The sequence below is a fragment of the Mobula birostris genome, chromosome 10 (genome assembly GCF_030028105.1).
Source record: "Mobula birostris isolate sMobBir1 chromosome 10, sMobBir1.hap1, whole genome shotgun sequence".
NCBI classification, from domain to species: Eukaryota; Metazoa; Chordata; class Chondrichthyes; order Myliobatiformes; family Myliobatidae; genus Mobula; species Mobula birostris.
In genome coordinates, this window is record NC_092379.1 from 75,103,200 (window position 1) to 75,175,288 (window position 72,089).

Genomic DNA, 72,089 nt, shown 5'->3' on the forward strand with positions numbered 1-72,089 from the left:
ACCAAAGTTGTCGCAGGCTTGTGAGAAGTAGTCCATTTCACGCTGCATCTCCGGCTCTGTGCTGGCGTTGAGTGCGCAGTCATCAGCAAACAACAAGTCTCTGATGACAGTCTCTCGCACCTTTGTAATTGCCTGCAGGCGCCTAAGGTTGAAGAACCTGCCGTCAGTCCTGTACCTGACGTGGATTCCTTCTTCATAGTTAATGAAGGCATCTGTCAGCATGGCAGAGAATACCACACTGAACAGAGTCAGGGCAAGAACGCAGCCTTGTTTGACGCCATTTGTCACTGGGAAGGCCTCCAACTCGTCGCCATCATCCAGAACTTTCACCATCATACCGTCGTGGAACTGCCGGACGATTGTGATGAACTTGCTAGGGCAGCCAAACTTCTCCATGATCTTCCACAAGCCTAATCTGAGGAAAGACATCCTTGCCATAGAGGGAGTACAGAGAAGGTTCTCCAGATTGATTCCTGGGATGGCAGGACTTTCATATGAAGAAAGACTGGATGAACTGGGCTTGTACTCGTTGGAATTTAGAAGATTGAGGGGGGATCTGATTGAAACGTATAAGATCCTAAAGGGATTGGACAGGCTAGATGCAGGAAGATTGTTCCCGATGTTGGGGAAGTCCAGAACGAGGGGTCACAGTTTGAGGATAGAGGGGAAGCCTTTTAGGACCGAGATTAAGAAAAACTTCTTCACACAGAGAGTGGTGAATCTGTGGAATTCTCTGCCACAGGAAACAGTTGAGGCCAGTTCATTGGCTATATTTAAGAGGGAGTTAGATATGGCCCTTGTGGCTATGGGGGTCAAGGGGTATGGAGGGAAGGCTGGGGCGGTGTTCTGAGTTGGATGATCAGCCATGATCATAATAAATGGCGGTGCAGGCTCAAAGGGCCGAATGGCCTACTCCTGCACCTATTTTCTATGTTTCTATGTTTCTCTGCTGACCGTATCGAAAGCCTTGGTTAGATTGACAAAGGTCAAGAAGAGGTCGCTGTGTTGCTCCTGGCATTTTTCCTGGAGTTGGCGCGCAGCAAAAATCATGACCGCGGTCCCACGTTCAGCACGGAAGCCGCATTGGCTTTCTGGGAGCAGACATTGCTCAAGATGTTGGAGAAGGCGGTTGAGCAGGACGCGGGCCAGAATCTTCCCCGCAATGGACAAGAGGGAGATGCCTCGGTGGTTGTCGCAAGACTGGCGGTTGCCTTTCCTCTTGTAGATGTGGACTATGCTGGCATCTTTCAGCTGTTGCGGGACCTGTCCCTTTTTCCACATGGACTGGAAGAGTACAGTCAGCTTTTGCATCATGACAGGGCCTCCTGCTTTGTATACCTCAGCGGGGATTGCATCGGATCCTGGCGCTTTGCCACAGAAGAGTTGCTTCACTGTAGTAATAGTGTTGCTCTGACAGCTCTGCTACTGTGGTTTGCATTAGGGGTGTATTTCCTTTGTCCTATCCGTCATTACACCACCCTCTATGCAACTTAATGACAACTTTTATTTGTGAACGCAGCGGGCCAGGCAGCATCTATAGGAAGAGGTACAGTCGACGTTTCGGGCCGAGAACTTTTGTCAGGTCTCGGCCCGAAACGTCGACTGTACCTCTTCCTATAGATGCTGCCTGGCCTGCTGCGTTCACCAGCAATTTTTACATGTGTTGCTTGAAATTCCAGCATCTGCAGATTTCCTCATGACAACTTTTATTTATCTCTTATCCAGTTCTGACGGAGGATCTTCAAACTGAAATATTAACTGCTTTCTCTTTCCACAGATGCTGCCTAGCCTATCAAATTTGTTTGTTCATTTATTTATTTATTGAGACACAGTGCGGTGTAAACCCTTCCAGCCCTTTGAGTCGCACCGCCATGCAATCCCCCAATTTAATCCAAGTTTAGTTATGGGATAATTTACAAAGACCAATTAACCTACCAACCAATACATCTTTGGACTGTGGGAGGAAACCAGAGCACCCGGAGGAAACCCACGCGGTCACAGGGAGAACGTACAAACTCCTTACAGGCAGCAGCAGGAACTGAACCCGTGTCGCCTGCGTTGTGCTAACCACTATGCTACCATACCGCCTGAATGTTTCCAGTCCTTTTAGTTTACCCTCCATCTTCAAATCAGTTAATTGATGGCCTAATTCATATCTCCCTAAATCTCTTCCCCTCTCCAAATTCTTCTCTTCTTATGACCTACCTCTGATTCAGCAGTAGTTATCTTTGTTAACCAGTCCTTATTCAAACTAGTAATTGCTCAATTACTTGTTTGATTATTCTGTAGTGATGCTTCTAAGGATACTTTATTACAATATATACATTACATGAATGCAAGGTAAATTGGGTAATTAAGTACTTCGCTGTTCACACAGTCTTTAATTAGTTTCTTTATCCAATTGTTTATCCCATTTCCATTGTGAACTCACACAGTTCCAATACACCTTCTTCCATGCAATCTCATGGAATGCATCTACATGGTTCTTAAACTGATTTCATCAAAACTTGAATGGGCACCGTGAAAGTGAATTCTTTCTACATGTTAAATAGTGAGTTCCAAACCTTAAAATACTGAGGTACGTTCTGCAGTAAAGAAACCGTCAATGCCATCAGCAGCTGTACCTCCAGGTAAAATAGACTGCAGTAGCTGGAGCTGCTCGGCCTAGTGTCATCCAGAAATCCACTCCCTGATTCACCGCGCTCTTCACTGTAGACTTCATGGAGAGACTTTGAGCCGAAACCACTACAGTAGTGTAAACTATGAGTGAACCTCCACTCCACAAGCATTTTCAAAAATTGCAAAAGATCTGTCAAGTAGTTTCAAGGAGGAACGGAGCTTTTCATTTCTGTCTTTTTTTCTCTGGAAAAGAAAAGCAACATTGTATGTACTACAAGTAAGGTAGGCTATTTCCCAGCCTTTAATTCATTTGCTGAAGAAATATCAGGTCTGTGAGGGTTGGCTTTCAGCTGACCCAAAAGAATTGAAAAATTCTGCCAATATTCTGTAGCTTTCCCTTGTTTGAGAAAGTACTTCATCATGGAAGATAAAATTTAATATAACCGTTCTACCGAAGTGTTTGGTGCGGTTTCAACTTTTGACTCTGATATCTGTTTTTACTTCTTGTGCATCAGAAGTTGCTGCAGAAGGCAAGAGTAAGGGATGAAGTTACAAACTCTACAACTTGTATAAAAATATGTGCAAACTGCCTCCTATTTCTCCTCTCAACATGCTCTCACCTTGAGTGGGAATGTGAGTTATGACAGGGATACAAGGAGGCTTCAGGGCAATTTTGGCAAGTTGATTGAGGAAGGCTACAGATATTATATAAGCTTCAAGATAAAATATAAATGCTTCAGGATATTTCATTTTAGTTTACTTTTAAGAATTTCTATAGACTATCAAGGTCTGTGAGAAACATATCCTATTTCATCAGTTGGTTGATTGTCACCATATAGTATGTGATGTGGATGATATGTCCTGGTCATGACCGGCTGAGTGTATTTAACTTCTAGATGCTGTGAATGTTGGCACAGAGAGGACACTAATATTGGTTTGCTTGCCCTGCCAAGACTACAGCCCCCTGCTCACTCTCTCTGCACTCATGACTGTGTGGCTAGGCACAGCTCAAATGCCATCTATAAATTTGCTGATGACACAAATATTGTTGGCAGAATTTCAGATGGTGATGAGAAGGCGTTCAGGAGCAAGATAGACCAGATAGTTGAGTGGTGTCATAGCAACAACCTGCACTTAGTGTCAGTAAGACCAAATGTCTGGTCAGCAAGGTTAAGATGAGGGAACCACACACTTGTCTTCATTTAGGGATCAGAAGTGAAAATAGTGAGCAATTTCAAATTCCTTGGTGTCAACATCGCTGAGGATATATTAGGGGCCCAACATATTCATTCAGTTACAAAGAAGGCATACCAGCAGCTATAGTTCATTTGGAGTTTGAGGTGATTTGGTATGTCACAAAGACACTCACAAATTTCTGCAGATGTACCATGGAGAGCATTCTAACTGGCCGCATCACCGTCTGGTATGGGGAGGGGCGAGTGGCATGCACTGCACAGGATCAAAATAAACTGCAGACAGTCGTAAACAGTCAGCTCCATTTGGGCACAAGTCTCCGCAGCATCCAGGACATCGTCAAGGAGTATTGCCTCAAAAAGGCGGCATCCAGCATGAAGGGCTCCATCACCCAGGACATGCACTCTCCTCATTGCTACCATCAATGAGGACGTACAGGAGCCTGAAGGCCACACACTCAATCTTTCAGGAACAGCTTCTCCTTTATGATCAGATTTCTGAATGGACACTGAACCCATGAGCACTACCTCATTGTTTTTTTCTCTTTGCAATACTTATTTAATTTAACTTTATATATGTATACACACTTCTGAGAGTAATTTCATTTCCATTATGTGCTGCATTGTACTGCTGCCGTTAAACAACAAAGTTCATGACGTATGCCAATGATATTAAACCTGATTCTGACTCTGGTCTGAGTTAGAATGGTTGGTACCTCTCCACTGCTTTGAGGGTTCTGCATCTCATCCTCCACCCCACATGTTGCAGCCTTCTTGACTTAAATTCAATTCTATGACTTAAGATAGCTTGATTTCTCAGTCTATATCAGTAAATAATATTTAGTGTAAGACTCACTTTGTCTAGTGGCATGATCTCGGGGGTGGTGTCCTCTACCCGGCCAAACTTTAGCACTCTTGTTTGGGTGGATGCTGCGTGTTGTGTCCCCTGTGTAACATCAGTACCCTGAAATAACATTCAGTCCACAATGTGTGGTTAAACGATTAAGATTTTATATTTAAGTATGGGGTTAGTAGAGAAACAAAAGAAAAGGAAAACAAATAAAAGGCACTAGTAATCTCATAAACATGTCCAGTGCACAAATGGAGCTCTTGGATTCCCTTTCGCTGATCCTCCTTCGCTCATCGTCGACTCCCGGGCTCCCGCCCCGAACCCAGGCCTAGCGGGTCTGGCAACCATCTCTTCAAGCCACCTCTTCTCTCTTCATTCTCCTTGAGCCTTCTCCCCCAAGCCCACGCAAACAAACAGCTTTCACACAGACAGGAAGAATAACATCTATCCCAATTGGTTAGCAAATGAATACAAGTTCCATTATCAGTAATTATAACCCAAACATGCTGTTATAGAGAACATGACCTCATCAGTTAACATTACAGAGAAGCCAATTCATTATACACTACAGAGAAGCCATTTCAATATTAACCTTAGCAAGTAACATGAAAGAAGAAACCCTTACACTCTTCCCCCACCAAATTTAGTCATGCCCTCATGACTTCTAAATAACTTGCCAACCCTTCCTGCAGACACAAAAACCCAATCCAGGTACAAACAGTGACATTGCTCCCCAAACACGTAGACCTTATGCCCTGTTCCCCAGGTGCTACAGAGGCCAACCTATCTGGGAGTTTCCTCATCCTCCAAGACCTCCGTACACCTTCACCTAAACCCTTCAGGCTCAGACACTACTGGGGATACCTCAGGCCTGCTTGCCAAATCCTCTCTCAATCTCTCACTCATACCCCCGCTGCAACTCGGAGCTTCCTGTCCTGTGTCCAGGCACCCCTGTCTCTCCTTCAGGGTCTTGCAGTAACCCAGGCTGCCCACAGCTAGCCCCACCCCTCACCTGTGGGAGAAAGGCCAGGAGTCTCTTCATCCAACAAGGGGAGGTTAGCAAAGACCTCCATCTCAACATCTGTTGAATCCGTATTCTTCCCCTTTTCTTTGATTTGTAGTTGCTGGTTGGTTCTCTCCACGCTGGGGCTCTTGGCCTGGACTGCTTCTGCAGCCTCTTCAGCCTCCTGTAATCGAGATGATAGCTTCTTCTTGGACTCCGCCAACTCTCGCCACAGTCTCAGCAGTTCTGACTCACGCTTCTTGGCCATCTTAATCTGGGATGTAGTTACTCCACCAGCTTCTTCCACCCGACCTGAAAAGCAGCAGTTAAGGAGTGTTCAGCCTCCAGTTTAGTGTTCACTGAACTTATCTCCAGCTTTTTCTTCCTAGTGACTTCTTCCAGATCAACTTTCAGTTTTTCCACTTCATTTAAACTGTCGATGGTTACGTTCAGGTTCCCTTCAAGCGTCCGCTTCCTTTTTCCGAGATCTGTCCGCAAATGCTTCACCTCCTCAGAAGTGTAGTCTCTGGGCTCTCGGTTTTCTGTTGGCCTTAGTCACACAGCTTTCTTTGTCTTCCCCAACTTGCAAGTCTTCCAACTGGTTCTGGATCACTTTCTCCAGTCTCTGCTGGGAATTCTGTCTCTCTGTCTTCACTTCAAACTTGATCCCGTAGAGACAGTCACTCACGAGCTGCAACCTTTGCCAGACCTGGCAGGTATCCAGAGAAACCTTTAACTCTTTAGTTCTCAGCCACTCCTGCAACAGCCTCGCTTCATATTCTTCCGAGGCAGATCCAAATGCTAGGAGATCATCCAAATACACCAAAACTCCAAAAAATTCCACATTCCCCACTGTCTTCCTCATGCCCCGCTGGAAAGTTGCAAGGGCTCCGGATATGCCCTGGAGTATCTTTTCGGACTGGAAGAATCCCAGGGGACTTATAGCGGCCGTCTTCTCCTTGTCAGCCTCACTCATTGGGATCTGCCAACATCCACTCCTCAGATCCAGCACATTAAACCACTTCGCACCACTCAGACAACCAGCGCGTCTTTGACCCTCGGGACCGTATACTGGTCAGGTATGGTGCACCTGTTCAGGGTCCTATAACCCACACACAGGCTGCCTGCATCCTCTGCGTCTACAGGGGCCAGCCGTTGCGACCTCTCTTTCACCGAGGTGTCTTCAGCGACCAACTCCCCTCTCTTATGATATTTCGGAGCATCCACTAAGAAGGACTCACCCTCAGATACTTCCCCCGGGCTGTACCACCATCGACTCTCGTCTCAATTCAGTACCAGCCTAATGCTGCTACGCACATCCTCACAAGCAGCTCGAAACAGTGGGAGCACAGACAAAGCCCCCAAGCAGCTCTCACCCGCCTCCTCCTGGCAGGCCCCCATGTGCCTCTTCACCAACAGGGTGTTAGTCCCCTCCAGAATCGAAATGCTGCCTGTCTCAACAGTGTCCGGACACGTTAGCACGAAGGATTCACGAACCTCAGACACCCCCACCTTGGCTTTCGAGAACTCCAGTTTCACTGACCCATAATTGTCTTCTGGATAATCCCCAGCACTGATATTCCGAATTTCCAGTGCCCTGAATGGTGTCAATAGTAAATATTTCAGAAACTGGTTGTAATATGAACTGTACAGCAACTTGACCTGCGCCCCAGTGTCGAGGATGGCTTTAGCATAGCTTCCATCTATCTGTATCGACACATGGGGGTGTGGTTCCTCTAAGTCTTCAGGAATAGGGCCTTTTCCTTTCAGAAGTTCCTTGGTACATTGCTGGGAACATGCTCTCCCCCAAAGACCCCAAGCCGTTCCCCCACTGGGCCCCCACTAAGTTTCCCGACACCTCTCTGATCAGCTGAACAACTGAAGAAGGGCCTGATTCCCTTAAATGATCCCCTGGCACTGCAAGCAATTTAGCTGCCTCCCTAGCCAGAGAAGATACACTGAAAGCTTTTCCTCAATCTCTTGACACAGGTATGGAAAGCCCCCCAGGTGCTGTATGTTACTTCCAGTCGAATCAAATACATTTTCCCACACTTTCAGATAACTGGCAGCTGTCACTACGGGGTAATTGAACCTAACAGTCCTAACACCATCAGCAGCCCGCCTACTCAAACTTTCAACCAGTCCCTGTCGCTCTCCCTCAACCGAGCACTGCCACTCATCTAACAACTGAGAGATCTGTTCCGTCCACATCTCTTACGCCTCCGCCCCTTCAGGGGTGAGCATTATTCCGGAGGAAAAACCGAACCTGCTCTTGCGGGAACATCTATTCACCAGAGAAACAAAGGTGGACACTACCCCAGAATTCTCACTCTCCACTGGAGGACGAGGACTAATTAGACATTTCAACTCCGACCACTCCCTTGCTCCTGACAATATGGACACCCCCTGGCCCTGCCTCACCCGGGGCACCAATAGACACTGACAATCCCACCTTCGTGACGTTAGCGCTAGCCCGTGCTAAAGCAAGGTCTGAGCCTGCCATTTTATCAACTTTTTGCGCTACAATTTCAAACTTGCCATCAGCTTTAACCATACTCAAAAATCGAATGAACAATCCATCCAAGATACGCATATGCACCCCACTTCAGCCCGTTACTAACCTCAATCCCACAGAGGCACACTTGTCTAACCATAATCCCACAGAGACACACCAGCACTGATTTAAACAGGGCGAACATGCAGCACTCGACAGAAATCCATATCCCAGATGAGCCCCCACATTGTAAGACTCGCTTTGCCTAGTGCCATGATCTCGGGGGTGGCACCCTCTACCCAGCCAAACTTTAACACTCTTGTTTGGGTGGATGCTGTGTGTTGTGTCCCCTGTGTAACATCAGTACCCTGAAATAACATTCAGTCCACAATGTGCAGTTAAACGATTAAGATTTTATATCTAAGTATGGGGTTAGTAGAGAAACAAAAGAAAAGGAAAACAAATAAAAGGCACCAATAATCTCATAAACATGTCCAGTGCACAAACGTTGGAGCTCACAGATTCCCTTTCGCTGATCTTCCTCTGCTCGTCATTGACCCCTGAGCTCCCGCCCCAAGCCCAGGCCCAGCGGATCCAGCAACCGTCTCCTCAAGCCACCTCTTCTCTCTTCATCCTCCTCGCACCTTCTCCCCTGAGGCCCGCGCAATCTAACACCTTGCACACAAACAGAAAGAATAACATCTATCCCAATTGGTTAGCAAATAAATACAAGTTCCATTATCACTAATTATAACCCAAACACGCAGCTACAGAGAACATTACCTCATCAGTTAACATTACAGAGAAGCCATTTCATTATTAGCCTTAGCAAGTAACATGAAAGAAGAAACCCTTACATAAGATTAGCTCAGCTTGTTTTGTTTTCCTACCTTTTTTCTCTCTGGGAGTGGAGACATACCTGGTCTGATCTATTAGACTTGTCCAACTGCTCTGCATTTTGCAAAACATACATTCCTTTATCTGTGTTCTTTTGTCTATGTTCCCCCCTACCAAGTATTCTCATTCATTTATGCACCATGTAACATTGTTTACAGCTTATCCCCATGGTCAATCCAATTTCACTTTTTCAGAGACATCACCCTCCCAAGCCCTCCAAGCAGATGTACAATGTCTTAAACAACAGGAATTCTGCAGATGCTGGAAGTTCAAGCAACACACATCAAAGTTGCTGGTGAACGCAGCAGGCCAGGCAGCATCTCTAGGAAGAGGTGCAGTCGACGTTTCAGGCCGAGACCCTTCGTCAGGGTCTCGGCCTGAAACATCGACTGCACCTCTTCCTAGAGATGCTGCCTGGCCTGCTGTGTTCACCAGCAACTTTGATGTGTGTTGTTGGTACAATGTCTTATGTCCTCTTTCAAGTTCTGTTGAAGCATCTCCAGACTGAAGGTTTCATCCTGTTTATCTTCATATAGATGTGGTGTGCATTTCCAACGTCTTTTATTAATTGTTTTAGATTCTCTTTCTTTTTAAATCTTTTTATTAATTTTCCAAAACTATAAATAGTATAACAATGTTTATACAGAGACATTGGAATAATCTTTTTGTTGATAAGCATATACAAAAAAGGTTTCAAATAATACAAGTATAATAGTCTTCCAAGCTCTTGATATAATTAATCGTAGAGAAAAAATTAAAAGAAAAAAAAATACAAAGTAAAACCCCAAGAGAAAAACAAAAAAAGTAAAACTAAATACTAAACCCCCCAAAAAAAGCGAACGGAACAAAACAAGGCTAGACCATTATCTTAAATTGAACACGTTCAGTAATGTCGTCAACTCCACTCCTCTATTCACATATTTTAAGTTAATAAGTAGGATTCGGAAAGGTCAAATTACATCATATGAAAATGTTGAATAATGTTGAAAGATGTTTCAGATGTGATCGAGGCAGAGGAATGAAAGGTGGGGGAGTAGCATTGCTTGTTAGGGAAAATATTACAGCAGTGCTCAGGCAGGACAGATTAGAGGGCTTGTCTACTGAGTCCTTATGGGTGGAGCTGAGAAACAGGAAAGGTATGGCCACATTAGTGGGATTGTATTACAGACCACCCAATAGTCAACGAGACTTGGAAGAGCAAATCTGCAGAGAGATAGCAGGCAACTGCAGGAAACAAAGTTGTGGTGGTAGGGGATTTTAATTTTCCATATATTGATTGGGACTCCCATACTGTTAGGGGTCTAGATGGTTTAGAGTTTGTAAAATGTGTTCAGGAAAGTTTTCTAAATCAGTATATAGAGGGACCAACTAGAGGGGATGCAATATTGGATCTCCTGTTAGGAAACGAATTAGGGCAAGTGACAGAAGTCTGTGTAGGGGAGCACTTTGGTTCCAGTGATCATAACACCATTAGTTTCAATTTGATCATGGACAAGGATAGATCTGGTCCTAAGGTTGAGGTTCTTAACTGGAAGAAGGCCAAATTTGAAGCAATGAGAAAGGATCTAAAAAGTGTGGATTGGGACAGGTTGTTCTCTGGCAAAGATGTGATTGGTAGGTGGGAAGCCTTCAAAGGGGAAATTTTGAGAGTGCAGAGTTTGTATGTTCCTGTCGGGATTAAAGGCAAATTGAATAGGAATAAGGAACCTTGGTTCTCAAGGAATATTGCAACTCTGATAAAGAAGAAGAGGGAGTTGTATGAAATGTATAGGAAACAGAGGGTAAATCAGGTGCTTGAGGAGTATAAGAAGTGCAAGAAAATACTTAAGAAAGAAATCAGGAGGGCAAAAAGAAGACATGAGGTTGCCTTGGCAGTCAAAGTGAAGGATAATCCAAAGAGCTTTTACAAATATATTAAGGGCAAAAGGATTGTAAGGGATAAAACTGGTCCTCTTGAAGATCAGAGTGGTCGGCTTTGTGCGGAACCAAAGGAAATGGGGGAGATCTTAAATAGGTTTTTTGCGTCTGTATTTACTAAGGAAGCTGGCATGAAATCTATGGAATTGAGAGAATCAAGTAGTGAGACCATGGAAACTGTACAGATTGAAAAGGAGGAGGTGCTTGATGTCTTGAGGAAAATTAAAGTGGATAAATCCCCGGGACCTGACAGAGTGTTCCCTCGGACCTTGAAGGAGACTAGTGTTGAAATTGCGGGGGCCCTGGCAGAAATATTTAAAATGTCACTGTCTACAGGTGAGGTGCCGGAGGATTGGAGAGTGGCTCATGTTGTTCCGTTGTTTAAAAAAGGATCGAAAAGTAATCCGGGAAATTATAGGCCGGTGAGTTTAACGTCAGTGGTAGGTAAGTTATTGGAGGGAGTACTAAGAGACAGAATCTACAAGCATTTGGATAGACAGGGGCTTATTAGGGAGAGTCAACATGGCTTTGTGCGTGGTAGGTCATGTTTGACCAATCTGTTGGAGTTTTTCGAGGAGGTTACCAGGAAAGTGGATGAAGGATATTGTCTACATGGACTTCAGTAAGGCTTTTGACAAGGTCCTGCATGGGAGGTTAGTTAGGAAAATTCAGTCTCTAGGTATACATGGAGAGGTGGTAAATTGGATTAGACATTGGCTCGATGGAAGAAGCCAGAGAGTGGTGGTAGAGAATTGCTTCTCTGAGTGGAGGCCTGTGACTAGTGGTGTGCCACAGGGATCAGTGCTGGATCCATTGTTATTTGTCATCTATATCAATGATCTGGATGATAATGTGGTAAATTGGATCAGCAAGTTTGCTGATGATACAAAGATTGGAATGGGCTGAAAAATGGCAGATGGAGTTTAATACTGACAAGTGTGAGGTATTGCACGTTGGAAGGACAAACCAATGTAGAACATGCAGGGTTAGTGGTAAGGCACTGAGGAGTGCAGTGGAACAGAGGGATCTGGGAATACAGATACAAAATTCCCTAAAAGTGTCGTCACATGTAGATAGGGTCGTAAAGAGAGCTTTTGGTACATTGGCCTTTATTAATCAAAGTATTGAGTATAAGAGCTGGAATGTTATGATGAGGTTGTATAAGGCATTGGTGAGGCTGAATCTGGAGTATTGTGTTCAGTTTTGGTCACCAAATTACAGGAAGGATATAAATAAGGTTGAAAGAGTGCAGAGGAGGTTTACAAGGATGTTGCCGGGACTTGAGAAACTCAGTTACAGAGAAAGGTTGAATAGCTTGGGACTTTATTCCCTGGAGCGTAGAAGAATGAGGGGAGATTTGATAGAGGTATATAAAATTATGATGGGTATAGATAGAGTGAATGCAAGCAGGCTTTTTCCACTGAGGCAAGGGGAGAAAAAAACCAGAGGACATGGGTTTAGGGTGAGGGGGGAAAAGTTTAAAGGAAACATTAGGGGGGGCTTCTTCACACAGAGAGTGGTGGGAGTATGGAATGAGCTGCCAGACGAGGTGGTAAATGCAGGTTCTTTTTTAACATTTAAGAATAAATTGGACAGATACATGGATGGGAGGTGTATGGAGGGATATGGTCCGTGTGCAGGTCAGTGGGACTAGGCAGAAAATGGTTCGGCACAGCCAAGAAGGGCCAAAAGGCCTGTTTCTGTGCTGTAGTTTCTCTGGTTCTATGGTTCTAAATGGTTTCCAAGTCTCTTCAAATTTAACCGAAGGATCAAAAATGTCGTAGGAGGATTGGTCTCCTTCCAGTTCAATAAATGGATCTTCTGGCCATTAAGGTAACAAATGCGATCATCCGACAGGCTGAAGAGGATAAAAATCTATATTCTACCATTGGCAAACCAAAAATTGCCGTAATAGGATGGGGTTATAAATCAAAATGCAAAACTGTTGAGATAATATCAAAAATATCTTTCCAAAATTTTTCCAAAAAAGGACAGGACCAAAACATATGAGTTAAAGAAGCCACCTCAGAGTGACATCTGTCACAAATAGGGTTTATATGGGAATAAAAACAGGCTAATTTATCTTTAGACATATGAGCCCTATGCACTACTTTAAATTGTATTCGTAATTGTATTAGTAATTATTAATTGTTTTAGATTCTCAGCATCTGCATTTATTGCTGATTTTCAGAACCACAAAAGTAGAATGGAATCAGGTTGTAATAAGACCATAAGATATAGGAGCAGAAGTAGGCCATTCAGCCCAACGAATCTGCTCCTCCATTCAATCATGGGTTGATCCAATTCTTCCAGTCATCCCCACTCCCCTGCCTTCTCCCCATACCCTTTGATGCCCTGGCTAATCAAGAACCTATCTATTTTTGCTATAAATACACCCAGTGACTTGGCCTCCACAGCAACTTGTGGCAACAAATTCCACAGATTCACAACCCCCTGACTAAAGTAATTTCTCTGCATCTCTGTTCTAAACGGACATCCTTCAATCCTGAAGTCAAGCTCTCTTGTCCTCAACTCCCCTGCCATGGGAAATAACTTTGCCATATCTAATCTGTTCAAGCCTTTAAACATTCGGAATGTTTCTATGAGGTTTCCCCTCATTCTCCTGAACTCCAGGGAATACAGTCCAAGAGCTGCCAAACATTCCTCATACAGTAACCCTTTTGTACCTGGAATCATTCTCATGAGCCTTCTCTGAACCCTCTCCAATGTCAGTATATCCTTTCTAAAATAAGGAGCCCAAAACTGCACACGATACTCCAAGTGTGGTCTCATGAGTGCCTTATAGAGCCCCAACGTCACATCCTTGTTCTTATATTCTGTACCTCAAAATGAATGCCAACATTGTATTCGCCTTCTTCACCACCGACTCAACCTGGAGGTTAACCTTTCGGGTATCTTGCACAAGGACTCCCAAGTCCCTTTGTATCTCTGCATTTTGAATTCTCTCCCTATCTAAATAATAGTCTGCCCATATATTTCTTCCACCAAAGTACATGACTATGCACATTCCAATATTGAATTTCATTTGCCACTTCTTTGCCCATTCCCCTAAACTATCTAAATCTCACTGCAAGCTCTCTGTTTCCTCAACACTACCTGCTCCTCCACCTATCTTTGTATCATCGGCAAATTTAGCCACAAATCTATTAATCCGATAGTCCAAATTACATACATACATTGTAAAAAGCAGCAGTCCCAACACCAACCCCTGTGGAACTCCACTGGTAACCAGCAGCCAGCCAGAATAGACTCCCATTATTCGCACTCTCTTGTTTTCTGCTGACCAGCCAATGCTCCACCCATGCGAGTAACTTCAATGTAATTCTATGGGCTCTTATGTTGCTAAGCAGCTGCATGTGCGGCACCTTGTCAAAAGCCTTCTGAAAATCCAAGTACACCACATCTGCTGCACCTCCTTTGTCTACCCTGTTTGCAATTTCCTCAAAAAATGGCAGTAGGTTTTTCAGGCAGGATTTTCCTTTCACCTTTGGCCTTTGGCCTATCTTGTCGTGCGCCTCCAGGTACTCCGTAATCTCATCCCTAACAATCGATTCCAACAACTTCCCAACTACTGATGTCAGACTAACAGGTCTATAGTTTCCTTTCTGCTGCCTCCCACCCTCTAAAATAGCAGAGTAACATCTGTAATTTTCCAGTCATTCAATGCAAAGTCAGGATCTATCAGTTCTTGGAAAATCATTGCTAATCCGCAATCTCTCCAACTACTTCCTTCAGAACTCAAGGGTGCATTTCATCAGGTCCAGGAGATTTATCCACCCTCAGACCATTCAGCTTCCTGAGTACCTTCTCAGTCGTAATTTTCACTGCACAAACTTCACTTCCCTGACACTCTTCAACGTCCGGTATACTACAGATGTCTTCCACTGTGAAGACTGATGCAAAATACGCATTCAGTTCCCCTGCCATCTCTGCATCTCTCATTACAATATCTCCAGCATCATTTTCTATTGGTCCTCTATCTACCCTCGACTCTCTTTTACTCTTTATATAGTTAAAAAGCTTTTAGTATCTTCTTTGATATTAGTTTTCATAATTCATTTTTCCTTCCTAATGACTTTCTTAGTTTCTTTCTGCAAGGTTTTAAAAGCTTCCCAAACCTCTATCTTCCCACTAGCTTTGGCTTTCTTGTATACCCTCTCTTTGGCTTTTACTTTGGCTCTGACTTCACTTGTCAGCCACAGTAGTGTCCTTCTTCCATTCAAAATTTTCTTCTTATTTGGAATATATTATAACCCTTCTACCAACGTGTTTGGCACAGTTTGAACTTTTGACTGTAACATTTGTTTCTACTTTTTGTGCATCAGAAGTTGCTGCAGAAGGCATGAGTAAGTGGTGAAGTAACAAACTCTACAACCTGTATAAAAATATGTGCAAACTGCCTCCTATTCCTCCTCTCAACATGCTGCCACCTTTTTGTTTATACGCTGATCTCAGGGATGGTCCTAGCCGAGAGCTTCACACATCAATGGTAATGTCACATTTCCTCAAAGAAGTTTTGATCACATCCTTCAATTCACGTCCATACTCACATCATGTTCAATTCACTTCATGACAGTTCTCAGAATACAATGTTTGTTTTGGGAATTTGATACCTTGCAAATGATATTATCTTTGCAAAGTAGAACAGTACAACGAAAGAACGGTCTCTTCAGCCCATTATGTTGCGTCTAAATAATTAAGCTAATGTACTCCATCTCTCTCCATTCATTGCATATTCACGTATCTATCTCAGAGCCTCTTAAACACCTTTATCACATCTGTCTCCACCAGCATCTATAGTATCATATTCCAGGCACTCACTACGCTAAATACTTTGCCCTGCACATCTCCTTTGATCTTTAACCATTTTGTCTTAGATGCAGGCCTCTAGCATTGGACATGACTCTGGAAAAAAGATACCAGTTGTCAACTCACTGCCTTTCATAATTTTATAAACCTCTATCAGTTCTCCCCTCAGCCTCCGCTGCTCCAGTAAAAAAACATCAGTTTTCCCACCATCTCCTTATAGCAGATGCCCTCTAATCCAGACAGCTTCTCAAGACTGCAGTGGTTCAAAAAAAATAATCACTATCAATGAGATAGATAATATATGTTGGTCTTACTTTCATAAATTAGAATCATATATGCACTTAGGCCATAGAGACATTGTCAAATGGAGAGTTTTTGAAACATTAAGATGAGGTAAGTTTTCCTTTTCATAAGGTTTTGCGGACAACTAGCATGTTTTTTTTCTTTGCCCAATTACAGCTGAGGAAGTATAATTTAAACAGTTAGAAAGATTGATCCAGGTGATCATACCTTCTACCGTCTGCGTGAGATGATGGGACTTTTGAAAGACTTTGAAACTTTTTTTACCGTGCCCATGGTCTGTTCTTCATCAAATTACGGTATTGCTTTGCACTGTTGTAACTCTATGTTATAATTATGTGGTTTTGTCAGTTTTTTTAGTCTTGGTTTGTCTGTGTTTTTGTGATATCATTCTGGAGGAACATTGTATCATTTCTAAATGACAATAAAAGAGGACTGTGTGTCCTCATAATATAAATAATCTAACATCTAAAGTTTGTGAAGGTATTGGTCTGTTTTGAAACAGGCCCAACTAAATAGCTTATTGTTTTATACTGCATCTCTTCAGCATAGGTGTAATGGCCAGCACTCTGTTATCTAAACAGTGCTTCCTTGCAAACTAAGATTTTACAACTTGAAACTGATTGATACTTTCCATTTACATTAAGAACTGAAGACTGGCTTCTGTTTACAACCAGAAACTAAACAATGAATATAGTTGGAAGTTTAACTTACAACTGTTTGATATTTACATGTGGCTGCTGTGATGCTTAGAAAGCAAAGCTTGGCCAAAAAAAATAAATGGCCTCCTGACCCAGAAAGCAAATATTTATCACAAGGTTGATTGCCCAGTCTCCAAACTAAAATACACCTCTTATTTATATTTTCTGTAACAGCTCTTGAGGTATCTAGATTAATCAAATGCCTTCTAATCCATTATTTCTCCCCCATATGGAACTCAACTAAGATATACTGGCTGAGTATTTCCAGAACTTTCTGCTTTTCTTTCCATTTTTCATGATATTTTAGTTTCCTATTATTGTGGTTCCATGAGTAGCATAGACAAGACTATTGTCATTTAGTTTGTATATCGAATTGGCATTTGTCCCAGAATTTCAAATGTGCTGCTACCATTTTTCAGGGAAGAAATGATCATTGAAGGGTTCAATACATGGGTAGGTTACCCACAACAGTATAACTTGTTATCTAGATATATAAGGTGTCTAATAATTGTTATCTAGATATATAAGGTGTCTAATAATTGTTTCCAAATTGGATTCTGATTGAGATTATACTACATTGTCCAAATTGCAATTTATGTGAATATTATAATTGAAGTGGGTTGACCAATTTACAGTAGCCTTAACACCAGGCCCGCAATTTTTTTTAACAACTACTAAATGATTTTAATTTCAGTTTTAGCTGCCATCCAGCTTTTAACCTGCCTCCCTCTATATCTTTCTCTCTGAATTTATAACAGAAAATGCAGGAAAAAAAACCTAATTGTTTGGGAAGCTCCTACAGACATAAAAATACAAATCAGACCAACGATATTTCAACAGAATGAGCAAAGATTTAATATTATCCATGGTTTAAGAGGCAGAGATTTTAAATAGAAGTGTGAGAAATATTAAACAAACACTTACTGGGCTCATAAACAAATATCCCAATGGAATACTTTTGCAACCATAGATAATATCTTGTGTGGAAATAATGGTAGAAAGAATACATCAACAGTTTGAACCATGTAACTAAAATGTAGTTGTATTTTCACAGTGATAGATTGGATTTTTTATTACTATTATATAATTAGTGTCTGCTCTTCAACTATTTTCAATTTTATTTTCATTTGTTTTCTGAAATTTCTAAAAATTGGTTTTGAAATTGAATCAAATCTCCTGTAATGACATTATCAGTCTTCAATCCACTTTCTACAAGGTTGAAGTGTGTTGCTGGGGATAGGTCAGTTTACACTTTATGTAGTATAACAGTTAAAACAATTGCTTCAAGATGATTAAACAAGACAGCTGAAAAATGTAGCTTCTTTCATAGTTACAACCATAATTCAAAACAATAACAAAATATTAATGTTTTCCTTTTAGTTGGTAATTTTTAGATCGTTATTTCTGAATAAAGAATCTATTTTATATTGTAAACATGGGTCTGTTTTGCCCCTTTTTCCCTTCTGTCAACCCCTTTATATTTGCTCCATTCTGTTGCCATTGACTTGTGATTTTACCTTGTCAGCTAATAAGACTGCTGCTTCACAATTTTAGAGACTTAACTTCAATCCTCACCTCAGGCACTGTCTGGGTGGAGTTTACATGACCATACTAAGAAGGAACACAAACTAATTCTCATAGAGGGATCAGAAGTGGAAAGAGCAAGCAGTTTCAAGTTCCTGGGTGTCAAGATCTCTGAGGATCTAACATGGTCCCAACATATCGATGCAGCTATAAAGAAGGCAAGACAGTGGCTATACTTTATTAGGAATTTGAAGAGATTTGGCATGTTAACAAATACACTCAAAAACTCCTATAGTTGTACCATGGACAGCATTCTGGCAGGTTGCATCACTGTCTGGTATGGAGGGACTACTGTACAGGACTGAAGGAAGCTGCAGAAGGGTGTAAATCTAGTCAGCTCCATCTTGTGCACTAGCCTACAACATACTCAGGACATCTATAGGAAGCAGTGTCCCAGCAGCGTCCCAGCATCCCAGCACCCAGGGCATGCCCTTTTCTCACTGTTATCATCAGGTAGGAGATACAGAAACCTGAAGGCACACATTCAGTGATTCAGGAACAGCTTCCTCCCCTCTGCCATCCGATTCCTAAATGAGCATTGAAGCTTTGGACATTACCTCACTTTTAAAAAAAATATGCTGTATTTCTATAGTTCTCACCTAACTATAGGAAGAATATCAGTAAGATTGAAAGAGTGCAGAGAAGGTTTACAAGGATGTTGCCGGGTCTTCAGGAGTTGAGTTACAGGGAAAGATTGAACAGGTTAGGACTTTATTCCTTGAAGTGTAGAAGAATGAGGGGGGATTTGATAGAGGTTTACAAAATCATGAAGGGTATACACAGAGTAAATGCGAGTAGGCTCTTTCCACTTAGATTAGGAGAGATAAATACGAGAGGACATGGTTTTAGGATGAAAGGGGAAAGGTTTAGGGGGAACTTCTTCACTCAGAGAGTGGTGGGAGTGTGGGACGAGCTGCCACCTGACGTGGTAAATGCAGTCTCACTCTCAGGTTTTGAGAATAAATTGGATAGGTACATGGATGGGAGAGGTCTGGAGGGTTATGGACTGGATGCAGGTCAATGGGACTAGCGGAATAATGTTTCGGCACAGACTAGAAGGGCTGAATGGCCTGTTTTCTGTGCTGCAGTGTTCTATGGTTCTGATTTTGCATTTTTTAAATCTATTTAATACATAATTGATTTACTTGTTTATTGTTATTATGTTTTATTTCATTTATTATTTTTTTTCTTCTCTGCTAGATTATGTATTGTATTGAACTGCTGCTGCTAAGTTTACAAATTTCACGTCACATGCCGATGATAATAAACCTGATTCTAATTCTGATTCTGAATCTGTAGGTTTCCTTTGGGTGCTCTAGCTTTTTTCTCCCACATTCCAAAGACATGCAGGTTGGTAGTTAAACACCACTGTAAATTTCCCCAGATGTCTGAGTGAATGTTAGAAACTTGGTGGAGTTGAAGAAAATGTGGAATGACTAAAAAAGGAATTAATGCAAGATTAATGTAAAAATCAATCATTTATGGTCATTGGTGGTGTATCTCTGATTCTTCGTGTTTGTCTGATAAGTACTATAAATTGCATAAAAGCAAAATGACTCCCGCCAAATTTTGGTGTTTTACAAACTGAATATGTATAAAGATTAATCACAATACCTTCCTCTCTACCTTGGCTATACACCCAGATTTAGTCAACTGGCTTTGCAATTGATTGAAGTTGAGATTATAGCAAAGGAAATATTATTATAATGATGAATCATGATGTTCTCAATGATAATGAATCAGACTGTGTGGGGGCTTTTGGCAAGAAGTGCTTTCATGATTTTAATCCTGTTTATATTAATATGATAGGGTCTTAGTGCTATAGATTTTGTTAACTTTTCACCAGAACGATTATATTCACTTCTGGCAGAAAATAAATGCCCCTTTCGTCGTTAAAAGTAAAACCATGATTCTAATTCTGAAGGAACAGTAGTGTTTTTGTGATCAGAACAAGAGACAATTTTCATTATTTTGTCACGAATTGCAGAAATGTTTATTGCCACATTTTATGCATGCTACTGTGAAATTATTCTCCATAATAAAGTTTGACTTCCAATATCAATGTTTACGCATGTAGTGCTGAAAGAAATGGAACCATCTGTATGAATTTGCAGACTGAAACCAATCCTTCCATTGCTGTTTATGGGATCCTACTGCACACAAATTGCTGCAAGGTTTAGAGACATGATATCAACAGGGCAAAGTGTTAAGGTTTAAAAGACCTAGTTTGTGTCGAAAGAAAAGGCCAGTCTTGTGCGAGACCAGTTCAACAGTACACACAACCTTGGATCACTGAGGCAATAGCAATTTAGTAAGCCGTAGCAGACACCAAACATAAACTATAGCTATAGAACTGCTTCCTGTTCAAAACAACCTAAAGCACTTTACAGACTGTTCTTTTCCCTCCAGAAAAAAAATGGCCCAACACTGTTTCCATCCAGCATTTTTCTTTTTCCTTATTTCTATGATTTCAATGACATGCTGCTTTTAACAACCAACTTCAGTCGATAACCTTTTACTTCTCTTTGCTTTGAACCTCCAACCTTTCATTTCCGAGGTCATAGAGTGATACAGCGTGGAAACAGGTCTCTGGCCTACCATATCAATACCCATCCACACTAATCCCATTTGCCTACATTAGGTGTTGATATCCTTCTCATCAACTTACTCAAATTTCTCCAGTCACCACTTGTTCTGCATCTCATCATGCCTTGCAATTCAGAATTCAAAAGTTGAATACATTGTCCTATGCACAAGTACATGTATGCACAGGTACAATGAAAAGCTTGCCAGCAGCAGCCACCACAGGCACGTGACATCAGGTGAGCAGCAGTCACAAGAAAACCACAAACATAAATTATACATAATCTTTACAAGAAATACAAGAGAACATTTTATTTAACTGCTCATCCAGATATTTCTTCAATGTTGGGAAGAACCCAGTCAAACAGTGCATTCCAGATCCCAATTGCCACTTTTCCTTTTACGATAAACCTCCTGCTTTTGTAACACATCTGTGTTACAAATTTTCTTCCTATTTTCTTTGTGAACTTCACGCAAACAAGTAATTGAAGCCTGTGCATTGCACCAGTTAGGGTAAGAATAGGATAATTTGGCAGAAGAGAAACTGGTGCAGGGGGCAGAGTTTCAGATTTCGGGATCATTGGGACCTCTTCTGGGGAAGGTACGACCTGTCAAAAAGGGACAGGTTGCACCTGAACCTGAGGGGGATCAATATCCTTGTGGGCAGGTTTGGGCAGGGTTTAAACTAATTTGGCAAGGGGAAGAGTACCTGAGTGACAAGGTGATTTGTTTACAAGCAGCAACAGTGTATAGTGAAACTGTCAGAAAAGACAGGCAGCTGATGGGGCAAAATTGCAGTCAGTGGGATGGGTTGCAGTGTAAAAGGGGACAAAATCAAAAAGGATGGCAATACAGGGCCGAAGGTGTTATATTTGAATGCACTGAGTTCATAAGGTAGATGATCTTGTAGTGCAGTTAAATATTGGCAGTTATGATGTTCAGGGCATCACTGAGTTTTGATTGAAAGAAAATTATAGTTGGGAGCTTAACATCTAAGGATAGATATTGTATTGAAAGCACAGGAAGGTAAGCAGAGGGGGTGGCATAGGATTAGAAGATGTAGGATCTTTGAGGGTAGAGTTAAGAAACTGCACGGGTAAAAAGACCCTGGTGTAAGCTATATACAGTCCTCCAAACAACAGCCCAGATGTGGGCTACAGATTACCATGGGCGATAGAAAATGCATGTCAAAAGGGCAATGCTATGATAGTCATGGGGGTTTCATTATGCAAGAAGATTGGGAAAATCGTGTTGGTGTTGGCTCCCTAGGGAGACAATTTGTAGAATGCCTACAAGATGGCTTTTTTAGAGCAGCTTGAGGTTGAGCTCACGAGGGGGATCAGCTATTCTAGGTTAGGTGTTCTGTAATGAACTGGATTTGATTAGGCAGCTTATGGTGAAGGAACTCTTAGGAGCCAATGATCATAATATGATAGAATTCACCCTGCAGTTTGAGAGGGAGAATCTAAAGTCAGGTGCATCAGTACTACAGTGGAGTAAAGGGAATTACACAGGCATGAGAGAGGAACTGGCCAAAGTTGATTAGAAAGGGATACCAGCAGGGATGATGGCAGAGCTGCAATGGCTGGAATTTCTGGGAGCAATTTGGAAGGAGCAGGATAGATACATCCCAAAGTAGAAGTAGTATTCTAAAGGCAGGATGACGCAACCGTGGCTAACAAAGGAAGTCAAAGCCAACTTAAAAGCAAAAGCAAGGGCATATGATAGAGCAAAAATTACTGGGAAGTTAGAGGATTTGAAAACTTTGAAAAACCAACAGAATGCAACTAAAAAAAGCTATGCGGTGGGGGGGGGGGGGAGAGATGAAATATAAAGGTAAGCTAGCCAACCAAAAGTTTTTTCCAGATATATAAAGAGTAAATGAGAAGCGAAAGTAGATATTGGACCACTGGAAAATGATGCTGGACAGTTTGTTAGGGGGGACAAATTGAATAAATATTTTGCATTGTTCTTCACTTTGGAAGACACAAGCAGTATCTCAAAAATTCAAGAGTGTCAAGGGACAGAAGAGAGTGTAGTTGCTATTACTTAGGAGAAGGTGCTTGGGAAACTGAAAGGTCTCAAGGTAGGTAACTTATCTGGACCAGATGGACTACACCACAGGATTCTGAAAAAGTTAGCTAAAGATACTGTAGAACCATTAGTAATGATCCTTCAACAATCACTGGATGCTGGAATGGTTCCAGAAGACTGGAAAATCGCAAATGTCACTCCACTCTTTAAGAATGGAGGGAGGCAGAAGAAAGGAGATTATGAGCCAGTTAGTCTGACCTCAGTGGCTGGGAAAATGTTGGTCGATTGTAAAGGATGTGGTGTTGGGGTACTTGGAGGCCCATGATAAAATAAATCATAGTCAGCATGGGTTCCTCAAGGGAAAACCTTGCCTGACAAATCTGTTAGAATTCTTTGAAGAAATTACAAGCAGGATAGACAAAGGAAAATCAGTGGATGTTATGTAGTTGGATTTTCAGACAGCATTTATTTAGGTGCTGCACATGAGGCAGCTTTGGTATTACAGGAAAGATAATAGCATGGATAGAAAATTGACTGATTGGCAGGAGACAAAGACAGGGAATAAAGGGAGCCTTTTCTGATTGGTTGCTGTTGAGCAGTGGCGTTCCACGGGGGTTGGTGTTGGGACCAATTCTTTTACATTGTACAGTATGTCAATGATTTGGATGATGGAATTGATAGCTTTATGGCCAAGTTTGCAGACAATACAAATATAGATGGAGGGGCAGGTAGTGTTGAGAAAGCAGAGAGGCTGAAAAAGGACAGACAGTTTAGGAGAATCGGCAAATAAGTGGCAAATTGATGACAGTGTCAGGAATTGTATGGTGATACAGTTTGGTAGAAAGAATAAAAGCATAGACTTTTCTCTAATTGTGAAAAATCTTGGGAGTCCTCATGCAAGATTCTCTAAAAGGTTAATGACTTGGTCCAACCAAGCAGAGTCCATTGCCAAGAAGGCCCACCAGCACCTTTACTTCCTGAGAAAGCTAAAGAAATTTGGCCTGTCCCCTAAAACCCTCACTAATTTTTATAGATGCACTGTAGAAAGCATTCTTCTAGGGTGCATCACAACCTGGTATGGAAGTTGTCCTGTCCAAGACTGGAAGGTGCTGCAGAAGATCGTGAACACAGCCCAGCACATCACACAAACCAATCTTCCGTCCTTGGACTCACTTTACACCGCACGCTGTTGGAGCAGTGCTGCCAGGATAATCAAGGACACGACCCACCCAGCCAACACACTTTTCGTCCCTCTTCCATCCGGGAGAAGGCTCAGGAGTTTGAAGACTCGTACGGCCAGATTTGGGAACAGCTTCGTTCCAACTGTGATAAGACTGCTGAATGGATCCTGACCCGAATCTGGGCCGTACCCTCCAAATATCCAGACCTGCCTCTCGTTTTTTTGCACCACCTTACTTTCCCTTTTCTATTTTCTATTTATGATTTATAATTTAAATTTTTAACATTTACTATCGATATGTACTCTAGGGAGCGCAAAGCGCAGAATCAAACATCGCTGTGATGATTGTACGTTCTAGTATCAATTGTTTGGTGACAATAAAGTAATAAAGTAAATTTGCAGGTTGAGTTGGTGGTAAGGAAGGCAAATGCAATTTTAGCATTCACTTTGAGAGGTCTAGAAGATAAAAGCAAGGATATTATGCTAAGGCTTTATAAGGCACTGGCAAGGCCTCTTTTGGAGAATTGCAAGCAGTTTTGGGACACTTATTTAATAGATGTGCTGACGTTGGAAAAGGTACAGAGGGAGTTCACAAAAATGATGCCAGGAAACAAAGGCTTAACATATGAGGAGTGATTCACTCACTAGAATTTACAAGAATGAGGGGTGATCTCATTCAAGCCTATCAAATGTTAAAAGGCCTAAACAGAGTGAATGTGTAGAGAATGTTTCCTGTGGTGGGGGAGTCTAGGAGCAAAGGACACAACCCCAGAACAGAGAGACGTCTATTTAGAATGGGGATGACAAGGAATCTCTTTAGCCAGAGGGCAGCGAATCTGTGGAATTCAGTGACACAAGCGGCTACGGAAGCTAGATCATTGGGTGCATTTAAGGTGGAGGTTGATAGATTCTTGATTAGTCGGGGCGTAAAAGGTTACGGGAAGAAGGCAGAAGAATGGGATTGTGACGGAAATGAATCAGCCATGATGAAATGGTGGAGTGTGCTCAATGAGCTGAATGGCTTAATTCAGCTCCTACTTCTTACGGTCTTATGGAAAACGAACGAATCTGAATCTTAAAACCTGTGCTATCTATCATTGTTTTACATTCCTAAATCAAGTCTCTCTTCAGCCTCCTACGCTCCATGAAAAATAAAACCCAGCCTGTCAAGACTCTGCTCAGACATGAAATAGGAAGAACAGTGAACAGCTTTTAAAGCTGCACCGGAGACCCCCCCAGGGTTTAATCTCAATCAGAATCAGCTGCATTATCAGTGACCATGATGAGAATGAAATGTGTCCTGTGTGGTAGCAGTACAGTGTCTTCAGTGATGGATCAAATCTCCTCAAAATATTTATGAAGTATTACACAGTAAACGCTGGAGGAACTCAGCAAATCAGCTGGCACGTATGTAGGGGAATTAAGAGCTAATGTTTTGGGCTGAGACCCTTCATCAGGGCTGGAATGGAAGGGGCAGAAGCCAGAATAACAAGGAGTGGGGAGGAGAAGGAATACAAGCTAGCAGGTGATAGGGGACACCAGGTAAGGGGGAAGGTGGGTGGGGTGGAGGAAGGAGGATGAGGTAAGAAGCTGGGAGGGGATAGAGGGAAGAAGTAAAGGGTAAAGAAGGAGGAATCTAATGGAGAGGACAGTAGTCCATGGAAGAATGGGAATGTGGAGGAAGACCAGAGGGAGGTGATAGGCAGGTGAGGAAAAGAGATGGGGTAACCAGAATGAGAATTTGAAAAAAGAGAAAAGGAGGGAGGGGAAGAAATTGCTGGAAGTTAGAGAAATTGATGCTCATACCATCAATTGGAGGCTACCCAGATAGAGTATGGGTTGTTGCTCCTCCAATCTAGTAACAGAGGAGGTCATGGCTAGGAACGTTAGAATGGGAATGACAAATCAAATTTAAATGGGTGGCTATCGGAAGATCCTGCCTTTTGTGGCAAACAAAGTGAAAGTGCTCGACAAAATGGTCCTATAATTTGCATGGGTCTCAGCAATGTACAGGAGGCTGAACCGGGAGTACTGGGTACAACTGATTACCCCCATCGTCTTACAGGTGAGGTGTTGCCTGACCTGAAAGGACTATTTGAGACCCTGGATGATGACGAGGGGGAGGTGCAGGGGAAGTTGTAGCGTCTGTCATGCAGGGGTAAGTGTCAAGTGGTGGATCAGTGGGGAGGGACGAGTGGACAAGGAAGTCATGTACAGCGTAATTCCTATGGAAAGTGGAAATGGGGTGGGGTTAGGGAAAGATGTTCTTGATGATAGTGATGACTTCTAATGAAGTATAGCTGTTGTGATGCCTTCTTCATGATTGCATCAATGTGTTGGGCCAAGGGTAGCTCCTCTATCCTCTACGATGCCCCTACCCAGGAACTTCAATTTTCTCACCCTTCCCACCAACCCCTGACCCCTCAATCAGGGCTGCTGTGTGTTCCTCCCACTTCCCCGTTATGATTGCCACAATTAACTTTGTTTGTCTTGCTGATGGTTAGTAAAGATTGTTGTGACACCACTCACCCAGCTGATTTACCTTGCTTCTGTATGCCTCCTCTGAGATTCTGCCAACAACAGCGGTGTTAATTGCAAATTTATAGATGCCATTTGTGCTATTCTTAGCCACACAGTCATGAATGTAGAGCAAGTACAGCGGTAAATATGTACGACAAATATTGGAATCCCACTAGTCACATAATAAAAACAACCTTTCAGCAATATCCTCCCACTTTCCAATTTGCTAACTTGCCCTGGATTCCATGTTCTCTAATCTTTTGGTTCAGTCTCACAAGTGTTAACTCTTGACCAAATGACTCGAGTTAAGTAAATTGCCACATGGATCTTAAGTAGTTTGAAACTAGCATTTTATTGTGTGTGAATATCCATGGAAATTATGTTGACCCTTGACCAACCTCTTAAGTCTCGTGTTCTACTGTTCTTTTTTTTTAAATCAGTACTCAACCAGATCACCACCCCAGCTTAAGATTGGATAGGGGATCTTCATCTGGCCAAACTATTGATCTCTTTTCTCTCTTCTCCAAAGTCCCTCATTCTAATTCTCTTTCTTTTTCGATTTAAACTTGTGTTTTCATTTTGTTTGCTCTGGTTTATCAGGCTAATCTATATCAGCTTTTCACTGGCTCTCGCTTAAGGCAACATTACTTCATTGCACTTCTTCTAAATAAGGAATAGCGCCTCATGTCCTGATAAAGAGTCTCAACCAGAAGAGTCAACTCTATTCCTCTCCATAAATGCTGTCTCACCTGCTGAGTTCCTCCAGTTTTTGTGTATGTTACCCTGGATTTCCAGCAATGGCAGAATCTCTTGTGTTTCAAAGGTACATTTAATGTCAGATGGATGTATACAATATACATCCTGAAATTCTTTTTCTCTGAAACATTCATGAAAACAGAGGACTGCCACAAAGATTGAATGACAGTTACATGTTAGAACCACAAAGTACCCCCAGCTCCCCCCACCCATGCATGAACAGCAGCAAAGCAATGACCCCCCTCCCACACCAGCAGAAACTCATCGGCACCCCCCCCACCGAGCATTCAAGCATGTAGCAAAACATAATAAAGGCACAGACTTGCAGAGCCCCAAAGACTACTCAGTACTTGGCATACCACAGGCTCTCTCTCTCTCCCTAGTAAGTGAAAAACAGATGTCCCCGTTTCACAAGGAGAGGAGAAACATAACAAACTTGCTGATTTACAATGTTAAAAGTCTGTTGTATTGCTTTTTCTGAGCGCTGTGTCCAAAGAACTCAGGTCTCTGGGCATACAGCCAGCAGCCAGCTCGCTGCTTTCGATCTTCTATCTCCCACCACACACCAGTTTCCTATGGCAGCACCAACTTCAAGTCTGCCTGCCTCCAGAGCCATGAAATCCCAGAACCCTGAAAGTGCATTAGTCTTCTAGGCCACGTCATTGGCATATCCAATGGTGGGCAGTCGTGAGACCCCGGGACCCATTCCCGCAAAGAACTGAAGTCAGCGTGTAACTCCAGGTCAGGGTCTTCAGAAGAGCCCTGAAAGGGAAAAATAGAGATATTAAAGGTAGAAATAGAGCTGTTTCCGACGATGCAAGCAAAGGAGTCGCTGTTAGGTGCCTTTGTTCTCCTAAGCTCCTCCTTCCTATGTTTACGTCCCTTTCTTTGTTTTCACTGAGACAACAATTTCAAGCTGAATCAGCCAGTTGCCGGGATCAGGTTCTTCAGCAACAGATGGACTAATGTTTACACAAGCCTGCATTTTGTATCTCAGAAAACATCTCACCTCATGTTATTTGGAAATGGTCTCTGGTTTAGCAGGTTATTGGTTGGCTCTGCATTGTGTCCACCTTCAGTTGCCTCACTCCAGCCATGCCAGAGTAAAACCACTTCACAAAACAATTCACAAAATGGATGTTGCAAGAACAGACTCACAAAATGGTGGCCTGTATCCTTTCTGACACATGACGCGTACAAAGAGATTTGTTTCGTCTACATGATTCATTCCTGTCAGCGCTGTTTTGAATTTTAGTTTGCTTAATGGCCAACATATCTGGCACCTTGTTAAAGGTTTTAGTGAAGCTGATGTAGACAACATCAATCACACTGTGCTCATCAATACATGTTGTTACTTCTAAAACACTCAATCAAATTATTCACATTGGATTTCTCATAGAGAAAATCATGTTTTGATTAATTGCTTCCTTTCCAACTGTAGATTTATCAGGCCCCTATGGACATCTTCCAATAATTTTCCTATTACTGATTTTAGACTCACAAGTCTGTACTTGACTGGCTTTCATCTGTCTGTCTCTCCTTCATCAGTCAGGATCCTGATGAAGGGTTTCAGTTCAAAATATTGACTGTTCATTCCTCCTTATAGATGCTGCCTGACCATCTGATTTCCTACAGCATTTTGTATTTGCTCCTCTAGAATCTCTTGTGTTTAAGCTATCATATTTGTTGTCTTCTGATCATCTGGCACACCAGTAATTCTTTCTTGTTCCCCCAACCCCCCACTCCCATCAGGCAGAACATAGAAAAACTTGAAAACATGTACCAACAGATATAGAAAAACTTGAAAACATGTACCCACTGTTACAAAACTGTTCAATGTCTTTTAATCTGAAGATGAACTTGATCTCTCAATCAACATCAAAACTAAAACCATTTTTCTCACTGCTCTGCACTTTGTCTACGGCAGTAACACTATGTTCTGTATTCTGTCTTTCTTTTTATACTGCCTCAATATACTTATATTTGAAATGATCTGTTTGGGTGGCTTATAAAACAAAAACTCATGATATCTCAGTACAACAATCAATTGCCAATTATCTTAGTGCAGCAGGAACAAGGCAGTTATTGTGGATGTCTCCGTTCAGTATCCATGTCCTACCTGAGCAGAGGAAGGAGGTGATGGCATTAACTATAAGGGGAAGTTGGACAAACTTGTATTATTTTCTCTGGAGCTTCAGAGGGGAGATCTGATAAAAACTTATGTAATGAGAGGCATAGATAGGGTAGATAGAATCTATTTTCTTAGGGAAGAAATGTCAAATACAGAGGGCATAGCTTTAAGATGAAAGGAGTAAAATTTAAAGGGGACGCATGGGGAGAACAGTTTTTTAAGAAACAGAGCGGTGGCTGCCCTGAACCTCCAGTGCTGGTAATAAAAACAGATATGATAGTGGAATTCAATAGACTTTTAAATCGGCATGTTGATATACAGGGTATGAAGGAATGTAGACGATGTTCAGGAAGATGAGATTAATTTGGATTGCCATCATGCTCAGCACAGACATCATGGACACTACAGCTTGTTCCTGTGCTATACTGTTATATGTTCTAAGGGCTCGTGCTGATGCCAAAGTTACTTTAGGTGAGGAAATTCAGTTCTACATATTAACCCTTCCGGAGTTTCTATTATAAAGCTACCATTTGAGGTAAAATTACCACCAAAATTGTTCCTGACACTGTGAATCAGAGGCCACAGTGTCTCTTATATTGTTTATGCAATCAGATGTTATATAATTACAGGAGTATGGGGAATAGAACCCTTCAGTTACTGCAGGAAATAAACACATGGCAACAAGCTAAACTCAGTATGCCCTTGAGCAGAGGTAATCGTTTACTTAAATCTGTGAGTAGGTGAACATGGACAGCAGCCAGTTAAAGGCAATGCTCAAAAGCTGAAAACCTGAAAGTGTGACAGAGCTTTGTCAGATCTAATAATGAATCAATATTATGCCAGATTATTAGTCAACTTTACTGCAGCACAAACTCCACTTCATCAACTACTAAAGATGAGTCATGGCGGTGGGAAGGACTGGAAAATGGAAAACCTTAACAGTGAGTCACTTTTGCTGCATTATGTCAAAGTCAAGCTACCTGACATATAAGTAGTATGATCAATAAACAACTTACTCACAACAGCACCACAAACAAACAGCATTAGATTAGATTCAACCTTATCGTCACTGAGCTGAGTACAGATACAAAACCAATGAAGTGCAGTTAGCACCTGACCAGAAATGCAAAGAATAATGTTATTTACAAAATAGCTGCGAATAAAAAGTAAGTGCTACAGCACACAAATATAAAAGTACTGAGACAGTACAATATGGATGCAATACTGCTTAGCGCTGTGATGTGAGGTTCAGCAGTGTCACAGCCTCAGGAAAGAAGCTCTTCCTGTGCCTGCTGGTGCGGGAGCGGAGGCTCCTGTAGCACCTACCGGATGGGAGGAGAGTAAAAAGTCCATGGTTAGGGTCCATGGTTAACTTGACTATGGATTTAGAACCATGTACAGGAATGCAGTCATAGATGAAAAGGGAGTACAAAAGAGGGCTCAGCACACAGCCTTGAGGCACACTGGTATTCACGGTGAGAGTGGAGGAGGAGAGGTTGTCTAACTTAATTAGGTACACAAGAATAACAGAAACACAGAATAAGCATAAATTATAGCAGTTGGACACAACTGAGGGCATTTAAGAGTCAACCACATTGCTGGTGGGTCTTATAGGCCAGACCAGATAACGATGGTAGGATTCCTCCCCTAAAGGATATTAACCAGATGGTTTTTATGATTTTTTATGATTTTTACAATCATCAAACTTTTTTATTACATTCAAATTCACCATCTGCCCTGGTGGGATTCGAACTCATGTTTGCAACATATAACTGGGTCTCTGGATCCAGTGGTAATTACCACTACACCAAATCTCCCCGTACTGTGGGCATACCTACAACTTAGGGACTGCGGTGGTTCAAGAAAGCAGCTCATCACCACCTTCTCAAGGGCAACTAGGGGTGGGCAATAAATGCTGGCTTAGCTGGCGATGCCCACTTCTCATAAATGAATAAAAAAAACATAAATTATACAAAAATGTTACAAGAAAAAAAACACAATTAGAACAAAAGAATAGCACAAAGTGAATTTTGGTGCCAAGTGATCAAAGTTTTCATACTGATGTAATGCTGTAGCGATAAGGGTTGCCCCAGTTGATTCAAGAAGCAAATTGTTAAAGACTGATTCAAGCTGTTCTTGAAGCTGATGTTACTGATGATCTGAAATTCCTTTATGATACACCTAATTGTGGAATGACTGGCCATGTCACAGCCAGCCAAACTCCAGCAAGCTGCTATCTAAATAATGGTAAACAAGTAAACTAAAAATTGATCTAAATCTCTACCCCAGTCAAAAAGTATTCAATAAAACCAAATGCTAATGTCTGAGCCATGCATCTGTTTTCTATCTATGAACTGAAATAATATTAAAGATGCTGTCCATTCAGATACAAACAGGATGCAGAAGGAATGTAACCATCAGTTCTCTTGAAAATTGTGGCGTGACTGTAAACCATAAGTCAACAGGAAAGCTCATTATCTGGATTTATTCCAACAACCTGTGAAAGAGGGAACATCAGAATTATTACCAAGGGAAACTAAATGAACAAATTTTCAAAATGTGATGAAAGACTTCCCATCAAGATGTCTTCGGTGAAAAATGCTAAACATCAAACAGAAAGAAGTTCCTTTGGTCACCTAATTACCTTTAACCTCACAACAAATAAAAAGGGGGAAATGGGAAATGAGTCAATAATTTTTTCATTCTTGTGATTTCTATATTATAAAGTAAAGATACAGTGCAAACTTGGGAAGATATTTCCCAAAAACCACATGGAGTTTTTTGCTTACATGCCACAGAGACTGACCAAATCTGACAAAAGGTTACCATCAGTTAGAAAAGGGGACATAGTTCGATATGTCCCCTTTAATCACCACTGAGAATACACCATTTATTGACCATATTTTCAGTCTGTGGTTCTGGAATGGCAGCATCAAGAACACTAAGGAAGGTTATTTTGCTATCTGAACATTACAATAATACTGCGATAGAGCAAATGTACAAAATGCTTTGGTGACTACCTTGGCCAGACGGTCTTCAGAAATTTAAGATTAAATTTATACTCTATAGGTAGTAGAAAATGATGGCATTGTTACTGGAGTGGAAATAACTAGAACTATTTAAAAAGACTTGATTTTATGGCAAGTATATAAACGTGTGTTAAGTGACTCATTCTGACACAAGTCCAAATAAGACTACGCAAATGTTTCATAATGATGCCATGAGCTGTTTACTAATTAAGGTTACATGGAACTGATTGGAGATGCTGAAGAAAAAATCAAAACCAGGGAGGAATTCTGAGAACATAGGATATGTTGACTGTAAAGGCAATGCTCAGAGTGTTAGTCTGTTTTTCCTGACATAGACAAAATATACTTATCCAATTAAAACATAATATGTCAGCATTGCAGAAAATTAGCTCTGCAAACGTCAATACTGATGACCATTCTAGCAGGTTATTATGAAATATCTGTGAACAACTTTTTGATTTTAATCAATAGCCACTTGAAATGCTTAAAGTAAAGCACGTGGAGGAATTCAGTACCAGGGAATGCACAGAGAGGAACTGAAATCCACCTTTACCATAAGTGTTCTCCCACAAGAGGTTACATACAGTATAGTTTGGTTCAGGTTGAACAAAGTATGATGAATAGTGGATTAAAAATGCTATTTCATTTCTCATCACTCAGCTTCAAATGGGGAAGTAGAAAGATCAGTTCACATGATGAAGGAGTCATTAAAGAAATGTGTGTTGGAAGGTTGATCAGATATCACTAACATTTTGCTATATTTTTCCAAATATAGAGAAAAATTCTACACTCTACAATTAACTATTTTCCTTGCACAATATAATGACAATGCGTTTAAAGGAAAGTAATTGAGATTTCTTTTACCCTTGAATGGGCCTATCTGGTCCCTAATTATCCTCTTGCTTTTAATGTATGTATAGAATGCCTTAGGATTCTCATTAATACTGCTAGCCAAGGACTTTCTGTGTACCTTCCTGCCCTTTCCAATTACCACCTTGAGTTCTTCTCTCAAACAAGAGAAAATCTGCGGATGCTGGAACCCCAAACAACACACACAAAATGCTGGAGGAACTCAGCAGGCCAGGCAGCATCTATGGAAAAGAGTACAGTCGACATTTCGGGCCAAGGCCCTTCAGTAGGACTGGAGAAAATAAAGATGAGGGTTAGAGTTAACAGGTGGGGGAGGGGAGGGAGAAACATAAGATGATAGGTGAAACCAGAAGGGGGAGGGGTGAAGTAAAGAGCTGGGAAGTTGATTGGTAAAGAGATACAGGGCTGGAGAAGAGGGAACCTAATAGGAGAGGACAGAAGGTCATGGAAGAAAGAAAAGGGAGGAGGAGCACCAGTAGGAGGCGATGGACAGGCAAGGAGCTAAGGTGAGAGAGGGAAAAGGGGATGGAGAATGGTGAAGGAGAGGGGGAGGGGGGGCCATTACCAGAAGTTCGAGAAATCGATGTTCATGCCATCAGGTTGGAGGCTACTCAGACGAAATATAAGGTGTCGTTCCTCCAACCTGAGTGTGGCCTCATTGCGATAGTAGAGGAGGCCATAGATTGACGTATCGGAATGGGAATGGGAAGTGGAATTAAAATGGATGGCCACTATGAGATTCCGCTTTCTCTGGTGAATGGAGTGTAGGAGCTTGGCGAAGAGATCTCCCAATCTACGTCGGATCTCACTGATATACAAAAGACCGCACTGGGGGCACCGGATATAGCACCCAGTGTCACCTCACCTGGAAGGACTATTTGGGGCTTCGAATGGTGCTGAGGGAGAAGGTGTAGGGGCAGGAATAGCACTTGTTCCGCTTGCAAGGATAAGTACCAGGAGGGAGATCATTGGGGAAGGTCGAATGGACAAGGGAGTCATGTAGGGAGTGACCCCTACAGAAAGCAGAAAGTGGGGCAGGGGGAATGGTGTGCTTGGTGGTGGGATCCCATTGGAGATGGCGGAAGTTGTGAAAGAATTAAGTGCTGGACGCGGAGGCTGGTGAAGTGATAGTTGAGGACAAGAGGAACCCTATCCCTGGTAGGGTAGTGGGAGGATGGGATGAGAGCAGACATGTGTGAAATGAAAGAGATGCAGTTGAGGGCAGGTTGATGATGGAAGAAGGGAAGCCTCTTTCTGTGAAGAAGGAGAACATCTCCTTTGATCTGGAATGAAAAGCCTCATTTTGCGAGCAGATGTGGTGGAGACGGAGGAATTGAGAGAAGGGGATAGAGTTTTTACAAGTAGGTGTGATAGTGGGTCTAGGTAAGTATTTGGTCAAGGAGCTGGAGGGCCACAGAGATCGCAGAGGGGGAACAGCGAGAGAGGGTTTCACTGAACTCCTGTCGAAGGGAAGATTTAAACTTCTGCAGGGTAGGCATCCCTAGAAGAGACTTTGCAGTGTAGTAATCAAATCACCATTGCCTCCCTCTGGCACTTCCCTCCCCCTTTTCTTTCTTCCAAGGCCTTCTGGTCTCTCCTGTTAAACTCCTTCTTCTCCAGCCCTGTATCTCTTTCACCAATCAACTTCCAGCTCTTTACTTCATCCCTCCTCCCAGTTTCACGTATCACCTTGTGCTTCTCCCTCCCTCCCCCCCCCCCACCTTTTAACTCTACTCCTCATCTTTTTTCTCCAGTCCTGCTGAAGGGTTTTGGCCCGAAACATTGACTGTATTCTTTTCCATAGATGCTGCCTGGACAGCTGAGTTCCTCCAGCATTTTGTGTGTGTGTTGCTTGAGTTCTTTTCTGGCTCCTTTATGATCCTCAAGGGTTCTGCTTGGTTTTAACTTCCTAAAATTGCATATGTTTCCTTTTTAATCTTGACTAAATTCACACCTCTCTTGACATCCCACTAACATTACTGGAACATACTCTCGGTTTAGTTCGTCTTCAAGCACTTTTCATAGATGAAGACCTGAACAAACCAGCTGTTCACAATTAACTCTTCCTATAGTTCCTGACTATTGTGTGGAATTTCCCCTTCTCCAATTTGATACTCACCCACAAGATCCATTCTTATCAATGTTCATCTTAAAGCTAAGGTGCTTTGGTCACTGCTTCCCAACTGTTCTCCCAATGAAAGGCCAGTCACTTGGCCAGGATCATTACCCAAAATCAAGTCCAGGCTGGCCCCTCCTCATGTTAGATTATCAACATATTGATTTAAGAAGCCCTCCTGGATGTACCTAACAAATTCTGCCCCATTTAAACCTTTAGCGTTTACGCATTTGAAGTCACTCACTACAATAACCCTGTTACTTTCATCCTTTTCCCGAATCTGTCAGCATATCTGTTCCTCAATGGTTCTGCGGCTATGGGGTGTCTGCAGTATAATCCACTGCACAATTCATATTTTTGAGCTCTACCCACATAGACTCAGTGGAAAACTCTCCCATTATGTCCCTTCTCAGCACAACTGTGATATTGTCCCTGATAAGCAGTGCATCCTCACTTCGCCGCCCCACCCCACCTTTTACTTCCCTCTCTATCTTTTCTTAAACATCAAAACCCTGGAACATTAAGCACCCATTCTTATCCACCTTTCAACCAAGTCTCTTGTAAAGTCCACAACATGCACTGATCCATGCTCTAAGTTCATCACCTTTACCCATAATAATCCTGGCATTTAAATGCACACATTTCAAACTATCCATCCCATCTTATCTCTTACTTTGCTCCTGCCTGTTTTTACTGGCCCTGACATCTTCCTTCCTCTCCACCCCTCCACCTTCTGACATAGTGCTCTGGCTCTCATCCCCCTGCCAAACTAGTTTAAACACTCACGAGTAGCACCAGCAAACGTCCCAGCCCGGAAATTGATATTCCCCCAGTCTGATGCAAACTGTCCCTCTTGTAAGGGTCATCCCTGCCCCAGAAGTACCTGAAACCAGTTCCTTAGCCACTTATTGATCTGTATTATTATCTTTTTCCTGTCCTGACTAGCACAGGTCATCAGGAGTAATCCACGGTACAGTATTCTCGTTTCCTGTAAGATTTGTTCTTCTTCAGCCCTTTACCTTACCCGCGTATCGCCTCCCAGCTTCTCACTTCACCCCCCTACCCCACCCACTTACTTTCCCCTTAGCAGGGCTTCACTTACCACATTCTAGATTGTACTCCTTCCCTCCTTTTTATACTGGCTTCTTCCCCCTTTCTTGCCAGTCCTGATGAAATTGCCCCTTTATTCTTTTCCATAGATACTGCCTGATCTCCTGATTTCCTCCAGCGTTTTGTATGTGCAGCAGACAAGTGTTGCTGAAGATTCTGGTGCCAACTTAGCATCCCCACAATGCTCGCAAAACAGCAGAGAACACAACAAGCAATAAAACAACAGCAGCAAAACAAGCCCCTGTACTCACTCCCACGCTCTCACACATAAGGAGAGTCCTTCAACTCCAGAACCGGCCTCCGGGCCTCCAGTCACAAGAATTAAGGCTTCGACCATCGGGCTTCAACACCCAGTCTTCTGATTGACCTTCAGGCTTTGTTCTTCAGCACTGACCCCTGGACTAGCCAACGATGGACCCTGAGCTCCAGGCTTGACCTTTGGATGCTCTGATTCACCAGCCTTCATGCCTCCGGGATCCCACTGAGATATCCCAACATCTAAAGATCCAAGAATTGTATTTTTTTCCAGATCCATAACAAGGTGACCAAAGCTAAACACAATCCTCCAAGTGCATCCTGACCACTGTCCTATGTGGACAGGATATTCTGTGGCTCCTAAAGGGATACTGAAGAGATGTTTGCCTCCATGATGCCAGGATCCAAGATGAGTATTTACTGCTGGAATGTAGATGATTGAAGAGAGATATAATTGAAAACTATCAAATATTGAAATATAGAGTGAATGTATGTTGGCACGTGGCCAAGTGGTTAAGGCGTTCGTCTAGTGATTTGAAGGTCGCCAGTTCGAGCCTTGGCTGAGGCAGCGTGTTGTGTCCTTGAGCAAGGCACTTAACCACATCTGCCGGAGATGGAGCGGGCCCGTGCCTTTTACCGGGAGGCGCTGGGCGGCCGGGTGGGCGAGCCGGTGGCTCTGCCTGAGCACGGCGTCAGCGCGGCCTTCATGGAGCTGGGCAACATCAAGTTGGAACTGCTGGAGCCGCTGGGCGAGCACAGCCCGATCCTCGGCTTCCTCCGCAAGAACCCTGGCGGCGGCATCCACCACATTTGCCTGGAGGTGGACCACATGGCCACCGTCCTTCAGCAGGTGCGTACCCTGATGCTGCCTCCTGGTGAGGCCGAGGCCGGGCCCCGGCCCTGGGCCGCCCGCTGCCACCGCACCGTCGGCGGCCTGCAGCCAGTGTGAGGCGGCGGCGGGTGGAGGGGGCGAGGCCTGAGGCCTGGAGCTGGCCTGCCGCTCGTCGCGACCGCCGCCGCCCGCCCCCACCGCCTGGTACGGCCAGCGCGGCGGCGAGCTGTGAGCCCACTTCCATAGGCCAGTAACCAAGGTGATCATCCCAGCGGCGGAGCAGGCGGAAGAGGAGACATCTCCCAACAGCTGCAAAGGCGGATGAGGATGCCCAACAATGGGTAGGGAGGCTTGCGAGCAGGCCGCAAGAACTGCCGTAGACCCACAACACTCAGGGCTTGTCTACCTAGCGTGTGAAGCCTGGATTCGGCGGACTGCGCGGAAGAAACCATCAATGGTTCAACGGGCAGAAAGGCGATTCTCAGCAATGTGTGGTGGAGCGCTAAGAGGGCACAGTGAGACACACAGAACACTGCTGGCCATCCACTGCATCCTGACCTATCTCCAGCCATCTCGACTATGTCTTGCCACTGGGTCCAGATAGGCCGGGACGAGAGAGTGAGGCTGACGACCTGCACAACTCTCCCTCACTTTAATCCAAGTCAAGCACAAGTCATGACCTCACACCCAACGCGCAGCCTAAAGTCCTGTGGCGATGGGGGAGCGGCGAAGCAGCAGGTACGGATACACTGGAAGCTGTAGTCACAAACCTGGACACAGGCGGCCCAGGGCATAGGGTCGCTCTCTACTGGACTGAAGCAGCAGTTGAGTTCGGCAGCCCCCTGGGTGTCTGAGCAGCCCTCTTTAGGATCGCTCTGCTCACCTCCACGGAGGAAGGGGCTGGAAAAGGTGCCTCAAACATAGTCTGCTTCACTTCACCCTGACCAGCTTACCGCGGCTGGTGGGGATCCCTCATAACGGTCGACCTACAACAGTGAAGAAGAAAGTGATGGTGCTCAACCTTGGCACATGGAACGTGAGAACTCTGCGAGATAACATCAAGGCAGACAGACCAGAGAGAAGAACTGCACTGGTTGCAAAAGAGCTAGCTCGCTACAACGTGGACATAGCAGCTCTCAGTGAAACGCGCCTATCAGACAAGGGCCAGCTGACAGAACGTAGTGGTGGATACACATTCTTCTGGAGCAGTCGCAACAGTGCTGAACGACGAGAAGCAGGTGTGGGATTTGCCATCAATTCTAACCCCGCCCGTAAACTCACCAAGCACCCAGAGAGCATCAACGACCGCCTGATGACACTTCAGCTCCCACTTGCAAACAAGAAGAGTGCTTCGCTGATTAGTGCCTACGCTCCCACCATCACCAACCCAGATGACATTAAAGACAAGTTCTATGAAGAACTCAACGCCCTCATCTCAGCAATCCCACAGTCAGAGAAGCTCATCGTTCTCGGGGACTTCAATGCCAGAGTAGGGACAGACTACCAAACCTGGGAAGGGATCATTGGAAGACACGGCACTGGCAAGTGTAACAGCAACAGCCTTCTGCTCCTCAAGACATGTGCCACACATGACCTTGTCATCACCAACACCCTGTTCCACCTACCCACCTGTAAGAAGACGTCATGGATGCACCCACGCTCGAAGCACTGGCATCTGATTGACTACATCATCACCAGGAAGAGGGACAGGATGGATGTCAGAGTGACGAGAGCCATGTGTGGTGCCAACTGCTGGACCAACCACCGCCTCATTGTGTCCATGTTCAGGCTTCGCATTCTGCCCATGAGAAGACCCCAAGGGCAGAAGACTGCAAAGAGGCTGAATGTCTCCAAGCTGAAAAGCAGCAGGGTTGCAGAAGAACTCGTCAATGACCTTGAAGGCAGACTGCCAGACACACCACAGGAAGACGGGACCAGCGTTGAGGAACAGTGAACTACCGCCCTCGAACATCTCGGACCAGCAACCCGAAGAAACCAAGACTGGTTCGATGAGAATGATGAAGAAATACAGGCACTACTAACGGAGAAACATCAACATTACAGAGCGCATCAGAACGACCCTACATCGCTAGCCAAGAAAGATGCAAGAAGAAAGGTGCAGAAAAAACTTCATGAGATGCAGGACAGCTGGGTCAGCAAGAAGGCCGATGAAATCCAGGGCTATGCAGACAGCCACGACATAAAGCGCTTCTACGATGCGCTTAAGGCTGTATACGGACCCCAGTCCTCCGGCTCCTCACCTCTTCTCAATGCAGATGAGACGCAGCTGCTGACAGAGAAGAAGCAGATTCTGGTTCGGTGGGCTGAGCACTTTAACAACGTCCTTAACCGCCCTGCTGACATCAACAACGAGGCCATTGCCCACCTGCCCCAGGTAGAGATCAACAAGAACCTCGACACCCTCCCCACAGTAGATGAAGTCAGGAAGGCAGTGAAGCAACTCTCCTGTGGCAAAGCGCCAGGACCCAATGCAATCCCTGCTGAGGTATACAAAGCAGGAGGCCCTGTCATGATGCAAAAGCTGACTGTACTCTTCCAGTCCATGTGGAAAAAGGGACAGGTCCCGCAACAGCTGAAAGATGCCAGCATAGTCCACATCTACAAGAGGAAAGGCAACCGCCAGTCTTGCGACAACCACCGAGGCATCTCCCTCTTGTCCATTGCGGGGAAGATTCTGGCCTGTGTCCTGCTCAACTGCCTTCTCCAACATCTTGAGCAAGGTCTGCTCCCAGAAAGCCAGTGCAGCTTCCGTGCTGAACGTGGGACCGCGGACATGATTTTTGCTGCGCACCAACTCCAGGAAAAATGCCGGGAGCAACACAACGGCCTCTTCGTGACCTTTGTCGATCTAACCAAGGCTTTCGATACGGTCAGCAGAGAAGGCTTGTGGAAGATCATGGAGAAGTTTGGCTGCCCCAGCAATTTCATCACAATCGTCCGGCAGTTCCACGACGGTATGATGGTGAAAGTTCTGGATGATGGCGACGAGTCGGAGGCCTTCCCAGTGACAAATGGCGTCAAACAAGGCTGCGTTCTTGCCCGGACTCTGTTCAGTATGGTATTCTCTACCATGCTGACAGATGCCTTCCGTAACTACGAAGAAGGAATCCACGTCAGGTACAGGACTGACGGCAGGTTCTTCAACCTTAGGCGCCTGCAGGCAGTTACAAAGGTGCGAGAGACTGTCATCAGAGACTTGTTGTTTGCTGATGACTGCGCACTCAACGCCAGCACAGAGCAGGAGATGCAGCGTGAAATAGACTGCTTCTCACAAGCCTGCGACAACTTCGGTCTCACTATCAGCACCAAAAAGACCGAAGTTATGTACCAGCCTGCCCCAGGAAAGCCATACCAGGAACCGCGCATCACGGTGAAGGGCCAGAACCTCCAGGCAGCCGACAACTTCACCTACCTGGGCAGCATACTCTCTCGCGCAGTGAACATAGACGCTGAGGTCAACAACAGGATTGCCAAAGCCAGCGCCGCCTTTGGGAGACTCCGTGAGAACGTCTGGGAGCGGAGAGGACTCAGCCTTACCACCAAGCTGAAGGTCTACTGTGCAGTGGTCCTTACCACCCTCCTTTACGCCAGCGAGACCTGGACTGTCTACAGCAGACACGCCAAACAGCTCAACCACTTTCACCTGAGCTGTCTCCGCAGACTCTTCCACATCAGGTGACAGGACAAAGTCCCCGACACGGAAATCCTGGAACGAGCTGGGCTCTGCAGCGTCTACACCCTCCTGCTGAAAGCCCAAGCCAGGTGGGCTGGACATGTGGTCAGAATGCCAGACAGCCGATTGCCTAAGCAGCTGCTGTACGGATAACTGTGTCAGGGCAAGCGCTCAGTCGGGGGGCAGAAGAAACATTACAAAGACTGCCTCAAAGCGTCCCTCAAAGGCCTGGGTGTCGACATCAACACGTGGGAGACGCTTGCCCTCGACCGTCCAGCTTGGCGCAGCAAGATCACCACAGGAGCCCGTGCAGCTGAAGTCAGGCGCATCATCGAGGCACAACGAAAGCGTGCTGTGCGTAAGGCCCGAGCAGCATCCACTGCCACGACAGCACCCACCCACTTGTGTCCCACATGTGGGCGAGCCTTCAGGGCCCGGATTGGCCTCATCAGTCACCTCCGGACCCACAGCCACCAATCTCCCATTTGACTTTGAAGCCATGGTCATCTTCGACTACGAAGGACGAACAACAAAAACAACAACAATAACCACACATTGCTCTGTGACGACACCGGTGCCAAGCTGTATGGGTCCTAATGCCCTTCCCTTGGACAACATCGGTAGCATGGAGAGGGGAGACTTGCAGCATGGGCAACTGCCGGTCTTCCATACAACCTTGCCCAGGCCTGCGCCCTGGAAACCTTCCAAGGCGCAAATCCATGGTCTCGTGAGACTAATGGATGCCTAAAGAATAAAGAAAGAGTGAGTGTGAAGAGGATATTCAGGACCACAGAGCACAGCCTCAGAATAGAGAGATGTCCATTTAGAATACAGATGAGGAAGAATTTCTTGAGGCAAAAAGTGTTGAATCTGTGGAATTTATTTGCATAGATGACTACGAAGGCTAAGTCCATAAGACCATACGACACAGGAGCAGAATTAGGCCATTCAGCCCATCAAGTCTGCTTTGTCATTACATCATGGCTGATCTCGAATCCCACTCAACCCTATACCCTTGCCTTCTCGTCATAATCTTTGATACCCTGACCAAACAGAAAACTATCAATTTTCACTTGAAATATGCCCACAGTTTTGGCATCCACAGCTGTCTGTGGCAAAGCATTCAACAGATTCACTGCTCTCCAGCTAAAAAAAAATTCCTACTTACCTCTGTTCTGAAGGGTCACCTCCTCAATTTTCAGGCTGTGCTCTCTAGTTCTCGACAGCCCCACCATAAGAAACATCCTCTCCACATCCACCTTATCTAGTCCTTTCAACATTCAGTAGTTTCAACGAGATACCGCTATATTCTTCTAAATTCCAGTGAGTACAGGCCCAAAGCCGCCAAATGCTCCTCATATCTTAACCCTTTCATTCCTGGAATCATCCTTGTGGACTTCCTCTGGACTATTTCCAATGACAACACATCTTTTCTGAGATATGGGGCCCAGAACTGTTGATAGTACTCTAAGTGTAGCCTGACCAGTATCTTATAAAGGCTCAGCATTATCTCCTTGCTTTTATTTTCTATTCCTTTTGAAATAAATGCCAACATTGCATTTGTCTTCTTTTCCACAGACTCAACCTGTAACTTATCCTTCTAGGAAGCTTGCAAAAGGACTCCTAGGTCCCTTCGCACCTCTGTTGTTTGAATTTTCTCCCCATTTAGATAATAGTCTGCACTATTGTTCCTTTTTCCAAAATGCATTAACATACATTTCCCAACACTGTATTCCATCTGTTAGTTTTATGTCATTTCTTTGAGGAAATTACAAGCAGGGTAGACAAAGGAGATGCAGTAGACGTGGCGTATTTGGATTTTCAGAAGGCCTTTGTGTAGAAGGCGAATGCAATGTTGGCATTCATTTCTAGAGGTATAGAATATAGGAGCAGGGTTGTGATGTTGAGGCTCTATAAGGCACTCGTGAGACCACACTTGGAGAATTGTGCGCAGTTTTGCACTGCTTAATTTAGAAAGGATGTACTGACTTTGGAGAGGGTTCAGAGAAGATTCATGAGAATGATTCCAGGAATGAAAGGGTTGCCATATAAGGAACGTCTGGCAGCTCTTGGGCTGTACTGCCTGGAGTTCAGGAGAATGAGGGGGGATCTCATAGAAGCATTCCAAATGTTAAAAGGGCTGAACAGATTAGATATGGCAAAGTTATTTCCCATGGCAGGTGAGTCTAGGACAAGAGGGCACGACTTCAGGATTGAAGGACGTCCATTTAGAACAGAGATGCTGAGAAATTACTTTAGTCAGAGAGTGGGAAATCTGTGGAATCTGTTGCCACGAGCAACTGTGGAGGCCAAGTCATTGGGTGTATTTAAGGCAGAGATAGATAAGTTCTTGATTAGCCAGGGTATCAAAGGGTATGGGGTGAAATTAGGGGAATGGGGAAGATTAGAAGAATTGGATCAGCCCATGATTGAATGGCGGAGCAGACTCGAAGGGCCAAATGGCCTACTTCTGCTCCTATATCTTATGGTCTTGTTGCAATCACACTGCTTACTCAGCACTACTTACCCCTCCACTTATCATCTATTATCTGCAAACTTTGCCACAAAGCCACCAATTCCATTATCTAAATCACTGACAAATAAGATGAAAAATATCGTTCCCAATACTAACCTCTGTGGAACACGATTAGTCACTGGCAGCCAACCAGAAAAGACCCCCTTTATTCCCATTTGCTGTCCCCTGCCTGTCAGCCATTCCACTATCCATGCCAGCATCTTTCTTGTAATGCCAAAGAATTTTATCTTAAGAATGTGTGAAACCTTAGCAAACTCCAAGTAAGTGACATCCACTGCCTCCCCTTTTTCCACCCTGCTTCTTACTTCCTCGAAGAACTCTAAGAGATTTGTCAGGCAGTGTTTCCCTTAACAGAAACCATGCTGACTTTGACATATTTTATCATTGGTCTCCAAATACACTGAAACCTCATCCTTCATAATGGAATCCAACACTTTCCCAACCACTGAGGTTAGGCTAACTGGCTTATAATTGCCATTTTTTTTTCCTTCTCTTCTTAAAGAGAGGAATGACACTTGCAATTTTCCAGTCCTCCATAACCATTCCAGAATCAAATGATTCTTGAAAGATCATAACCAATGCATCTGCTATCCCTTCAGTAACCTCTTTCAGAACTCTGGAATGCAGTCCACTTGGACCGAATGACTTATCTACCTATAGAAGGAGAAGATGATGGCGTGACGGCAGCGCGCATGGCCTCTCCGGTGAATGATATCTGTAATCTGTCAAGTAGGGGACCGTGCACAATTCTAGTTTGATGGAGATGGACGTGAGAGTACGGAGGAACATCTGGAAAACTTCTGAAATGCCCACTTCGCTGCCACTGCTACTGTGCGTTAACCGGAATCTCCGGAGCAGAAGGCCTCGAATCCTCGGCTTTGCTCGTTTCAGCGGCCGGGGCTAGGTCGAATGCGTTCGGCAGAGGATGGCGCTCGGGAGGCTGTATCGGAGTGGCTGGTCGGAGGCTCGAAGTTTTCGGACGGATGGACTCAGAGTCAGCTGTGGTCGGCTGCTTCCAAGGCATCGGCAAGTTGACGGGGCCTGGAGGTTTATGGCAGGGAGTTTCTCCCTTTTGCTGCCTGCTATCGGGGACTCGGGAGTCGATCGACTCGGGGACTTTGAAACTTTTTTTACCATGCCTATGGTTTGTTCTTCATCAAATTATGGTATTGCTTTGCACTGCTGTAACTATATGTTATAATTATGTGGTTCTGTCAGTGTTTGTCTTTGGTTTGTCCTGTTTTCTGTGATATCACTCCGGAGAAACATTGTATCATTTCATAATGCATGTATACATTTCTAAATGACAATAAAAGAGGACTGAGTGTTCTCATCATCTAAATCTAAAATAAACTTTCAGTTTGGCTAACATTTTTTCCTTTGTAATAGAAACCTGGAGCAATAGAATGTGAATGACATAGGACCATAAGTTTAATAAGTCATATCACCAAGATACTTCTAAGAATTTTAAAGACAAGAACTAAAAGTAAGATACAAGCTGAAATAGACAAAGAACAAAGTGGTTTCATGAAAGACAAATGTACAAGAATCGCAATATTGATGTTAAGGATAGTATCAGAACGAGCTATTCAAGTGCAAAAAGATTTGTTTGTTTGTTTTATCGACTACGCAATAGCATTTGATAAAGTGAAGCACAATAAGTTATTTGAAATGTTGCAGAAAACTCTAGATCTAGATTTGAAAGTCCTCCGCCTAATCAGAAATCTGTACTGGGAACAAAATGCCACTGGAAGAATAGATGGAGAAGTGAGTCAGTTTACAAATATCAGGAGAGGCGTTAGACAAGGATGTGTTTTCTCCCCTGATTTACTTAATGTATACAGTGAAACAATATTACAAAAAATAAGAGACATCTTGGGAATCAAATTTGGTGGTGAAAACATCAATAATTTCAGATATGCTGATGACACTCTGTTAATTGGAAGTACGGAGGAAGAACTACAAAACTTAATTGATACAATTGTTAAAGAAAGTGCAAAAATGGGTCTATCTATCAATTGCAAAAAGACAGAATGTATGGTGATATCCAAAAAGAAGGAGAATCCTATCTGCAGGCTGAGAATAAACAGGGAAGACATAAAACAAGTACAGAACTTTTGCTACTTAGGAAGCTGGGTGACATCAGATGGCAGGTGCAACTTGGACATCAAAAGAAGAATAGGGATGGCAAAAAACACCTTTACGAAAATGAAGAATATACTGACCAATATTAAACTAGGCATGACAACCCGCCTCAGAGTACTGAAATGTTACATTTATCCAGTTATGTTCTATGGCTCAGAATGTTGGACAATATCTAGTAACATGAGGAAACGAATTGTAGCGGCAGAGATGTGGTTTTTGAGGTGGATGCAAAGAATATCATGGACGAAACGAATATCTAACGAGGATGTCATGAACAAAGCAAACACAAGAAGAGAAATAATGTGGAGATCATGAAAAGGCAACGTAACTTCATTGGACACGTGATTAGGAAAGAGGAGTTAGAATGCACAGTAATTATGGGAAAGATTGAAGGGAAGAAAGCAAGAGGAAGACAAAGACAAATGATGATGGAGACAGCAGCCAGAGAACTGGAAATGAATACCAATGAATTGATCCATTTGACCCGAAACAGGAGTGTGTGGGCCATGGCAGTCAAAGCTCACCTGCTGATGATGATGAATAGCAATGGCACAGACTCCTGCTCCCTGACTCTCACGGACCTCTGACACACTGCTAGTGTCTTCCACAGTGAAGACTGATGCGAGGTATTCATTAAGTTCATCTGTGGTTTGTTTGTCCCCCCTTACTACCTGACTGGCATCAGTTTCCAGTGGTCCAGTATCAACTCTCACCTCCTTTTTATTCTTCTGTTCTACTGCCGTCTCCACCAGAATCTCTCTCTAATCCAACTGAGCAAACTCCTCTCTCACTTAATTCCCCTTATTCCATTGTGATACTGATACATCTGACTTAAGCTTTTCCCTCTCAAATTGTAGTATGAATTTAATCATATTATGATCACTAAGGGTTACTTTACCTTGATCTCCCTAATAAAATCTGGATTACTACACAACACCCAACCTAAGATAGGTAGGCTCAAGCAAATCTGTTCTAAAAAGCCACCTTGTAGGCATTCAACAAATTCCCTCTCTTGCGATTTGACACCAACCTGATTATCCCATTCTCCTATTCCAATTGTGATATTACCTTTAGTACATGCCTCTTCCAGCTCCCTTTGCAATCTCAACGCCACAGCTTGGCCACTATTTGGAGGCCTATATATGATTCCCATAATGGTTTTTTCACCCTTGCAGTTTCTTAACTCCACCCACAAAGATACAACATTCTCTGATCCTATGTCACCTCTCCTGAAAGATGTAATTCCATCTCTTACCAACAGAGCCACACCACCACCTCTGCCTTCTTGCCTGTCCGTTTGATACAAAGTATATCATTTGATATTAAGCTCCCAACTATGGCCTTCTTTCAGCCACAACTCAGTGATGCCCACAACATCATACTGACCAGTCTCTAATCCACCTTACTCCAAATACTACGTGCATTTAAATACCACACCTTCAGTCCTGCATTCCTTGCACTACTGAATTTTGCCTCTGTGGTACAGTTTAACTCTTTGCACTGTCTGTATTTGTATCCAATCATTGGCTTGTCCTTCCTTACATTCATATTATCTATCATCTACTTGTAAACCTATTGGCTCATCCTCAGCTCTATCATCAGGGCTCTATCGTTGTGGCTCCTATCCTCTTTCCAAAGTCATTGGGTATACATTATTTGAACTAGAAGTTGAAAGGTTTTCGAATAGTCTGAGCATCAAAGGTTATGGGGAAAAGGCAGGAGAATGTGCTGAGCGTGAAAATAAATCGGACATGATGGAGCAGACCCAATGACTGAATAGCTAAATTCTGCTCCTACATTTTATGGTCTCAGAGTTTTATGACACAGAACAGTTACAAAACATTGTTAAGGGGGAGGCAGAGCAGCCAGAGATTATTGTGCATGTTGGCACAGGTGACACAGATTGGAAAAGGGATACTACCCTGCAAATTTCTACAGGTGTACCATGGAGAGCATTCTAACTGGCTGCATCACTCTCCGGTATGCAGGGCCAACCGCACAGGATTGAAATAAGCTGCAGAGTTGTAAATTTAGTCAGCTCTATCATGAGCACCAGCCTCCATAGTATCCAGGACACCTTCAAGGAGTGATGCCTCAAAAGAGGCAGCATCTATCCTCAAGGACTCTGATCACTCAGGACATGCCCTCTTCTCATTGCTACCATCTGGTAGGAGGTACAGAAGCCTGAAGGCACACACTCAGTGTTTCAGAACAGCTTCTTCCTCTGTGCCATCCAATTTCTGAATGGATAGTGAATGCATGAACACTACTGTGGTAATTTCTACTTTGAAAAATCACACTCGACAACTTCATGCCAAAGAAACAACGTTATCTCAAACTTTGAAATCGTTATGTATATACAGAGGCTTTCACAACCCGTAAGGCATGGCAGGTACCCTATATACAGCACACTGGAAGTAAAAAGAACGGAAGTAAAACCCCCCATTATCTTAATTAGTAATAACTTACTTTTAATAATGCTCACATTATGTCATGGTCCGGTCCGTGAAGTCCGTATTCCGGTTCACAGTCCAGTGCATTGACCCTTGCTCCAGGTTTTCCTGTCTACCCTGTTTTTGGCTTGTTGAGCTCTAATTGAGTCAGCTGATGCTCGTTGGGGCCGGCTGCATAAATACCTTCAGATCCCAGAGTGTGGCTGCTGGATTGTTCTTGTCCTTACTCCTTGTATCCCTTCCTCTGCCTTCTGTTTCCTTGCCTGAAGCCCTGCCTTGTCTTTTCGTCTTGTCCTGGAGCCACCCTGTACCTAGCTCCCTTCCTGTCCCTTGCCTCCGTCGGGTAAGCCAGGCTGTCTCACCGTTACCTGCGGTTGGCTCTGTCCCTTCCTGTCCCTTGCCTCCGTCGGGTAAGCCAGGCTGTCTCACCGTTACCTGCGGTTGGCTCTGTCCCTTCCTGTCCCTTTCCTCCGTCGGGTAAGCCAGGCCGTCTCGCCGTTATCTGCGGTTGGTTCTGCCTCTTCCTGACCCTTGCCTCCGTCGGGTAAGCCAGGCCGTCTCGCAGTTACCCGCAGTTGGTTCTGTCCCTTCCTGTCCCATGCGTCCGTCGGGTGGTGAACCGCGCCCTGCCCAGGAGTACCGCCCACTGCCCAGGTGAACTGCGCCCTACCCCGGAAGAGCCTGTCTAGCCTCAGGCCTGAAGACTCCAGCCTCGCCTCGCCTCAAGTCTCCTGCCTCCAGCCTCCAGCCTCGCTTCACCTCAAGACTCCAGCCTCCTGCCTAGCCTCAAGCCTGAAGACTCCAGCCTCTAGCCTCTTGCCAAGCCAAATCTCTAGCCTCTAGCCTCAAGCCTCAAGCCTGAAGAGTCCAGCCTCCTGCTTCCTGCCAAGCCTCGCCTCTAGCCTCAAGCCTGAAGGCCCCAGCCTCCTGCCTCATCCGGTGCTCCCAGTGTGGCCTCCTCTACACATCCGTGTTCCCGATGTGGCCTCCTCTACATTGGTGAAACCCAACGCAGACTGGGGGACCACTTCATCGAGCACCTCCACTCTGTCCACCACAACAGACAGGATCTCCCAGTAGCCACCCACTTCAACTCTGCTTCCCATTCCCATTCCGCTATGTCCATACATGGCCTCCTCTACTGCCATGATGAGGCTAAACTCAGGTTGGAGGAGCAACACCTCATATGCCATCTAGGTAGTCTCCAGCCCCTTGGTATGAACATAGAATTCTCCAACTTCCAGTAATTCCCTTCCCCTCCCTTCCTCTATCTCTATTTCACATCACCTCCCTCATAGTTCCGCCTCCTTCTACTACTGCGCATTGTTCTCCTGCCAATCACCTCCCTGCTTCCCCTCCCCCACCCCTTTGTCTTTCAAATTACTGTTTTTTTCAACTACCAGCATTCTTCAAAGCCTCCCCAAAGTTCTTCCTTCAGTCCTGACGAAGGGTTTCGGCCCGAAACGTCGACTAATCTTTTCAACTGTTGCTGACTGACTTGCTGAGTTCCTCTAGCGCATTGTGAGTGTTCCTTTGACAACAGCATCTGCAGATTATTTTGGTGAGAATGTCCATCATCCTCAGGGGACCCCGACCCCTCTGCCAGCGTCTCGCCCTCTGGCAAAGTCACTGGTGGACATGCTTCCACTGTAGTCTGTCTCACAAATGGAAACTCCATGGAACTGTCTGCCTCTGAGCCGGTATCATGACGCAGGCGCACATGGTCCTGATGTCTGCGGAAAACACGCCCATCAGTCAGCTTAACAACATAGGAGACAGGACCGCTCTGCTTAAGAATAACCCCAGGCAGCCATTGCTGATTGTTTCTCACACAGACATTGTCATCCGTTTTTAACTGTCTCTCTCGCACATGTTGATCATGTCCCTCCTTCTGCTTTTCCTGCTTTCTCTCCACTTTCACCTTCATGTCCGGGCGCAGCAGGTCCAAGCTTGACTTGAGCCTACGCCCCATCAGCATCTCTACTGGAGTGCGGGCAGTCGTAGTCTGTGATGTGAGGCAGTATTTAAACAGGAAACATGAAAGCCGCGTGCTAAGAGAGTCCCCCGTCATCTGCTTCAGGCCTTCCTTCACTGTCTGAACAGCCCGCTCAGCCAAATCATTTGAGGCTGGGTGGAAAGGGGCTGTCTGAATGTGATGAATGCCATTCTGCTGCATGAACTCACTGAACAGTTCACTGGAGAACGTCAGGCCATTATCAGTGACCAGAGTGTCAGGCAACCCGTGGACTGCAAACACTTGCCTGAGTTTGTCTCTGATTGAGGGGGCTGTGATCTTGCTCATGAAGTGAGCTTCGATCCATTTAGAATGTGCATCTACCATTACAAGAAACATCTGCCCCATGAAAGGGCCAGCAAAGTCCAAATGTAGCCTAGACCAGGAGTAGTCTGGCCAACCCCATGGGTGCAAAGGAGCTGGTGCTGGCATATTCTGATCAGTCTGATATTCTGTGCATGATTTTACCTTGTTCTCCAGATCTTGATCCATTCCTGGCCACCAAACATAGGATCTTGCAAGGCTTTTCATTCGAGACACTCCTGGGTGAGTCTCATGAATTTCCTTCACAATCTCTGAACGGCCAGGGGGAGCAAAATGACCCTCGCCCCCCAGAAAATGCAGCCATCCTGCAGACTGAGTTCTGTCTTGCGTTTGGCATAAGGCCTCAGTTCCTCTCCTTCCACGACTCTGGGCCAACCTTATAAAAGAAAAGTCTTGACTTGGCACAGGACTGGGTCCCTCTCTGTCCACTGCCTGATCTGGGTCACCTTGACAGGTGTCTCTGACAGCTTCTCCAATGAAAACACAGACTCTGGAGGCACATATGTAGTAACAGGTGTCTCAGGTAAAGGTAGTCGACTCAGTGCATTGGCATTTGCATTATCCCCACCTGTTCTGTACACTATAGTATACTGGTAGGCTGACAATGTAAGAACCCAATGTTGTATCCTGGCTGAGGCTAGCGGTGGGATGCATCTAGTCTCACTGAACTGGCTCATCAGTGGTTTATGGTCTGTATAAATTGTAAATACTCATCCATAAAGGTACTGATGAAAGCGTTTGACCGCAAAAACAATGGCCAGACCTTCTTTGTCTAGCTGTGAATATCCCTCCTCAGCAGCTGTCAGGGTACGTGAAGCAAAACCAACAGGCTTCTCTGAATGGTCCTCCATTACATGTGAAAGAACTGCCCCGACTTCATAGGGTGAGGCATCGCATGCAAGGGTAATGTCCTTGTCTGGGTCATAGTGAACAAGCAGCTTCGCTGACTGGAGGAGTTCTTTCACTTCCTTGAAAGCTTTCTCCTGCTCTTCACCCCACTGCCACTTAGTGTCATTGTGAAGCAGCTTATACAGTGGGGTCAAAACCCTTGAGAAGTCAGGAAGAAACTTGCCATAATAATTCACCATGCCCAAAAACGATCTGAGTTCAGTGATGGTCTTAGGGCTTGGGGCTTCCTTAATAGCTCTCACTTTGTCCTCCACAGGGCAAAGACCCTCAGCTGTGAACTTCTGTTAACCCAATGCCAGGAACACCCATTTTCCGCGTTTCAACCGCAGTCCTGTGTCTGAGAGACTCTTCAGCACCCGTTCTAAATTAACCAGATGCTCCACCTCCGTATCCCCCGTGATCAAAATATCATCAAAGTAGACTGCTACATGTGGAATCCCCTGCAGCAAACTGTCCATTGTCCTTTGGAAAATGGCAGGGCTGGACGCCACTCCAAACACCAGGTGATTGTATTTGAATAATCCCTCGTGCATATTAATTGTGACGTACTCTTTAGAATCCTCTTTGAGCAGCAGCTGTTGGTAGGTGTGGCTCATGTCCAACTTTGTAAACAGCTTACCCCTGACAGGGTCGCAAACAGGTCATCCACCCGTGGCAACGGGTACTCCTCCAACTTAGAAACCTGATTTACTGTAAGCTTATAATGCCCATCCTGACATTATTAGCAACCATCTCTATGCCTTGGGCAATCTCTAAGACTTTCTTGAAAGTCAGTGATGGGGTTTCCCCTAACGGGTGGCGTTGTATGTCATCATTATTAATGCCGCATACCAATCAATCACGGAGCATGTCATTTAACATCACTCCGAAATCACAATGCTCCGACAGCTGCCGAAACTCGGCCACAAAATTAGCCACAGACTGACCTGGCTTCCTGAAACAGCTGTGAAATTTACACGGTTGGACTCTCACAGAAGGTTTTGGATTGTAATAGTTCCCCACGAGCTTGACCAGTTCGTCATATGGAATATCCCCTGGTTTCCACGGTGTGGCTAAGTTCCTTATTCGCTTGTAAGTCTTTGCCCCACACACACTCAGGAGAACAGAGTGCTTCTTAGCCTCCTCAGTAATTCCACTAGCACAGAAAAAGTGTCCCAACCTTTCCTCATACTCCGGCCAGTCCTCGTTTCCTTCCAGAAATTCACCGATAGTTCCAAACGTAGCCATCTGAAACGCAAAGGCCTGTTCAAAAAACGTGCCGATACGTTCACAAAACTGGTCTATCTCGTCGCCAAAAATATGTAGTAACTTCTACTTTGAAAAAGGCACACTTGACAACTTCATGCCAAAGAAACAACTTTATCTCGAACTTCGAATCAGGTATGCATATACAGAGGCTTTATTACAACCCGTACAGAATGGCAGGCACACTATATACCAAGTCCACCTGAAGTAAAAAATCCCCATTTCCTTAATTAGTAATAACTTACTTTTAATAATGCTCACATTACAACAACTACCTCACTACATTTTTATTTTTATTTTTTGCACTGCTTATTTCATTTAACTATTTTATATATTTACTGTAATTCACAGTTTTTTTCTCTATTATTGTGCATTGCATTGTACTGCGGCTGCAAAGTTAACAAATTTCACGACATAGGCCGGTGAGATTCCAGTGCTAATGTGGGTGAAATTAGGAGATATGGGAAAGAAATGTGAGGCTGAAAAATCAGTATAAGGGGCAAGGATTCAAATTTTTAGACCACTGGCATCTCTTCTGGGGCAGAGGTGATCTGTACAAAATGCACAGATTATACATGAACTGGAGGGGATCCAATTTCCTGGCAGACAGATTTGCTAGTGCTACTAGAAAGAATTTAAACTACGTTTGTAGATTGGCGGGAGGGGGAAGAGGGTCACTGGGATTCCAAGCATCAGAGAGGCAAATGAGAAGCTGGAAGGCGGTGTAGAAGTCAGTGACAGCAAATTAAATAGGCATGACAGGCAGAGGGATGGCAGGCAGTGAGGCAAGCCCTTTGGATTAAATTGCATTTATTTCAACGCAAGAAGTCCATGAGGTAAGGTCAATGAACTTAGTTCTTGGATAGCTACCAGGAACTGGGATATTATAGCCATCACAGGAACATGGCTAAGGGACCAAAATGATTGGTAGCTTAATGTTCCAGGGTACAGATGCTTTAGGTGGGATAGAAGTAGAGAATAGAGGAGAGGTGAAGTTGCATCTTTGATTAAGGGGAATGCCACAGCAGTAGTCAGAGATGAAACTACATGAAGTCCAGTGAGGTGGAGCTGAGAGACAAGCAGAGTATGATCTCATTATTCAGATTGTACTATAGCCCCCAAATACTCAGCAGGAATTAGAAGAATAAATATGTGGGGAGATTATGCAAATGTTTAAAAATAAAAAGGCTGTTAGGGTAGTAGATTTGAACTTTCCTAACATAGACTGGAACTGCCATATTGTTAAGGACTTAGATGGGGTGAAATGTGTTAAGTGCATTCAGGAAGCTTTCTTTGGGCAATATATAGAGACCCTATTAGGGAGAGGGAAAAGCTGAGATACTATTAGGTTAAAGGGTGGGGTAAATGATTGAGGTGACAGTGGGGAAGAACTTTGGAAACAGTAGCCATCGTTCAATGTATCTGCCTCTATCACCACCCCTGGCAACACATTCCACCCACCCACTATTCTCTGTACAAAAAACTTTTCTCTGACATCGCCTCTATACTTTCCTCCAATCACTTTCTTGTATCAACCGTTTGAACCCTGGGAAGAAAATGTTTGTAGTTATCTACTCGATCTATGCCTCATTATTTTATACACTCCTAGCAAGTCACATCTCATCCTCCTTCATTCCAGAGAAAAATTCCCCAGCTGGCTCAACCTATCCTCATAAGACATGCTTTCTAATCCAGGCACCATCCTGTACATATCATTGGCATCTTCTCTAGAGCTTCCATATCCTTCCTATAATGAGGCGACCAGAACGGAACACAATATTCCATGTGTGGTCTAACTAGAGTTTTGTGGAGCTGCCACATTAACTCGCAGCTCTTGAACTCAATTCCTTGACTAATGAAAGCCAACACATCACACATCTTCTTAAACACCCTATCAACCCACATGACAACTTTGAGGGATCTATGGATGTGCACCCCAAAATCTATCTGTTCAATTAATCCTGCTATTAACTCTCTATTCTGTTTCAAATTCAACCTTCCAAAGTGAATCAATTCACACTTTGCTGAGTTGAACACATTCTGCGACTTTTCAGCACTTCATCCTATATATGTCTCTTCTACACTCTCCACAATACAAAACCTTTGTTTCACCTACAAACTTCCTAACCAATTCTTCTACATCCTCATCCAAGTCATTTATAAAAATCACAAAGAGAAGGGGTGCCAGAACAGATTCCTGTGAAATACCGCTGATCACTATCATCTCGGCAGTATATGCTCCATTTGTTAGCACTCTCTGCCTTCTGTGGGCAAGACAGTTCTGAATCCACATAGCTAAGTTTCCCTGCATCCGATGCCAACTGACTTTCTGAATGACCCTCACATGAGAGCCTTGTAAAATCTAGTTACGCCACATCCACGGCTCTAATATCATCAATTTGTTTGTCACCTCCTCAATTAATTCCTAGAACGTAGAAATCTACAGCACATTACAGGCCCTTTGGCCCACAATATTGTGTCAACCATATAACCTACTCTGGAAACTGCCTAGAATTTCCCTATCACATAACCCTCCATTTTTCTAAGCTCCATGTACCTATCTAAGAGTCTCTTAAAAGACCCTATTGTATCTGCCTCTACCAGCATCACTGGCAGTGCATTCCACAGACCCACAACTCTCTGTGTGAAAAACTTACCTCTGACATCTCCCTTGTACCTACTTCCAAGCACCTTAAAACTATGCCCCCTCAGGTTCACCATTTCAGTCCTGGGAAGAAGCCTCAGGCCATCGATGCGACCAATACCTCTCATCATTTTATACACCTCTACCAGGTCACCTCCCATCCTCCATTGCTCCAAGGAGAAAAGGCCAAGTTCACTCAACCTATTCTCATAAGACATGCTCTCCAATCCAGGCAACATCCTTGTAAATCTCCTCTGCAATCTCTCTATAGTAGTCACATTCTTCCTATAGTGAGGTGACCAGAACTGAACGCAGTACTCCAAGTGGGGTCTAACTAAGGTCTTATATAGCTGTAACATTACCTCACGGCTCTTGAACTCAACATCACAGTTGATAAAGACCAACACACCACATGCCTTCTTAACAACACTGTCAACTTGCACAGCAGTTTTGAGTGTCTTATGGATATTGTTCCCAAGATCTTGCTGATCCTCCACACTGCCAAGATTCTTACCATTAATATTATATTCTGTCTTCAGATTTGACCTGTCAAAATGAACCACTTCAAACTTATCTGGGTTGAACGCCATCTGCCACTTCTCAGCCCAGTTCTGCATCCTATCGACGTCCCGCTGTGACCTCTGACAACCCTCCACACTATCCACAACACCCCCAACTTTTGTGTCATCAGCAAACTTAATAACCCATCCATCTACTTCCTCATCCAGGTCATTTATAAAAATCACAAAGAAGAGGGGTCCCACAACAGATCCCTGTGGTAACCCACTGGTCACCATCCTCCAAACAGAATACAAACTATCTACAACCACCCTTTGCCTTCTGTGGGCAAGCCAATTCTGGATCCTCAAAGCATGGTCTCCTTGGATCCCATACGTCATTACTTTCTGAATGAGCCTCGCATGGGGAATCTTATCAAATGTCTTACTGAAATTCATATATACTACATCCACTGCTCTACCTTCATCAATGTGTTTTGTTACATCCTCAAAGAATTCAGTCAGATTCGTAAGGCATGACCTGCCCTTGACAAAGCCATGTTGACTATCCCTAATCAGATTATATCCCTCCAAATGCTCATAAATCCTGCCTCTCAAGATCTTCAACAACTTGCCTACCGCTGAAGTAAGACTCACTGGTCTATAGTTTCCTGGGTTATCGTTGCTGTCTTTCTTGAACAAGGGAACAATGTTTGCAACCTTCCAGTCCTCTGTTAGGTCCTTTTCCTGTCCCTAATGATGATGCAAAGGTCATAGTCAGAGGCTCAGCAATCTCCTCCCTCACTTCCCACAGTAATTCAGTCGGGTTCATGATGTATAACCTACTCCTTAAAAGGTTGCACTGACTATTACTAATTCTGCTATGCTTCTCCAAGAGCTCGTAAATCCTATCTTGAAGAATCCTCTCCAATAGTTTTCCTCTGACTGATGTAAAACTCACTGGTCTATGATTCCCAGGATTAGCCCCAGCGTCTTTCTTGAACAACGGGATAACATTTGCCACCCTTCAACCTCTGGTACTACTCCTGTGGCCAGAGAGGATGCAAAAATCATTGTCAAAGGTAAGCAGTCTCTTTCCTCAACTCCCATAGTAACCTGGGGTATAACCCATCCAGCCCCAGGTACTTGACCACCTTGAGCAACACGGATAAAATGCTGGAGAAACTTAGCAGGTTAGAAAGCATCTATGTAAATGAATAAACAATTGATGTTTCGGGCCAAGATCCTTCAGCAGGACTGGAAAGGCAGGAAGAGAAAGCCAAGCTAAGAAGGTGGGGAGGGGAAGGGGATGGAGTACATTTAGAAAATGATAGGTGAAGCTCTGATTTCCTCCCACATACTAGTTGGTAGGTGAATTGATCATTACAAACTTTTGTGTGATTAGGTTAGGGTTGTATAGGTAGGTTGCTGGATGGTACAGCTTGTAGGACTGAAAGGGCCTGTTCTGTACTGTATCTCAAAATAAAATAAAAATAAAGTCATCTGTAGTAGCAATTCTGGGTGAGCACATAGTCAACAAGTCAGAGAGCAGGATCTATCTGAATGTTTTTCAAAAGTTCCAGCATACCCTTTTCCTTAATTTCGACATGCTCCAGCATCTCAATCTGTCTGCACTGTCCTCACATTTGGCAACGTCCTTCTCGCTGGTGAATACTGAAGTAAAGTATTCATTTAGGACCTCACCTACCTCCTCTGACTCCAAGAACATCTTCCCTCTTATATCCCTGATCATTCCTAACCTCACTTTACTAATCCTCCGGTATACGTAGAATGCCTTGGAGTTTTCTTTAATCCTACTCAGCAAAGCTTTCTTATGTCCCCTTTCTAGCTCTTCTAAGTCTATTCTTAAACTCCTTCCTGGCTATGTTGTAGCTCTCTGAAGCCCTCTCTTATCCTTGCTTTGTAAACATTAAATATGCTTCCTTCTTCCTCTTGATTAGGTTCCTTCACCCTACCTTAATGGGGCAAACCTCCATGCAAGTGATCCCAAAACAACCTCAATATTTCCATTGTGTTCTTTCCTCAGTTCATCTGTTCCTAACCTTCACTATCAAGTTCCTCCCTAATGTTATCATCATTTGTCCTCCCCATTTAAATTCTTTCCTGTACCATGCGCGCCAATCCCTGTCCAAGGCTATGGTAAAGGTCCTTGAGTGGTGGTCTCCAAAATGCTGACTCACCAAGAGATCTGTCACCTGACCAGGTTAACTAGATCCAAATCTTCACCTCTGTAATGTCTGGAGTCCTTCCTGGACGCATGTAACAAATTCCACCCCAACTACACCTCCTGCACTAAGAACGTGACAATCAATATTAGGGGAGTTGAAGTCATCCTGTTATTTTTGCACCTGCCTCCTGATCTACTGTCAGGGTGAGGGGGGAGTACTCAGGGTAGAATGATTGCCTCTTTCCACTCACACTCACTCAGTAGATAATCCCTGCATGATGTCTTTCCTTTCTCAGCTGTGATACTGTCCCTGTTTATCAATTCCCCACCCCCCTCCCCACTTCTTTTACCTTCCTCCCTGTCCTTTTTGAAACATCTAAGCCCCGGAACATCCAGGAACTATTCCTGCCCTAGTAACAGCGAAGCCCCTGCAATGGCTCTGTAATGGCCATTAAAGTTCCATGTACTGAACCATGCTCTAAGCTTATCAGCCATGTTTCTGATATATCTTGCAATAAAGCAGACACATTTCAGCCCATCCAGTTGACTGTATTTATACCGTATACACTGCCTATCTTTCCTTACATTGTCTTCACATGTTGCATCCACCTTTACACCTACAACTCCAACCTACCGCACTGGTTCCCATACCCCTGCCCAACTAGTTTAAACTCTCCTCACCTGCTCTTGCAAACCTGTCTGCAAAGTTATCACCAATTCTTCAGCCACACATTCAACTGCCATAGTCTAGATTTCCCCCATCCTGCAGAGGGAACATGCCACTGCCCTAACTGTCTGCTCTATGGCAACCTTACCTGTGCCTCTTGCCAAAGCCTCTTATCTTATCACTTGAGCACTGACCTACTCTCACAATGGCCACTGTTTTAGAGCCTGCTTTTTTTATTGGCTGATGTGTCTGACAATTAGCTAATAAGAAATGCATTTCCAAACAGCTCTTAATATTAATATCCTGATTTATTTAAATTCTGATCTCTCTTTTATTTTATGATGTTTTTTAGAAACAAACTTCTTTGGTCATCCCTCTCTCAGCTGAGCCAGGAGGCAGTGGGAGCCCACCTCTCCCAACAATGGGCACTGAAGAATTCCTTAGCTGTGGCAACAGATCACTCCCATATATTGATGATCAACGTCCTCCTTTACCTCCACCAACCTACTTGATGCCTTCACTGGTTTAATGGAATGTAAGCAGGTTTTGAGAGTTTGGGTGAATGATGGAGAAAGAATGTGTAACAATGTAAAGTTGCAAATACTACATTTAGTAAAATATTTATAAAGTAATGAGTCTCGTTTTCTTCTGTCTACCAGGGACCTAGAGACAAATGAATGCTGGATGTGAGGCCTCAGAGGTTCTGGAATTCTTTGTCATCCTATTCCAAGGAGAAGTCCAATGAGATCTCACACAGTTCACACTTACACGGTTAATAAATTTGCACGTCTTTCTTAATCTTACAATTGGCTGTCAATTAGGGATGGGCAATAAATGCTGGTTTAGCTGGCGACACCCACATCCTGTAAATGAATAGATTAAAAAACTTAAACCTATCTAGTCTCCGCAAAAAGAGACAATTTATTCATTACACCCAATGTCAAGGCAAGCTAATTTCTGTTGGCTCAGAGTTCATCTGAGGTTACAGAGTTTATCTTACAGCAAGTTGATCTTACTCCAGTCGGAGCTACATAATTTAATGTCTCGTGATTACTTGTTTTTCTAAGTAAGCATAATTACTCAGCATGAGTGCTACTAGAAGATAACTTTGTTTTATTGCCAAGATATTTTTAATATATACACCACAACCGGATTTATGTCGATAGATTGTTCTCACAACATTCTGATGTTGAGAAACTGCAACTTCCACTAAATTAAGAATTAGGTTTGTATTTCCATCACATTCACAATTCCATTACTGTTATTCCTAAATTATTCTGAGCTAATAGTTCAGGATCAGACAGGCTTTGTACTCTAATTGTTGTTGAGCTATGTATAGTTCCAACATTTTAGCCATTCTGCAACAAACACTGCTGTAAGCCTTAGCATGGCAGCAGCTGAAACTCCATCTCCATCCAGACTCCACTACAAGAGAATTTACAGAAAGAGTTAGGTTCAGTAGAACATCATAAAAGCAAAGAGGGAGGACAGAACCGGAATACACCTGTTTCTGGGGACTTACTGAAGTGGGGAGCCAGTGATACTGAAGCTGAAGGAATGTCCAGAGTCTGAACAAGGAACAGCGAGTCAGTGTTGGAACAAACTACAAGTGCTGGAACGCTACAGCAGGCCATAGAACATATAGCTTGGGAACAGCTCTCTTCAACCCTCCATATCAGCACTGAATATGATGCCAAATTTAACCAGATCTTTTCTGCTATCTCATTACTCCATCAGAGAGGAGGTACAGAATCCTGAAGGTGCACACTCCACATTTAAGGGACAGCTTCTTCCCCTCAGCCATCAGATTTCTGGAAGGTTCAAGAACCCATTAACATTACCTCACTATTTTGCTGTCTTTTTTGCACTACGTATTTATTTATTTTATACTTTATTGCAGCTGCAAAAGCCAACAAACTTCATGACATACGTCAGTGACTTTGAATCTGTCTGTATATGATCTACAGTGTATCCCTCCATTCCCTGCATGTTCATGTATCTGTCTAGCAACCTCTTAAATGCCTGGAAACTCCCCACCATCCCGCGCAGCCTGTTCCAGCACCTACTGCATTTGATGTAAAAGATGTGCCCCATACATCTCCTTTAAAATTACCCTCCTCACCTTAAATGCACATGTTCTAGTACTTGACCTTTCTACCCTAGGAAAAAGATTCAGATCGTGTAATCTGTCTATGCCTCTCATAATTTTATATACTTCTATCAGGTCTCTGCTCAGCTTCCAATGCTCCAGAAGAAACAATCCAAGTTTATTCAATCTTAGCTGGCGTGACATCTGGGAGATGGAGGGATCTCGGCTAAGTTTTGTCATCAGAGCCACTTATGGCCTCCTACCCACACCCCAGAACCTGAACCAGTGGTGGGGAGAAGACCCCGCTTGCTCTCTTTGTCAAGCACTTGGATCACTAAGGCACATTTTAACAGGATGCACCATGAGCCTCACCCAGGGCGGTACACTTGGCAGCATAACCAAGTTCTCAGACAGCTGGCATCAATCTTGGAACAGAGGCGAATCATCACAAATGCTCTCCCACAAACATCGGCAGGAAATGTCCGCATCACACGATTTGTACCAGCAGGCCAACCTCCAGAGCACCATATAACATCAAAAGATGTAAGCATTCTACAGGTTGCTCGGGACTGGAAAATGGACGTGGACCTGGAAAAAAAGCTTGTGTTTCCCCCAGACATTGTGGCTACAACACTCTGGCCAGACATGGTCCTGTGGTCCACAACAGTCAAGCTGGCATATGTTGTGGAATTGACAGTACCATGGGAAGATGGTGTCGAAGAAGCTTATGAGAGGAAAAAGACCAAGTACTCTGAACTGGCAACTGAAGCTGCCCAGAATGGCTGGAAGGCCAAGATTTTCCCTGTAGAAGTGGGATGCAGGGGATTCGTTGCTACATCTACGACCAGTCTATTGAAGAAGATGGGGGTGAGGGGTCTCTCCCTCCAACAAGCAATCAAGTCCTTGTCAAACGCAGCAGAAGAAAGCAGCAATTGGATTTGGATTAAAAGGAAAGACAACAACTGGGCTGCAAGATGAAGACAGGAGGGGATGGAACTGAGGGGGTGTATCTGGGACGCCAGGTAGCACCGTTGAGCCCTCTGGAGACGTTGTGGGCTTATCAACGAAACGTCAAAGAAGGAGGGTGCCCACCTGATGACCCCGATGACGTACCCACCCTCCCTCCTTGTCACCACTCCAAATCCACTGCCAACATCGAGAGTGCCAATTTACCATAGGGATTGAAACATCAAGTCCTAGTAGCTCTACTAATCTCCCCTTACAGGATATTTTCTTTAATCCAGATTGCATCCTGGTTAGTGTCTACTGCATCCTTCCCAAAGTCTCCACATCTTTCCTGTAATGGGGGTGACCAGAACTGAACACAGTACTCTAAGCAAAGTTTTATGCACATCATTAACATAGAATATGAGAATGGTGTGTTTCTGTACCAGCTGTAAATACAAAAAATAATACCAAAATGAATGACTCACTCTTATTTGGATCCATCTACATATGTTATTATAGTTGGAACACTCCCCAATCCCAGGACAGCCCAACAACCAGCAACAACCAACAACTACATTACAATGTTGTTAAAAATAGTTTTCTAGTTCTGAAGCAGATCAGTACTGAAGGGAAAAAATAGTTGAAAAATCAAAATTGTAGTTGCATCTCCAAACAGTGTGCCATTTTGTATTTGTCTAGGAACTCCAGGAGAACTCTGTGGCTGTGAAGTAAAATCAGCAGAATTAGCAAAACAAATGAAGCAAAGAGCAAACATAACAGGTCAGACAGCATCTGTGAAGGGAAAGGACTGGCTGATGTTCCAAGTCGAGACCCTGAATCAGGAACACACATTAGCAAAAAACAGGGCCAATCTTTGAATTTGCTGAGTACAGGCCTTGTGAATCAAAAAAGCTGCAGAGCAGCAGATACAGCCATCATTTTTAAAGCTGTACAAAAGATTTTAACATATAAATAAACCAAGATGGACAAGATTATGAGACATGCTGAGCAGAAGCCGTTCATACATTCGAGTACTTAGCACTTTTTTTTGTGGGAAAGAAGGAAACAGATGAACTGAAACACAATCCAAATTCATAGACAGCTTTGTCTATATAATAAGATGTAATTTGTTCACATCCTACATGGAAAGGATAGAGATGGTTTTCATGCCCAGTAGTATCTCTGGGGTTGATGATGGAGCACATTGAATATTGCAAAGGGACATTATTTTCAATACAGATACCAATACTGAAGCAAACTGCACACTCAATAACTTAGTAGCTACACAGAAAGTGGAAATACATTTGCTAGTAGAGGTAGTCTGAAATTTAAAAGAGTATTTTAAACCAAAACCATTTAAGGTAGGAGTTAAGTATAAGGGATGAAAGAAACTAATCAAAAGCTGTTAGGTACATAGGCACTTAACTTTAATGTGACTTGTCAGATACCAAATTCAGTGTGGGGGAAATCAAGGAATTCCACCCTTTGCTGGCCACAAATGTAACATTCAAAGGGGAATTCCCAAAGCATTGTTTGAGACATGAGAAGTGAGAGGCATGATTCAGTTTTGTGGACATATCAGCAGTAATTCCCCAAGAGATTGCTTTTTCTGAGTGTTTAGGTTCTACTTTTACCAGAAGAAAAGAAATTATAGGTCAGTTTGGCTTACATCAGTGTTAGGGTAGATATTGGAGACGAATAGGATTTACGTGCATTTGGAAAAGCATGGCCTAATTAGGAACAACCAGCATGGTTTGTGCAGGGAAAGTCATGTTTTACAAACTTGACTCAGTTTTTGAGGATGAAGATGAAGGTGATTGATGAGCTTAGGGCAGTGTATGTTACCTACATGGACCTTAGTAGGACACATGATAAGGTCACTGATGTTAGGTTGATTCAGCGGATTATGATGTATGGGGTCAAAGGTGATTTGATAGTCTGGATTCCGAATTGGATTGTACATAGGAGACTGAGGTGGTTGTTATTCTGCAAGGGGTCCGTTGCCACAGAGATCAGTCATGGTTCCTCTATTGTTCATGAAATACAGTATAAATGACTTAGATGAAAACAGAGATGGGTGTGCAAATGACACCATGCTTGGTGGAGCTGTAAACATGGTAGCGATTGTCAATGAAGATACCAGAATATGGATCATTTGAGGATATAGGCCCAAAAATAACAGATGGAGTTTCATTTGAACCAATGTGAGATGTTGCAGTTCAAGAAGTCAACTGTAAGGGAAATGTATACAGCTAAGTTAATGGCAGGACTCTGATATACTGAAGGATCTTGGTGCCTAGTCCATATCTCCCTGAAAGTGACCAGACAAGGGGATAAGGTGGTAAAAAATGCTTGCCTTCATTGATTGCAGCACTGAATATACGAGTAGATAATCATGTTACAGCTACATAAAATTTTGATTAGGTTGAACTTAGACATTTGTGTGTATTTCTGGTTGCCCCATTACTGGTACATATACTTCTATACTCCAGTAGGTATACTCCTAAACTGCGATCACTGCAGTCCACAGCCTGTGATTTCTCTTTTAAGGATTTTCTTTCAAACCAACTGAATGATCTGATGCTTTTGTGATCCCCTGTGGGATTTGGCAAACTGGACTCTCACGAGAGCTGGTATGACCATCACTGGGGGGATGGATGTTGCGTCGAGGCCTGAAGGCAGAAGATGAACCCACGGTCAGCCATTACTCCGTGCCGATTAAAACACTGAGCAAGATTAAAATAGTCGAGGACGAGGGCGGAAAATGAACAGGTGTTCAGTGCCATCTACCTGCATTTGACTCGTCTGCCTCTCTTCTCACTACTACTGTCTAGCAGGAGGTACAGGTGTCTTGAGTACTATGCGGCCATGTTCATGAGCAGTTGATACCCTGCAGTTATTGGGCTCCTGGACGGGCTTCATTTGCCTCAGCACTGAATGGGCTCCACAGCTGCAGACTCACTTTTGGAGACTGATGTTCTATGTGTTTTTGTTGACTATTTTTTCATACTTTTCTAAATTTAATTATTTATTTTTATTTTTATTTATTACAAACAAGCAAAAAAATCGCAAAAAAAAACAGCACATCCACAGAAACCACAAACATAACAAAATCAAATTAAATATTGAGCTGCATAAGAGAGAAAAATATAAAGGCAAAAGTAAACATACACAGCAGAGGTGCACCATACCAAAAAACCTCAGTCCTCACCCCGTGAGAAAGTCCAATACAGGGCCTCATATCCTTTCAGAGATGTCCCCTCTGTCCTCATTATATAGTCTCAGTCTCTCCAAATGTAAAGTATTTGCCAGTTCTCTCAGCCACAGATCATACGTAGGCACAGAGTCCATTTTCCACATTTACAGGATTAACTTCTTAGTAATCACCATTCCAAATAATACAGCCATTTTTTCATACATATTGGCTGAAGATAGGGAGCTTGTTGCTCCAAGGATGGCTATGAGCGGGTCTTGTTCCCACCACTTCCCAAAAGCCTCGGAGAAACAGTGAAAAATACTTTTCCTGTATGCATAGTGCTTACAACGTGACCAGAATGAATGTGATAAGTTACTGTTCACAGATTTACATCTATTAAAAACTGGTGAAACATCAGGGTAGAAACTATACAACTTTTCTTTGGAATAATGGAGTCTATGTATTGTTTTAAACTGTATAAGTCTGTGTCTGACGTTGACCGAACAATCATGGATACTTTTTAAACACTCATCCCAGACCTCCTCTGTCAGTTCTATACCCAGTTCATCCACCCATGCCTGTTTAAGACCGATAGTATTCACCCGAGCTCCATTATGTAGGATCTGATAAAAATAGGATACCGCACTATGAGTAACAGGATCAAATTTATTTATTGCCTCCAGGGACTCATTTTTTATACTTTTTTTATACTTTTTGCGTGATTTGATCAAGACATCAAGGTCGAGGGCAAAAGGCGAACAGCGGTTCAGCTCACTACTCTGCGTGATATACTCACTTTGGTGCTGAACAGATTCTGCAATCATCGACACTCGCCTCAGCACTGAACTGACCCTGTGGCTGTGATCTCACTTTAGAGTTCATGTTCTCTGTGCTATTTGTTTACATTTTTATTGCTTGCATGATTTGTTCTTTTCTTCTCACATTGGGCATTTGATGGTCTTTGTTGTGTGGGTTTTTTAATGGGTTTCTTTGTCTTGTGGCTGCCTGCAAGAAGACAAATCTGAAGGCTATATACAGTATGCATACTTTGGTGATAAATGTACTATGAACTTTGAATTTTGTACTGGAAGTATATGGAGGATTTGGAAATGGTGCAGAAGAAATTTATAATGATACCACCTGGTTTGGAGGGTATAAGCCATAAAGAGAGGTTAGACAAACTTGGGTTGTTTCCTCTAGTCCAGTACATCAACATTTTGGAGCGTAGAAGGTTGAGGGGGGGACTTGATAGAGGTATTTAAAATTATGAGGGGGATAGATAGAGTTGACATGGATAGGCTTTTTCAGTTGAGAGTGGGGGAGATTCAAACAAGAGGACATAAGTTGAGAGTTAAAGGGCAAAAGTTTAGGGGTAACATGAGGGGGAACGTCTTTACTCAGAGAGTGGTAGCTGTATGGAATGAGCTTCCAACAGAAGTGGTTGAGGCAGGTTCGATGTTGTCATTTAAAGTTAAATTGGACAGCTATATGGACAGGAAAGGAATGGAGGGTTATGGGCTGAGTGCAGGTCGGTGGGACTAGGTGAGAGTAAGAGTTTGGCACGGACTAGAAGGGCCGAGATGGCCTGTTTCTGTGCTGTAATTGTTATATGGTTATATATAAGAGCTCAAGAAAGACTTGATAGAGGTTTATAAAGTTATGAGAGGCGCAGATAAGGTAGACAGAATCTTTTTCCCCAAGGTAGAAATGTCAAGTACTAGACACATGCATTTAAATTGAGAAGGGGAGACTTGCAGGGCAAGTTTTTTTTCATATAGTGTGATAGGTATCTGGAATGAGTTATCAGGTGTAATGATGGAAGTAGATACAACAGCAGGGTTTTAGAGGCTGTTAAACACATGAATACTCAGGGAATGGAGATATACAGATCACACACAGGAGAAGAGGTTTAGTTTAAACCTCTTGTTAGGCATGGACATAGTGAGATCCTGTGCTGGAGCTTTGAAGGCTTGGTAACAGAGACAGCAAATGGAATGCTATTACGGTCAGAGTCTGGAAATTCCAATGCTTAGCCAGGCTATAGAGTCATAGAGTTGTATTGGATAGAACCAGACCCTTTGGTTCACCACATCATGCGTATTTATGCTAATCCCAATTGTCTGAATTAATTCCATGTCCTATGTCCTTCTCATTCAGGACATACCTGTCAAGATGCTTCTTAAAAATGTTTACTGTTTCTGCTTCTACCACATCCTCTGGCAGCTCATTCAAGATACCAATCAGTTTTTATGTGAAAATTTTACCTGTAGATCCCCTTTAAACCTCCTCCTTTTCACTTTAAGCCTAGGCCCTCTAGCTTTAGACAATCTTACCATGGGAAGCAAACACTGACTATCTATGCTTCTCATAATTTTATAAAGCTCTGTCATGTCACCTCTCAGCCTCACTGGCCATAATGTTATTAGTTTTAAAACACTTATAAAAAGGTCTATAAATTAAGATCCTAAATTGTGGCAAAGCTAATTTTGATGGCAATAGACAGGAACACACAAAGTTTGATTGGGAAAAGCTGTTTGCAGTGAAAGGGACATCCAGCAAGTGGGAGATAGGAGTGAGATAGGAATATTTCAGTGCTAGCATATTCTTTTTAGAAAGAAGAGTAAGCCTGGCAGGATTAGGAAATCCTGGCTGTTCATGGATTTTGAAGGACTGGTAAAGAAAAAGGAGAAATCCTATGTCATATGCAGAATCAGAATCAGAATCAGGTTTATTATCACCGGCATGTGACATGAAACTTGCTAACTTAGCAGCAGCAGCAGCATTTCTATGCAATACATAATATAGAAGAGAAAAAAATAATAAATAAAATAATAAATAAATAAATAAATAAATAACAATATAGTTATGTTGAATAGATTAAAAACGTGCAAAAACCTGAAACACTGTATATTTTTTAAAAAGTGAGGAAGTGTCCAAGGGTTCAATGTCCATTTAGGAATTGGATGGCAGAGGGAAAGGAGCTGTTCCTGAATTGCTGAATCGCTTAATGAGTATGAAGGATGTAAAGCACATTAAGAAGGAAAGAGATACCATCTCACCCATTTTGCTGATATAGGACATTGAAACATCACCTGTTTCCAAAGAATTCATAAGAATAAATACCTCCCTCTCTCTCCCTCTCTCTCTGTAAGGTCCAACAGTACAATAGATTTTCCACAGACCAAACCAAAATGAAGACAAAAGAGCAATCAAAGCAAGTCAGGGAAATGATCTGGGAAAGGGTACAGGACCATCTCAAAGGCACTGAAAATGCCTCAGAGCTCAGTGCAGTCCATCATGAAAAGTGGATAATATTTGAAACCACAGCCACGCTGGAGAAGATGTCCCCTCTGTATGACACCTGTAAGAGAGGCTACTGTGATGCCACCAGTAACTGTGAGTGAGGCTGCAGAAGTCAGTGGCTCCTGCTGGAGATGAAGTTCATGGATCCACAATCTCTAAGACCTTGTACAAAAAGGGTATATAGGGAAGAGTGGCAAGGAAGAGGCTCTGACTATAAAAAAAAGCATAAAGACTTGGCAATGTGTCACTTAAATGATACTGTAAAGATGTGGAAAAAGGTCTTGTGGTTAGATGATGCTAAAGTGAAACATTTTGGCCTCAACACTAAGCAGTACGTATGGCATAAATCTAATACTGTTCATCAGCCAGGTATCACCGTCCCTACTGTAAAGTATGGTGGAGTTATGAGGATGCATTTCAGCGGCAGGGACTAGAAAGCTGGCCAGACTTAATGGAAAGATGAATGCTACTTTTCACAGAGAGATCCTGGATCAAAACCTGGTAGCTTCTGCCTGAAAGCTTAAACTGGGAAGGAAGCTTTGTCTTTCAGCAGAACAACTACAAAAAGCAGATTGCCAGAGCAATCATGGAGTGGCTTCAAATGAAGAAAATTGACATCCTTGAATGGCCCCATCAGAGTCTTGACCTTAAGCCGATTGAACATCTCTGGCAAGACCTTAAGATTGATTTTCAAAAGGCTTTTGACAAGGTCCCACACAGGAGATTAGTGTGCAAACTTAAAGCACACGGTATTGGGGGTAAGGTATTGATGTGGATGGAGAATTGGTTAGCAGACAGGAAGCAAAGAGTGGGAATAAACGGAACCTTTTCAGAATGGCAGGCAGTGACTAGTGGGGTACTGCAAGGCTCAGTGCTGGGACCCCAGTTGTTTACAATATATATTAGTGACTTGGATGAGGGAATTAAATGCAGCATCTCCAAGTTTGCAGATGACACGAAGCTAGGTGGCAGTGTTAGCTGTGGGGAGGATGTTAAGAGGATGCAGGGTGACTTGGATAGGTTGGGTGAGTGGGCAAATTCATGGCAGATGCAATTTAATGTGGGTAAATGTGAAGTTGTCCACTTTGGTGGCAAAAATAGGAAAACAGATTATTATCTGAATGGTGGCCGATTAGGAAAAGGGGAGGTGCAACGAGACCTGGGTGTCATTATACACCAATCATTGAAAGTGGGCATGCAGGTGCAGCAGGCGGTGAAAAAGGCGAATGGTATGCTGGCATTTATAGCGAGAGAATTCGAGTATAGGAGCAGGAAGGTACTACTGCAGTTGTACAAGGCCTTGGTGAGACCACACCTGGAGTATTGTGTGCAGTTTTGGTCCCCTAATCTGAGGAAAGACATCCTTGCCATAGAGGGAGTACAAAGAAGGTTCACCAGATTGATTCCTGGGATGGCAGGACTTTCATATGAAGAAAGACTGGATGAACTGGGCTTGTACTGGTTGGAATTTAGAAGATTGAGGGGGGATCTGATTGAAACGTATAAGATCCTAAAGGGATTGGACAGGCTAGATGCAGGAAGATTGTTCCCGATGTTGGGGAGGTCCAGAACGAGGGGCCACAGTTTGAGGATAGAGGGGAAGCCTTTTAGGACCGAGATTAGGAAAAACTTCTTCACACAGAGAGTGGTGAATCTGTGGAATTCTCTGCCACAGGAAACAGTTGAGGCCAGTTCATTGGCTATATTTAAGAGGGAGTTAGATATGGCCCTTGTGGCTACGGGGGTCAGGGGGTATGGAGGGAAGGCTGGGGCGGGGTTCTGAGTTGGATGATCAGCCATGATCATAATAAATGGCGGTGCAGGCTCGAAGGGCCGAATGGCCTACTCCTGCACCTATTTTCTATGTTTCTATGTTTTTCTATGTTAATGCTATCTACCACTACTCTATGGCCAGAGTCCACCAACATCTCAGTTTTTTTAATTTTTAGTTTTTCATGCTTTACAATTTTCCCTGTCTTTTTCTGGGGTGCCTCTACTGTGTAAAAAAATACGAGCTTGTGATTCACAGTTAAATTGATCAAAATCCCTAGTTGTAATACTCATTTATGGGAACAAAGAGTTATGCTTTCACAAGGCACTGTAAATAGAGTATATTAAGAATAGAAAGGGTAATTAGGGAGAGAATTGGTCCCCTTAAAGATCAATGTGGTTGTCGCTGTTTTGACCACTGGAAATGGACAAGGATTTGATTAAATACTTCTCATTTGATTCACTATGAAAGTTGAATAGAAAACAAAATGTGATATCCTGAAATATTTCAACATTATGATAAAGGAGGCACTAGCAGTAATCAGATGCATAAAATGGGATAAGTTGCCAAGAATATCCCAGGACATTATGGAAAGCAAGGGAAGAAACTGCAGGATCCCTGGGATGGAATTTTTGTATCTTCCTTACCTATAAGCGAGGTGGAAGACTGGAGGATGGAAAATGTTGCACCTTTATTTAAGAAGGGCTTCAAGGACAAGCCACGGAACTACAGGCCAGTGAAATTAATGTTAATGATAGGAAAGATACTGGAGGGGATTCTGTGAGACAAGATCTACCTGCATTTGGAAAGGCAAGAGTCGATTAGAGTTTGTCAGCATGGATTTGTGCTTAGGAAATGTATCTCACTAATTAGACTGTGTTTTTTTGAAGAGGTAACCAAGGGAATTGATAAGGACAGAGTGGTAGAAGTTATCTACATGGACTTTGACAAAATCCCACGTGGTAGGGTTGTTTCATAGACGGCTAAGGAAGACACCTCGGTTGACATGGTCAAGTTGGACTGAGGTGCCTATTTCCATGCTGCCTGGCTCTGCGCTTCTTTGATTCCGGGACAAATAGACTTACTCGTCCTGATGTCTTAAGCCCTCCAATCCAGGCAACATCCTCACAAAAATTTCAGTACCCTCTCTAACTTAATTATGTCACCAAGTGTTATTGGATGTAGTAGCTAATTTCAATCCATTATTCAGCATACAGAGCTGTCATATCTGGAGATGTTCTGTTCAATTACAATGAAATCTTCTAAAATGCATTTGCTGGAATACCTGGTATGTAGAGAGGTTAAAATAGGGTTCAAACCAAAGCCACTTCCTTATTCCTTGTAAAACATTCTGGTCAAAGTCACTCACAGCAATTGAGGAACTTCAGTATTTACGTAAGTCAAAGGCAGTAAAATTATGCAGCTTCAGCAGGCTAACTTTAAATAAGACCATACGCAGAAAACACTTCCTTTTGCCTATCTTTCAGGACCTCTATATACAATTGGTAGGATCCAAATTCCTACAAAACTTCAATGCAACTATATTTGAGTACGGTACAATGGCCAGCATAGTGGCACAGTTAATCACTCACGGAGCTAGAGATCTGGGTTCAATCTGTGAAGGGCAAGATTAAGTTCTAGTGCATGTAAAGAGGTACTCAA

The 72,089-nt window shown here is 43.5% G+C and overlaps 1 pseudogene; it reads left to right on the forward strand.

Moving 5' to 3' along the window:
• Positions 1–8,362: 8,362 nt before the first annotated feature.
• On the forward strand, positions 8,363–37,921 carry LOC140203708 (methylmalonyl-CoA epimerase, mitochondrial pseudogene; annotated as a pseudogene).
• Positions 37,922–72,089: the final 34,168 nt, after the last annotated feature.